Below are 72,089 nucleotides of genomic sequence, written 5' to 3'. Positions count from 1 at the left end.
CCGTTAGGGTGCGCCCAAAGAGCTGAAACGGTCACGTGAACTTGTACGTGAATCAAAAATTTTTCCGTGTTTCTACACAAGCTGCCACTGATAATTATACAAGGTCTTGTTGTGAAACTGCGGAAAACGAGATGGCATACCATTTGCGCATGTCCAAGTACTGTTTATATTTCAAAAAATGGGACACACTTACGAAAGAAATTTCCGTGATTTTACCCAGTATGCCATTTCGTTTCCATAAAGTTTGCGATAACTTATAATGAACATGACATGGGCATACCGTTTGAGAAGGTACAAAGTAGAGGCATACGCAACAAAAATTGCAAAAAAAAAAAAAAATGACGTGTTTTTACTCAGTATGCCCGTTTGTTTCTGATGCACCTAGGATGTATTGAAGTGGAATAACAAAAGGCATACCGATTGATAAGGTCCAAGGTTGATGAAAATGTAAAAAAAAACGATGCAAACATATAGACAATCGGTGTCAAATAAACGTAACATTTTCCGTGTTTCTACTCAGTATGCCCGTTCGTTTGTGATGTACCTAGGATGTATTGAAGTGGAATAACAAAATGCATACCGATTGATAAGGTCCAAGGTTGATGAACATAGAGAAATTAGTATTTTCGGGTATGTGAAATGACTAATGCAGTTAATAATATTATAGGTGTGATGAGTAATACACGTTATGCTGGTATAAAGTGGAAAACATGTTCTTACAAAACACTTTTCCTCATCCATCGTCGCAGGAATACTGGCCCCCTATCCTATACACAAGTTGCTTCTAACGTATTTTGAAGAGGGGAAAGAATCTCAACCAATAAGAGGGTCCTGCGGCCACTGTCTGCGAACCAATAGGGAATAGTGTCGTAAGACGCTTCAAATAGAAATTTAAAAGAAGGCAAATTTTCGTGCCGGAAAGTACTACTCTGCGCCGCAAACTAGGTGCAAACCTGAACTTCGCGCAACTTCTTAGGAAAAACAGTATGCGTAAAACGTGCGCAGAGGTGTATGCCGCACTCGTCTTATTTCCGTAGTAAAATAGACGAGTGCGACAAACACCACCTTTGCGCCCTTGTTGCGCAATGTACTATTCTTATTTTCGTACACATAGTTCGATTTAGTGAACGCATACATTCGCAGAGTGCCGCCTTCCCATAGCTAAGAAGAGCATGCGGAAATGGTGCTAAGCGTGCAGGAATGTATTACTCGATCTTATGCAGTCCCGCACGCTTAGCTGCATTGCCGTGCGCTCTTCCCAGCGTATAGGCAAGTAACACTTGGCGAACGCGAATGCATACGTAAAATCAAACTTTGGACACGATGATAGGAAAATACCATTGAATGTTCCAAATCATGAATGCAAAGAACTTTTGGAAACTATCAAGCACCATAGTTCTCAATACGAATTCGGGATATCCGATAGTATATTTCTGTTCAGGATCAGCCACCATAATATTAATTTTTACAGGCAGATGGAATCACGATTAACAATTCCGTATATGATGACATCAAAGCAAAAACACGACAAGTCACAAAATTAAAAATTTCGCAGTTGACTGCGAATCATGATAATGCAATCATGTATGTTAATCAATGCAAGTCATACACGGATGCATTTTTATTAATAAAGTCTATTTGAAATCTCAAATCAGTCATCTTCAACCACAGTACCATTTATATTATGACATATAACAGCACTGCTGGGTAAAATGCTTTCATAGAAACATTTAAAATGAAAAATGGAAAATACTTTTAATAATGTCATTTAAATGGATAAATGGAAAATACTTTTAATAATGTCATTTAAATGGATAAATGGAGATGGTTTTCGAGATTCCATTTAAAATTGAAAATGGAAAATAGGTATTTTAAATGGATCTCAAAATGCAAAATGGTCTTCACGGAATTAGTTGTATTTTTCACTGTTTTTATTTTTCAACTTTCTTTCATTTATTTTATATTATATTTACTTTATGAATGCAGTGTTGGCTTTAAGCAGTAACTGTTTTTCGAACGTGTCATCGTTCATGCTGCGTCTTCTGGGTCGCATGATCATCGAACCATAAGAAAATAATCGTTCGACTGATGCAGACGATGGTAGAGGCGTATTGTATTTTAAGAATAACTTTTTGATTACGGGAAACTAGTTCAATGATTCTAGCGTGTTATCGTTGGTCTGGAGGTATTGCAAACACTGCAATTGGACGCTGTTTTTGGTGGACACGTTATTGATGCTCTCATCTGAAGATGTTCCGTCTTCGAACGTAAAGAAACTTTCGTTGCTTTTGTTAGATTGGTTTGGTTCATTTTCCTTCTGCAAAGTATCACGTGAACACAACGATTCGGCCTCATTGAATAAAAGTTCCTTGACATGGTTTCTTCTTTCTTTAGCCACTCATCGTAACTTGAAGAATGGATGACTGATGGATGCTAAGATCGCATCATTAGTTTGAGGTGAGAAGGAATAATATTCACAAAACCTCTTTTCGAGGCCTCCCAAAAGTACCGTTACCAATTGCGGGCAGTATTTCAGATGGCGTAGGCTCAACTTCTGCAGTTTTTCTCATTTGCACCAAAATTGGGAGCAGCTCGCCATAATAGCAGTTTTTGTCACCTTGGAGTCTATCCAATGCTTCAGCAATTGGCCGAACACACTCAATATATTCCTCCAAAAATTCTAGGTCGGTTTCTTTGAATTTGGGGAGCTCCAATGCACAGCAAACGTCACCAAGAGCTTGTTTGACTTTTAGCAGGTCAAGTAGACAGTCATAGGTCGAATTCCAACGAGTTGGGCAAGGGAAACTCGACGCTTTTCCTGTGATACCCACGTATGTCTCTGCAGCTTTGGGAGACCATGATGTCAAATTCCATACGGCGGAACATTTACCAAATGCAGAATGATGCGATCGATTGTAACTGACTCCACTGTTGACAGGGGGCTCTTTTAATGCGGCTTTAATATCGACGGAAGCTACGAGATTAAGCGTATGACTCGCACAGCGTTGATGTTCTGGTAAGAGTGCATCAGAAGTAGATTCGTTATCCAAAATTCCTGTTACTGTGACCTCATCATCATCGTCGACGTAGTCGTTATCAAGATCAGTCGCGTCGATCGAGCCTTGGGGCTGACTAAATGTGGTAAAAACTTTTACCATATTTGAAGCATTGTCGGTCGTCGTTTTTAAAACTTTCGTCGAGCTAAGCTTAAATTCACTGTGGATTTCGTGAATAAGTTCAGCAATTTTTTCATACGTATGACTTCCCTTGAACCTTCTACAAGCCAAAGCCGCACTTTCTCTCTGTAGGTCCTTATTAATCTGTAGAGCATCATTATTTAATTATGTAGGTATAAAACCACTTTGATTTCAATGAACATTCAATCACTGCGTAACTGCAAATTGGCAGACGACAATAGTTTGTCATTGGTATATAACAAACACAAATATTATTTACCCAGTGCACCGTAACTCCTAGGAAACTTCTCTTCGATGATGACCATATGTCTGCTGTTGTGCAAACATGTTCAGTCAGTTGTAATTGATGTAGTAAATATGTTAGCATTTGCGAATACATGGCATCAATCTTTGTCCGTAGAGTTTTTCTCGTCAGTATACCGATTGGGCTTTGAAGATTATTAATTCCTAATAAACAAATTTGTTGTAAATTAATGAAAAATCAACTGAATATGTTTAAAGAAATATGGTAGCCAATAATTCTAGTATCCAATAAAAATGGATCGCTACAATAGTTGAAAAGAGCTCTTTACAAGTATTCAAAAAACATATGTTAGTGTATTACCATGAATCAATTTCTTGAATGCCGGGTGTTCGACAATACAAAGCGGTGACATTGTTTCGACAACGAATGATGTAATGAGTGCATCTGCCGATTGTTGGCCGCTACGAGAAAACGCATGTTTTAATGTAGACTACGCCTGCTTCTTTGATGTCGAAGCTTGCTGTTCGTTACTGTCAATCTCTAAACGTCTTTTACGCAAATTTGACTTGACTTGATTAGCCTTGTACTCGGCATACTGTTGAGCTTGATGGCCTTTAATCTGTCGCGGAAAGAATCTTTTTTTGAAACACATATTCTATTCTATACCATATAACATATTCTAATCTGCCAAATTTTATTTCCGTATTTTAACATAACTTACCTTCAGGTGATTTAAAAAGTTCGTAGTTGCATTCACTCGTCCTTTTATTTTGTGTTTACACTGAGTGCATTCCGCTTGTACGTTTTCTTTGTCATGTGCTACGATTTTGAAAAATTTTCCGTCTAATATTAACGGCATTATACGATTGTCATCCGTATCAGTTTCTTTATTCACGTCTTCACGACAATCACCTTCCATAATCAAGTACAATGAATTACGGAAGTCTGAATAATTTAAACGAATTATTTCTTACTCTGAAGGCAAAGGTTTGCAAGCTGCAACTAGGTTATGTTCCACGGTATGCCGAGTGGGAATTAGCGGGAATATAAGCAAACAACACGCATGTACTCATACACTGATACACGTGACGCCACTGGGGGCTTATTACGGTTTCTCAGCTTTTCACATTTCTCGTCATCCAAGCATTCTGATTGGTTAATTGAACTTTGCAAACCAATCAGAATGCTTTGATGGTTAGAAATGTGAAAAGTGAAAAACCGTAATATAAGTCCCCTGAAGGCGAATTATTCGATTTTCGAGAGTTCGATTGGTGCGCAGATTGAACATAGAATTCTGAGACGAATGAAAAAACCATTTAAACATTTAAAAATGGCTAAATGCTTACCTTTTCACATTTAAAATATAAAATATAAAAACTTCTGTGAGAGACATTTAAAATGTTAAATGTAAAATGCCATTTTACATTTTAAATGACTATTTTAAATGAATCTATTTTAAATATTACCCAGCAGTGTATAACAGGAACAAAATAATATTAATACAGTTGATCACATAAAATTACAATAAGGTACTATATAGCTTGTTTTCTCAACATCATAAACTAAAATATGAAAAAACATTGGTTAGTTAACTTTTTCTTGAAATATTTGTGTCAATTTATAATAATTTACCAATGGTTTCTGAAACAGTGCAGTTTGAACTTATCTAAAAATTACACACACACAGCTATCACATAATTAACGTTTTATCCGAATACGTAATTACATAACAAATGACTATATTGCTATGTAAGTATAGTACGATATATTATATTGGAAATGTTCAACATCTTGATCGATTCACCTCCGTATATACTACGTAAGAGATAATAGGAACAAAAAAATATGAATAAAGGTAATCACATAAAATTACAATGAGGTACTATATAGCTTATTTTATCAACATCATAGAGTAAAATATGAAAAACCAATGATTAGTTAGTTTTCATTTGTCTCAATTACGATTTTTTTTTAAGATTGTACATGAGCCATTCCACCAAAATCCTGTACGCGAATCCTCCAAATTTTTTATTTTTTTTTTTACATGTTCTTCATATTAATCAGGTGTCAACAAAGAGATTTTTCGAGAAGAAACGATCTCTGTCTTTAGTTAAGCGGGGTTTTCGTAATGATTAGATTTTTTTTCGAAAATTTCCAATCTAATTAAACGATTCAAATAATGCGTAAAAAAAAAAAATTAAGAAAACGGTTATTCATCGGAAATTTTCTGAATTTTGCGAAAATCTGATTTTTTTTCTCATTTTTCATTTTCACCGTGGAATTCAAAACACAAAACTTTTTGTGAATTTCACCATGTTCTCCATCAATTTTTGATAATTCGATTTTTTCTGAAAATTCAGAAAATTACTTTGTGCTCGTTTACTTGCAAGTCGCAATTACGGTTTAAATAAGATTTGAAGGCTTGTATTTTAACATTTTTCACTGCTATTATACACTGTATGCACTGTATGGACTTTATGCACTATATGCACTATGCATGTGTAATATCATGTGTAAACGATAAGCCCTCAAATTTTATTTAAACCATAATTGTGACTTGGAGGTAACAAGTTTTTAGACATGATTTTCATCGATTATTTTTCCAAATTTTCAGAAAAAAATCTGGTTTAAAAAAATCGATAAGGAACATGGTGGAATTGACGTTTTAAATTTTATTTTTCAAAAATGAAAAATGATCATCATTTTTTAAAGATTCATAAAATTTCCGATCGAAAACTGTTTTCCTTTTAAATTCTTTTTAAGGAATTTTGTAAACCGTTTGATTAGATTGGAAAATTTCGAAGCAAAATCTTGTAATCACGAAACCCCCTATTAAATGAGGTCAGAGATCGTTCGTACTCGACAAATCTCTTCGGTGACACCTGAATAAATGTGCAGAACTTGTAAAAAAAAATTCAAAAGTTGGAGGCTGGATTTGCGGACAGGATCTGGTGGAATGTCCGATATACGTGTTCCCTATAAAAAATTATTAACTCATTTTTATATTTTTTGATATTGCTGGAACATTAATATTGCATCGTAGTATCAACTAGAATTACGAATAATTATCTGACAAATATAGTTTTTGCTCATTAAATCTAATAAGAACTGAGAAATGTCAACTAGGACAATCGCATGGAACGATATCAGGTACGAGTTTAACAACGTTATAAATTAACATGCGAATATCCATTGGTGGCTCAAGGTTTTCTCTGAATAATGTATATTAAGGTGTTTAAGTAAAAATAAAAAAAAATCATTTTCTTGGGAAACAGGTTCAAAAGTTTAATTTAGATATAAAAAGATGCCTGTTAAAGTTTGAGCTTTTAATATTAACATTAATAGGTTGCGTATCAAACTTTTCCATTTTCCATAAGAATAACACGAAAAAAATAGTTTTTGCTCTTTCTGATTTTTATAACTAGCAAAGGATGCGTCGTACAGGAAATTGACAAATATATTTTTGGATGAAATTGAACGCTTTACAAGAAAGGTCTATTGTTATTTTATAATGAATCTACTCGTTCAAAAGTTATTTTGGGTCAAAAATCAACGAAGGGCCACAAATAACTTTTGAAAAAGTAGATTCATCGGAAAATGACAAGAGACGTTTTTTTGTAGATCTTTCAATTCCCTACAAAAATATGTTTGTGATTTTTCTGTACGATGCATCGTTAGCCAGTTATAAAAATCAGAACGGACAAGAACCATTTTTCTCGTGTTATTTTTATGGAAAATAAAAAAAGTGCGATGCTCAACCTCTTGATGTTAATATTAAGAGCACAAATTTTGACAGGCATCTTGTTGTATCGAAATGACACTTTTGAACCTGTTTCTACGAAATTGTTTTTTTTTTTTTAAACACCCTAATGTATATGTTACATATATAATGCTATTAATAATCATGACATTAGGAATAGAACGTATTATAATAATCAGCTAATCGTCAATGACCTCACATGAATTGATCATATCAAGTCCTGTATGTCGAGTTGAAGAATTTGGATATTCCACATTTTTTGGTTGAATACATTATCTTTTCTTTCTAATCTTAATTTTTATAATTGTCCAATTAACATCATTTTTGCCATATCAGTGTTGATGAATCTCATTTAAAGGAAATGTAATAATAGAGAACATATGTAATGATCTCCAAAGGGCAAACATACTGCTTTACAAGATATATCATCTATCGAGAAAGAAACACTCATAGTAGCGTTGATTTCGACCTTAACCAGTGAAAGAAATGAGCTGTCTTCAGGATATTTAAGAAATGGTTCTAAGATGTTGAGCTTGAAACCATGAATCACAGTTCTGCCAATATCCTCAATTACATTCCGTATAGCACAATGGTCCCCATTTTTAAGAAACACATAATTATTTCCTGTTTGGGAAGTCAATTCACAATGCCTTAAAGGTATTGAAAACTTGCCATTCGAAGTTTTGACTCGACGAAATTTACTAGGCTTGTCCATTTCTCTATTGCTTGATTTTTCAATTATTCGGTGCACAACTTGTTGTAAGGATTGATTTGATTTTCGGAGCATACGTTTCAGTGAACCTAAATAGTTTTCAAAGAGGAAACAGCTTATCGTTTCAAGACTTCCGAAAGCCCTTGCATCGCTAGCATAGTGAATTAATGAATGTACATTGTATACACAAAATTGTTCGCCATATATATGCACAGCATGTTTCACAAATAATCTTAATAATTCGTTGGCGTAAGAATTAGAGAGCTTGTTCAAATTTTGATTGAGTAAAATTTTCATTGCAAAAATGAGTAACAAGAAATTCCAATATACATCCTTAGGTAGCATGTCAAATAAAACAACAGGTCCTACATATAATATGAGCTGCGTATATTTCGTAGCTTTCCGATGTTCTAAGTCTCTCAGTGGCCTTGGTTTTCGATTGAATTCTCTTGGCCACCATTTTTTTAAAACTTCTATTCTTTCATCGATACATTTAATCTTCTCGGGACTCAAACGATATCGACGACCACCACGATCTCTTCACAAAAATTAGAGTTTTTTCATAACTCCAAAACAAGTACCATGTGCATAATCGGAAGGAAATACCGACACTAGACCTATATTCAATTTAAGCAATGGGCAATCACCTGCACATTGTGATGGATTTCATCAAGTTGTCTGGCAACGGAATCATCTGTTCTAACAGCAGCATCCAAGTCACAAAATGTCATTCTTTTATTTTTGTAATCTCCCTTGACATGGCATCTATCACATCCATAGTAGCCATTGTGACCTTTTATATTTTTGACGTAAGCTCTGGCAGGAGTGTCACAGCAAAACGACCTGCAGACCACTTCAATTTTTTGATCTTTGAATGAAATCTCACTTAGCAACATATCTGCTAGCTCAATAATAAATTTATCAAGATATTCTGTTAGCGGAGGTTTTGTTGAACCAGAATATATTGCCACTGGAAAAGGGGGATCCATAACATGATTGGTTGCTCTGCATAATATTGGCCAAAAAGATTCACGTGTTCTTTTATGAAGTGGTAAGCCATCGATATTGAAGTCAAGCTCGTATATCATATCAGTATCTCCATATTCACTAGCTATTTTTATCAAATTATTTTTGAGTCCAAAATAATAAAAAAAAACCGTCTCCCATTGGTTCTAGTTCAATATCTCTCGGAGTGCTTAGCAGTGTACGAGCATCTTTGGGTAAACCTGAGATCTCTGGACTAGTCTGCAGCCAGCTTAAAAATTCAGAAAGTGCTGAGTGCTGTTAGTTAAAAAATACTGAGGTTTGTCTTCTGACTTCTGACGTTTTTCCGCAACAACTGAGAATCATCATATCTATCACTATCGCTGCTTTTTGAATTATGATCTGTAATATCTTCTACGAAGTGTTCACTTTGGAATGAAGCAAACTCCACGGCTGCATTATCTATTTCTTCTGACACTGGAGCATACACTATTTCTAGAGATTCATCATTTTGCACTAGAATAGATGCTTCATTTTTTTGATCATCATTACAGGACTCAAGATTGAAAGGTATGAAATCGTTTTCTAAACCCATCGCTACATACTCTGTTCTTTCAAGACAAGTTGCTTGCTGCCCACGTGATTTACATAACATTAATTTTTCGTAATTTTTTAATCTAACATCAAGCGCTGTCAACTGAATAGTTTCCGGGACAATTTTTTTAATATCTCTGTATTCTTGCCGTCTTGCCTTTTTTTTAAAGGCATATTTATTATTGGAGGCCATCGCAGATAGCCACGAGGTAGCAGCAGGCAAAACAAGCCTTATAATACCCAGACAATAATTCACTTGAAAGACGAATTATAATCTCAAATTTCTCTGGTACTCTATCTCTACAGGATGCTTATTATTAAAGGTTAAATTTAGGGGAGAAGAGATTAATTAACTGAATACTCACAGTTCGGTTTTACGCGTGGATGGCATATTTGGCACCGTTGAAGCTTCTTTAATGCACTCAATGCGCTGCACTGGTGATAGTTCACGGTGGTAAGACGCGTGCGAACCACGTGCGAACTGCGAATCTGCGAATAGCTTGGACAGCGGGCTAACTGCTGTAGAATCCGCGGGAAAAAGATCAGCGCGGTAACCAATGACGAGCGGCTTACCGACACGCGCCAGAAGCTACGCTTATCAAAATAAAGAAAACGTGCTTGTATTGCTGTGCACATATACGGAATCAGTCGTGATTTCGATGTTCATGCCTGTTACAAATCTATTATAATACATACGTACAGTATCTCCGATTTGATTACTAATTTTTTTTAAGTAAAATTTCTTTACGCACGCTTAACGCACGCTTGACTTGGGGAGTAAACTGGTGGAAGCGTCACGAGAGCGTTAGAAAAACATGTAACGCGGGCGAGGTGCAACGGAAGTTGAGAGGGAGATATAAGTTAGTGAAGATAGAAAGAGAAATTCACATATATAAACATACATATACATTAGGGTGGCCCTTAAAAAGGTCATTTTTGAATTTCGACGGCGCCGCCCCTCAAATTGGCTCTAAATGATTCGAAAATAATTCCCTTATTTTTTCAAATTTTTATCGCAACTTTAACACGTGCCTGAAAGAGCGTGGATTTCTACATCAAATCTACTGAACGGATTCAGATAAATTTTAGCGTATGAGGGTTTTTTGGTTCGCTGATTACGAATCTGAGCTCAAAATTCAAAAATTTAAAGTGGCGGATCCAATATGGTAGATCAAAAACCCAAAATTCACTTGATATTGCTATGTTAAACCCCCTATTTAAAATTTTGTAATTTTGAGTTCAGATTCGTGATCAGCAGCCTTAAAAACCCTCGAGTACCAAGTTTTATTGAAATCAAATGACTTTTTGGATTTCGCTCGACTATATTGGATCCGCAATTTTGAAATTTGGAATTTTGAGTTTAGATTCGTAATCAGCCACCCGAGAAACCCCCCTACACCAAATTGCATCTGAATCCGTTCAGTAGATTTGATGAGCCTCTCAACGGATTGAATGGAATCCACCCTCTTACAGGCACGTGTTAGAGATAAAAATCTGAAAAAATTAGAGAATTATTTTTGAATTATTCAGAGCCAATTTAAGGGGCGGCACGATCAAAGTGTAAAAAATTACCTTCTTAACGGCCACCCTAATATACATACATATAGATGGAGCTAAAGAAGTTTTACTTCAGTCGTGTGGTCTAAAGCACACTCGTCTTTTTATTACATCTCGGGTTCTAAGATATACTCCTGATTTTTTGCAAAAATTTTTTACAACACTTTTCCAGTTATTATTCTTCACAATAAGTGTTGCAGAACAATTTTTGAACAAAATCGTGATTATATATCTTATAAGAACCAGAGAAGCAATAAAAAAAATCAGTAATGAAATCGGACATACGGATATGTATCGTAATGGATTTTTAGAATTGAGAAAACGGTTAAGAAATGATTAAAAAAATAATTAAAAATATGGAAGAAAATAAGGAACAACTATGAATCTTGCGTAAAAATGTTTCATTTGGAAATCAAATGTTTTTCTTGTTTCAAAAAGATCAATAGGGTTTTCTTGAGGTGGATTTAAAACACCATGGGGTAGAGCAGATCGAGTGATAAAATTTTTTTTTTAAATTCATTGAAGTTTTTCAACGGTCGCACTAACGTAGCGGTCAAGTGATAGCAACCTAGTTGTGACCAGATGCAAAATGATCTGTAGGAAATCGGTACTTGGTGATCGACATCGTTCCATCAATGGTGCGATGCCGGTAGAATGATGCTGGAGTTGCCAACGCCGAGCCATCAAAATACAGGTGCGACTGTGTTTGACAACGGTCAAGTGATGGTAACCCGGTTGTGGTAAGATGCAAAATGCCCTGCAGGAAATCAGTGCTTGGTATCCAAAAACGTTCCATCAATGGTTGGATGCCAGTAAAATTTCACCGAAATACCGACATCTTATATGTAACAGAGTAGCAAAGGCTTGCCTATACCATCCCATTGCCACCATTGCCAGTGCTGAGCCGTTATGATTTCGGCAGTTCTGTGTTTGCTGAGATTATTCATCAATGTTGCTATAAACAATTACACATGCGAGGCTCGTTTTTTTCTTTTCGGCCCAAAATTGGCCCTATTATACGTAGTAAGTGGTAATCAACTTACAAATAACACACACATTCATCCATACATTCATTCATTCAATTACAAAATTACGATACACTCTGATGAAATATCTCTTGCTGCTTGGGAAGTTGTACATTTCTTCAAATAAAATTTACCAGAAGAAAGATGCGGTTGAACGATGTATTGGAAAGAAAACTTATCTTTGGTTACATTTGCCTGAATCGAAGATATTTGAGACGATGAGATACCCAACCACGTTATTTTCATGAGTCCAATAGATGTCGACGATGGCGTGGTGATTTACGTTGTGGAAAACTCCGGTATTCGTTGATGTTTTCAAAAATCTCCTCGATAGCGGTTCCTCAGGTCAAGTTTGCATAGTGAAATTGAGATTGCAGTTGTTAATAACACATCCGGTCTTTGGATGGCCAAGATTACGATCGATTGTGATTCATATCTGCCATGTGCTGATTGTCTGTTAGATTTATGAAGTTTTCTCTCTAAATTTTATGACGATTTGGTGAATTTACTCTCGAAATTATAGACGATGTGATGAGTTTACTCTCGAAATTATAGACGGCTCCTCGAACTAAATAAAGAATTGATTGAAAGTCACACTAAGTTATACAAAAGTTTTATGGGATGCTAATTAATTGCGGAGCCGCCCAGCAACACAACCGTTTGATTCAACGTTCTTCCCAAGAAAGCTAGTTCCTCAGTCCCTTCCGGTCACGTTCACTGACCGTGCTAATCCTAATCCTTACTCTACTAGTCATATGCTATGGCGCGTCAATTTGAAGTCTCTATCTCGTCACAGTAATTACACGTCTCTGCTCTCTTATTCTCTACGCAGGGAATGAGCGGTCAAAAAAATAAGTAGTATCAACGGACAAAACTACTTTAAATTGATATCAAGCACTGTTGAGTGTGGAATTCTTATTCGTAGAAAGTGGATTTGGAAGATTGATAAATGTTGGAATCGATACTTTCAGAGTGATTAGAACTTAGAGAATGAAAGGGGTAAGACTTGATGTAGAAGGAGTTATAAATTGGCTTGTCAGAGTATGGAATACAACCATATTTTTGACAGGTGGAATAGATTGACATACTTGTAGAGAACGTTGACTATGATATGTATTTTCCGTCAGGGATTCATATCCTTTGCGTAAATGCATACATTGTATGTGACCATACCGTGGTGTCAGCTGATGCGCCCGCCGGCACGACTTTACTGGGTGCAGGGGCTAATCACATAGTTTCAATTTCATTGCAAATTTTGGGTTATGGTTTTTGTCTTGCTTCACCCGTTTTCAAAATCATGTATTTGCACATCTAAACTCCTGAAAGTTAAGTCTTTCGAGATTTATCAAAATTTTAAATTGCATTAGTTTGAGTCAAAGTTTAAGTAATACCTAGGGTGCAGGTTTCTGATGTTTCTCAGATTATTCGGATAGCTCTGCGAACGAAAACACGTCTCCGACAAATCGATGGTGATAGCCAGCGTTGATAATTTTTTTCAAAGATCAGCAAGGAATTATTGGACGCAGAAGACTCAAAGCTTTCGGAAAATTTTGCAACCAATCATCAACTTTTTTCGACACGTAAATCAAATTCCAAAGCCACGTGTGTGTACTTTTTGGGCTCACACGCTTTTCACTTAACAACAATAAAAACTTATCACGCGCACTTGTAACTCTTAATATTCCAGAAAAAATATTTTTATATGAGAAGGAAAATTATGGTCTGCGAAAAAGTGATCTTCATCTTTAATTATGAATACGTACAAACAAATTCTTGGGTTACCCTCTTGCTATACTATTTTCGATTACCGTTTTCGGTACTCTTTTTATTCTAGGCGCCTACAAACCTTGTATTTCCTTTTGAATAGTCTCTTCAACTTGTTCAACTCCACCTTTCGAACACGTAACGATTTAGTCAAATTTCACTTCTTGAAATTAAATAAATGTGCAACAGTGCAAGGTGTAAATATACTCAGTAGAGGAGCAAGGCGGATTCTGCGCCACTTCTTACTAACAGTACCCTACTTCACCGGCAAAGCGTAGCCTGGAAGTTGGCATACATTTCGTACAGCAGTGCGAAGCGATTATGACTCATGTCCATGGTACGTAGCAGCCAACGAAACAGCAGAACCGTAGTTTTATTTGTTGGAAATTCCTCTTCCAAAAGGTGTCACTTTTAGACCCAGAGCTATCAGGAATTACACTTTTCGACGTGTTAACGGTTTGGGGGAATCGATCGATGACTGAATTGATCAGGACATGCCATATACAATACCCATATTTCATTGCGATTTGATATGCAGTCTCACAGTTATAACTTTTCCGCGAAAATTACCAAGTCTCCGTCTTGATCCACTAACCGAAGCTGTATGTGATCTATGGTCTTTACGGTGATCGGAAGATAAATGACGTGCGACGGCACTTCCACGATCTTATATCCCGGTGGAACGATGGGGAAAATGAATAGTATGAACTGTGCGCTCATTGACGTAGGCACCCGTTGTAATGCTACATTCGACTCGCAACGCGTTTATCCGATTGATGAGTTTGGTTAGCCGCAAATACGCGCGGTGTAAATCCGAGAAGCTGGCCAATAGAATCATCAGGTTCAAAACTTATGCTGCAGTTACATTTGACTTCGCTGCATAACGTATTATTGTCAGGCTTGATGCTGATTTCAATGTCTGTATTCTTCACAGCGTCTTGAACATACTTTTCGATATCCTCAATTTCATAGCTGCCGGTAGATATGGTGACTACCTTATCACCTATGTACAATTCATTGTGTCCAGCGTCAACGTTGGGAATGGAATTGAAGGTTAACAATTCAACGGGACCGAGAGTGTAATTTTTGTCTGAAGCAAGTTCGATCGGGGGAAAATATTGCGCTTCGAGAATCGAAGACGTTCCCGATATCGTTAACGTAAACGAATCATCCATGGCTGCAAGTGTTAGACTGTCTTCACTAAATTATGTACGACGTTTATATAGCTCACCGCTTACAAATTTCAGACACAAGTGTCCGCAATCGAACGTACCGTAATCTTGATATCCTTCATCGTTATACTTAACGCTATTAATACCGAGATATTGCACGAGGTCCAACGGAGGTTGAAGATGATCGAAACTGTTGAAATAAACGACATCGTTGCCACGTTTTTTATACGCAACCCAGTGTGTCCCAGGACCATCTTTATCATCAATATTGACGACAGCTGTTTCGTTTTTACGCGGCTCGTTTTTGGGCATTTCGGTTCGCATGAAGACACCTCGGAAATACGGAATTTTCATAAGTTTTGCATATATCAACAAATCCCAATTGGTTAACGCTCAGCGTGGTAACGTCACATTTAGTTTTTTGAAAGATGAAGACCAAAACCTTTCTTGTACGGTTTAAAATGGAGACCTTTACCTAATACGATCGCTTCCATTGTTTTGTTGTGCCGTTTCCTTTCCTCTAATTCTCGTTTAGCCGCGCTCGCATCGTTAACAGCTTTTGCTATACCCGCAGCACCTCCCGCTAATGCACCCGTAGCGCTTAGACCAGCAAAAGTAGGTATGAGAAAAGGTAGAAATCCATCAACTTTTGAGGGAACCGGTAGAATGCGCGGTGATCGCACATTCTGTTTACTGGCTTCTTTTTTCACAGCTTCTCGAGCACCTTTTAGTGCAGATTTGATGCTTGTTTTCGCGTTGTGGCTCGGTATTGTTACGTCCCGACGTACCGCCTCGGCGAACCTTTTTCAAAATTAAAACATAATCACAGAATTGCTTCATCTTACTCAACAGCCACAGCGCTTGAGAGTTTCGTTTCGATGATTATAACGCAAAATATCATATTGCTTCAACCGACGAGTTCCACCCCTCCTAGAGAAAGTCACGTACAGGCCCGCGTATTAGGTTTAACTTGGTGCCATATTTAACATTACCAAGAACGCAAAGCGTGAAGTGGTGAGATAAACCCCAACGAGTCTCAACCCAAAAGTATCTCTTCTTTTTAAGTCAAAATCATCATCAACCATCAGGCTAAACCATACGTACAATATGTACCAAATTAAAATAGGTTGTTCATTAAGATGTATGGATGAATGTGTGAGAATTGCATCCCAATATCTTTTATTCGTAATTATAGTATGTAACCGACGAGATTGAGAATCGTCGGAACATCGTCGGAGCACTCGAGTCAGGCCCGGAGTGACGCTGACCATGCCGATTCTGGCACCGGGAGGTCGCCCTCGCATCTCATTGGCTAATTACCGCTGTAACTTTGTTGCACCGAGGGCTCTTGGACCGTCAGGCCCAAGACGCCATGTCTTTCGTCTGTCAAGTCGCGAGGTGCGTGGACGTCAACCCGTATTAGCCCTTCTGGTCGATAGTAGTGTTCGGAAAATCTTCATTGTGACCGGCCTAAAGTACCGTGCTAATTCGTTAAACTCAAGCCTGCAATTTATATTGTGAATTGCAAAGACTTACTATCACCTTATTTCAAATTCTTTCCTGTTCTGTACTGACTCTCTTATCTTCGCGAATAGACATTTTTATGACATTCATTTCCTTTAACAAAAATTAAATCAAGTTCTGCCCTGATTCTACCGAGTCAGGTAATTTTAAGTGATTAACGATAATAAGTCAATAACATTCAATTTCTCATTTAATTAGACTTCAACACTACATAACTAGTAAACGGTGCAAATCAGTAGATTCCTTCGCAACTTAATTCATCCAAATTTAACGTACTGCCCGAGTGACGGTAATCCGAATCTACGATCATCAACCCCCGAGTCTGCTTTGGTGGCTGATCTCGAGCTCCAACATCTATACGTAATCCATCCATTCGTACGACTCGAGGTGAGGCTCAGGTCCAGATTACTAAGACCCTGACCGACACGATCCGACGGAACTCAATCTCGACGCACCACTCTACAAAAGCTAAGTCAATTCGAATGTTTCACTCCAACATCAACCGAATCTAGATAATCACCAATTTGATAAATTTATATTCCTATTCAAAGATTGCCTATTGGTAATTAACATTCTGTTTATTGGCCAGCATCTCTAGCCAAATGAAAAATCGTCTTTTTCAATAACTCATGTCTTGGTGGCAAGCTTCACTAGCCACTCCTTTAAACCACCACTAATTGTTCACCAATACCTATATTATATAAATTCAATAATTAAATCAAACAATAGAATTGGTGCCTAGCTAGAAGTCAATATCGTTTAGGTATTTCGAGAGGTATTCTCTGGCTTTCAGCTTGGCTCCTATCACCTTGGTTAATTAATTAGGAACTATATATATATTGTCACCTGTGTTTTTCGATTAAATCAAAAGTATAAGAATAAGTATATACGTTCAATCCGATCGACGGAACCACACGCACAGGATCTGTCTAAACAAGGTTATCGTTCGTGGATCCTCCTGGACACACTGCAGAGTTACTCTCCTGACGATACCTTGATTATTAAATTTAGACATCGAAGATCCTAGATATCTTTGTCCTGTACGGTTATCGTTCGTGGATCCTCCTGGACACACTGCAGAGTTACTCTCCTGACGATACCATACACAATTAGGACTTTATTAATAGACAAACAAGTGTGTGTGTTTCCGAGATTGGGCGGAACGTAATATATATGTTGTAATTTAACTAGAGGATGCATAAATCTAAAAAGAGAGATACAAATTACTAAAACGACCAGTTATACTTAATGCGCACTCATTATAGATCTTGCGGCCTTAGTTTATCATTTTATGTTATAACAACAAATTATATGTAACCTTTTTGTAACTTCAATCCTTATCATTTTCTAAATCGTTTGAAGAATATAATCCATATTTTACCAGTTAAATCAATTAACCCGTTTATTTCGAACAACAACCTTTCTCAATTTCAGGATTAAGTTATTACTATTATAAATTAGCCTCAGCCTATTTAAATCAATCTCACAGACCTGTATAGGACTATAGCAACACGATCCTACATATACCGGCGTACCGAAAGGTAGGTCTTCCTTAGTTTTTAAGTTTTATTCAGCGCTGTTACGTGGGTGCATAATCGATTATTATCCTTAATAGTCGTAAACTCTTACCGCTCTCCTCACGTCCACCCTCCCACGTAACAGTATTATAGATTGCTTCGCCGCGCGTATGATATTGTTCAAGGGAACCCTTTTGGGTTCTCGACAACCCATGCCTAACTTTGTTTTTACCTTCATCGTGTTCGCTACAGCCCAAGCGGTTGCTTCTTCACCTAAATTTGCGTCTTTTGCTAAAACCCGTTTCCAGGCTTTCTCGGCTAATATTTTATCCGCGGCGTTTCTAGCCTCAAGATTTTCACGATTTTTCGGATATGCTATATCGTGTTCCTTACACGCTGCGTCGAGAGGATTGATACCAGGATCGCCTCTCGCGAGTCTTTTCACCAACTTTGTACCAGGACCGCAGTATTGGTAACCGGGAACATGCAACTCGATCGGGAGTTTATTGATCATGCTATTCACCAATTCTCTCACACGTGATCGTTTTTTCGAGGATCGCTTACGATTGTGTGTGTGCGCAATCATGTTCACTCTTCGACTGAGGGTAAGGCCTTATAAACGATGCATTTATAGAAAATCGAGCAGTCACGTTGGAGATGAAGTTCGAGAGACAATCGATCAAGCTACCTGGGGTGAACTTTGACAAATATACGCAGCAAAATGAAAAACCGAAAAAATACCACGGTGACCGAGCAGTATACGTGCCGTATTTTGTGGACCTTCTAACTGTAGCAAAACCAACGCAGTGTTCTCACTTATAACGCATCCGAACGGTTTGAGGTTTGAAAACTTGTACGTTCACTCAAAATCTCTCAATCAACCGAAATACAAGTTTCTCAGTCAAGTGCTTGGAAGTGTCGACGGTGTTGAATACTGCCCCTTTAACGAGCATGAGCACGTTATCGCACCGAACGAGACGCAACCTAACTCAATCATGATATTTAATGACGTAGCGTGCGAGAAGCAGGACAACATACGCGCATACTTTTGTATGGGTAAACATCATGACATAGACTGTTTCTATCTTTGTCAGACGTATGCTCGGATCCCCAAGCATCTCGTGCGCGATAACACTAACCTGCTGGTCTTATTGAAACAAGACGAAATGAACCTGAGACACGTATACAACGATCACGTAAACACCGATATGACGTACACAGAGTTTGAAGACTTGTGTGTGGCATGCTGGAACGGTGACAAATATGGGTTCGCCGTGATCGAAAAGATCGAGAGCTCGACAATGGTCGATATAGGAAGGGATTTGACAATTTTATAAACATGACAAAGGAATAAAGTACACGAACATCGAGGGAAACGAAACAGTAGCGTTGCTGAGCTAGTTGTGTCAACATGCAGGAATTTCTGAAGGAAAAAGAAGTCTTGCGTTCAAGCGAGTAATGCAATTCGACGGAAGCATAGAATCCTCAAGACGGGAAAAGAGTCGCTGCAGGAAACAATGAAGGATGTTTTCAAACCTGTGGTAACCCCGCTGCAGGAATTAGTCAACATCTCTCGAGACACGAAACCTGTAAAGCAAGAGCTGAAGGAATAAATCAAAACTGAAACGACGGATGAACCGAAGAACGAAATGGAATCTGAAGCTGAAGATTCTTTTGCAACTGCAGAGGAAGAGGATCAAACACTCACAGAGTCATCTGCAGGATTGGAAGATGAATATCTTAGAAAGCTCAAGGATAAAAACAGACAGAGCGAGCTGGATACTTTATACGGGGTACGGAACCTTTCTACCGCCGGGCTGATGGTTGGTGACTCACCGATAATCTTCGAGCGCAATTCCATTTGCATAGGGAGTACAGTCTACCCGCAAACTCAAGGTCTGCTGGAGTTGTTGTTCAAGAAGATGCCGAACAGCGTTCACATTACCCTCAACGACAAGAAGAATTACAAGAACATCCTTCTCGCAACAAATGGTCACAGAAAGTATTACAGCGCCACTGAGCCTATCCGAACCGCCCCCAGCGCCAAATTCAAGCACCTAATTGCAGAGCTGCTTAACATCAATACATCATCACAATCGTCATCGTCATCGAAGCGTACGGGCAAAGGTGTTTTGCTACCTCAGGCTTGGGTTACTCGACAGGGCGTTAAAACAGATTATATTTTCTGGGACGACGCGGACGAGTTGGTGGAACATCTTCGTTTGCTCACGGCATCTCAGGCGGCTGGAAATACAAGTCAAAACAAGAAAATTATGTCGATTCTCGAAGAATTGCGGGAAGCTGAAATCATTTATTAATCATCTGCCCTCATTTTCACACTCATTTAAAAGATGAGCGTCGACGTGTTCGGACGTCAGCTGAATAAAAACACAGCTGCGAGCACTCGAGGTCCTCCAGGTGTCGGATTTCACGTAACAGCGGACGGGTAGTACGATATACGGAACAAAAGACTATGCAATATAGCTGACCCGGTGGAGCCAAACAGTGCCGTAACTTTAAAAATCTCGCAACAAAAATTCACCTCGCTGCAGGAACAAATCAACAACCTCGATCAAACGATTGAAGCCCTAGAGAATACCACGAGGAAAGCCTTGGATACTTTCTACGTAGATTTCGAAACAGGCACAGACTTGTCGATTTGAAACGTTAAAACAATTTACAACTTAGACGCCGGACTGAGAATATTGGAAGCTGAACGGGGAAAGGCTAGCGCTGGTGACGGAACTGCATAAGCCTGCACGCCGGAATTACCTACGTCGCCGTGTAGATGTGCGCAGCATCGACGAGATCTGGCAGGCGAATCTTGTTGATATGACTTCGTACGCTGGACAAAACAAAGGTTATAAGTACATGCTCACAGTCATTGATATTTTTTCAAAGTATGCGTGGGCTGTACCGATAAAGAGCAAGTCCGGGGATGATGTTACAAAGGCGATGGAATCTGTGCTTGTTCAAGGACGTGTACCGAAAAAATTACACGTTGACAGAGGAACGGAATTTTACAACTCAAAATTCGGATCTCTTATGACACGCTATGGAGTGAAACTTTACTCCACGTACAGTCATTTGAAGGCTTCGATCTGTGAACGTTTCAATCGTACGCTGAAAAGCAAAATGTGGACACAGTTCAGCATGCAAGGAAGCTACAAGTGGCTTGACATCTTATCTGATTTCGTATTGGCTTACAACACCACCAAACACCGAACCATACGAATGAAACCATCGGACGTCACGGTTGCGAACGAGAGGCAATTATTACGTCAGGCGTATAGAGGGCTTCGAGCGATACCTACCAAACCGTCAAAGTTCAGAAGTGGCGACAAAGTCCGATTCAGCAAATTCAAAAACGTCTTCGAGAAAGGTTATACTTCCAATTGGACGACTGAAATATTCACAATAAGCCGAGTGGAAAATACTGATCCTGTGACGTTCAAGCTCAAAGACTATCGAAATCAACTCATCGCTGGTGGTTTCTACGAACAGGAGCTCCTCAAAGTTGAACATCCGGACACCTATCTGGTGGAGAAGGTTCTCAAGAAGCGTGGAAAAAAAATTATACGTTAAACGGTTAGGTTTTGACAGTACACACAACAGTTGGATAAATGAATCTGACATGCAATATTAGCATGAATAAACGAAATTTTTATTGAAGTAGGTATACGTCTTTATTTCACACCCTGTATGCATGTATCTTTATTTTTTTGACACTCGGTTGACATTATGGTTATATCCTACACATTAAGATGCGGTAATTATGTATACAGCTAAAACTGATACTAAGGTCTAGGCTTGCATCCCCATGGAAGCGTGTCGGTGGTGTTACGAAACACGATCCGCTTGTCGTCATTCCAGCTCAGTGCCACCTTCTGCTGTTCAATAGAGTATACCTGATGCTTTTGACTGACTATTAAATTCTGATTCTTAACTAAGTTTTGACGTTGTAAAACACATTTTAAATAATCGTCAAACGTTATGGTTTTCAACGTCGATCCTTTGACACCCTTGGCTCGTTTCTTATCTTTATCCTCCCCTAACACTCTGAATGAATACAATTTTGCCCTCAAACCAACAAATTCTGCCATAATTTTTCCATTACACCCGTCTTTCATCATACCGAGAACTTTTTTGTTGACGAACGGCATTCCGTAAACATTATCAGAGTGATAATCAGAAGTGTCAAATTTGTTCAAATCCTGTTTTATGCAGTTGTTTATATCGGGGACGGTGAAATGGTAGCTGAAACTATCGGTATCTGTGTACATTAATTTTGCTCGAGGTCCAAATTTTGTTTTTACATAATTGTAGTGAAAATCATAAATGAAGGTTTTTGAAAGGTCGAGAATGGAGAAGCCTGCGTACAACGGCTTGTTTAACTCATTTTTTGTATTGTTTATTTCAACAATGATCATATCATGATCAAAGATTGTATAGCTGTGAATATTAGGTTTAGCTATTGCAGCTCGAGCACCGTACCGCCTATCCCATTGGTAATCAGTCGAACATCTCTGTACTTCCTCCCATTCTCCATTGTTTTACCAAAAAACTGCGTTGTTCATTAGTTTAACGAAATTTTTTTCAAATTCATTGTTTGATTCTTTTCGCAAATCGGTATTCAAATCGATATAATTTTTTAACCACGGTGTCTGTCGGAATTTTAATGCTTTGTGAATTTTAACTAACTTCAAACCCAACCGCAAACACTGTTTCAAAACGTGATAGTGAACAACGTAGTTTTTTTTGGAAAGTAGCGTGGTCGTCAACTTTGGCTGTTTATTGTTCGAAATCGGAGGTACATAGTACTCCGGAATCAGTGACAAATCTTTATGCAATTCATGCAGTTCCTCAGGATATTCCAAATCTACTTCTAACACGTAACCGAACTCTGTTTCGTCCGGGATGGTTAGAACGTCACAGTCTCTGAAACCTGACACCCACTCGAAGAAACTGTATGGCAGAGCGAAGCTCATGGCTGCACCGTACAAGTTGTTTACGTCGAAGTACATAAGATAAGATTCTTCGACCTCCGGATCGAATGCCTCCCCCATATACCTGGCGTTGGCCTTCGCGTATCTGTTTGAGCACTGCGACACACCGCCGCGAATTCCGTTTTCAATAAACATAACCATGTCTATGTCGGTGAGAAGCTCGAGCTCGATGTTGGTACATTTTAGCATTGCATCAAATGACAGACCTGGCACTGTGTAATAATGTAACGGGTCCAGTTTGTACGTTGTCCAACAGTTTTGTCGAAAATTTTGAATGACGTCAGCTAGTAAAAATATGTCTGTTTGTAGATATAAATCTGAATACTCTCCCAAAGTTTGAACGTTAAAAGTTTGCCAAGCCTTACATGCATGTGCGTAATCGTCATCTGATATATTCTGGTTGTTACGAACGGCCCCTGTTTCCCAATATTTGCTAGTATTTCTCAGGCATGCAGTCATCGCATTCCTGCACACGGTTGCGTTTCCAAAAGTGGAACAAGAAAGTGGATACTAAAGGAACCGTGATACAACCAAGTCTGCTGATGTAGCACCTTGCCTCATCAGCCGACAATTTTGAAATCAGGGCAACCCGAGGTTTCTTTATCGAAACCGCGGAGATTGCCGTCAGTCCTTCTACCGCTTTTGGTGAGTGCCGTGGGCAAAGTGCCCCACTACCCGAGACCCTTCCGAGGCAGCACCTAATCGCTGGAACACCGGTGCCAACGTGACGCCAGAGTAAGACCAGGGACGTGGAAGACGTTGAAGGTCCTTAACCTTAACCAGAACAACTGATACAAGTAGCAATTATATGTTGGTTCTGGCTCATCGCGCGCGCGCGTGTGTGTGTGTGTGTGTGTGTGGGTTACCATCGCGCGCGTGTGTTATCATCAGTGGATGATTACCATCAGTGAGTGCAATGGTAAGTAGACCCCTGTTTCGCCGCCACTCTGGCCAGCTGCCCAAACTACGTGCGTACAATGTCGCCTGGCCAGCTGCCCAATTAAGGCGCGTACATTGTCGCTTGGCCAGCCGCCAAATTTCGATGCATACACTTCCGCCCACCAACAAAGTTGCATTTTTTTCTGACAATGTAACGTGCACCTCGCGAATCTGCTATTTCTGCATCAACCCTCCCCCTATTATCACATGGTCATCACAGATGCACCTCCCGCACCCCACCAATTTCATACTATAAAGCGGAGAGTCTTACGGTACATGCTCACAGTCTGATTATCAGTGCATCTCAGTTGTGAGCATGAAGTTCGTCACCGCCTTTTTTACCGTTTCACCAAGCCTTGCCGGTGCTGGACCGGTACTGGACCCAGCTAGCGGGAACACAAGTACTCTAAACTTTTTCTATCACTCTAAAGACGCGAGAGTATTTGGTGACGGAAAAGGTGCGCATATTGATATCCTGGAAGTCAACGATCCATACAAGATGAAAACGTCCTATAATCGAACTATTGCTGATGGTAGCTATTACAATATTACTCTGAATTTTTTGTTTCGACACCTCCAAACATTTTATTACCCTCCGCAGTCCGTTACGGTACGCAACACGAACTGCTACACCCGACCACAACGATCGTTGAGACCACTGCACGATTTGAGTATACTCAATCTTTTTGCCTACGCAACCTTAAGTCTTTCACCATGTTTTGTGTCATGTATGCTATCATGTTTTCAGCCACTTGGGTAACAATATCATCAACCACTGCTGCCACCGTCAGCACCGTGCCCAACGACACCACCCCTCTTATCACCACAACTGTTGAAACAGGTGGTGAGTCATAATTATCCATTACTCTGTGCACAACAGGTATATCAAAAGTTTTGACACCCTACCAATCTTATTTTCAGAGTCATTCCCAAAACCTCCCACCATCGATTCTTACATTCAAACTATCGCTTTGATCAAAATGGACATTAAACTCAAGCGCATTGGACTCATCTTACCAAAATTCACAAATCATTTTAATCTAGATTGTAACAATTCTGCAGAGGACTCGACATCCCCCCCTACGACGTTTGTTTCACATGCAACTCCGATCGGAACTACTGCTTCCGAACCGCAGCGTGAGGTGCCAAAACTTACAAGTGACGCTGAGCGGACGCTGAACAACTCATCGAACAGAATCGCCAGTTAATGGACTACATCGCCAGCATCCAGACAAATCAAACTTCTTCACCCAACAAAAATTAATATTTTTTCACTGACTTTTCTCCCTCTACTCTAGCAATATTCTAGCGGATTGTTTTTTACCGCTCAATAACTTGTAGCCCGTTTAAAAATTAATAAAAACTTTTTAGTGGTGCAATAATTGTTTTACCGTACTGTACAATATATGTATACATATACTGCTTGGTATAGTCAAATCCAAACTATCCTTACACAATCCGCAATTCTGCGATTGATTGGGCCAACTTGATGCATCTTCAGCGCTGCGATAAGTTGAATGACGTATAAATGCCAATCCATCCTCTACCGATATGCCATAAGCATCCGCACATCCTGGACACAACAGCTGTTCATCAGTCTCGTACCCGGCAGTTACCAGGCAAACTCTCTTCATTCGTTTCGTTAGCGCACCAATTTCTACCGATCTCACAAGCACATGCCTGCTGCACCGCTCCTCCTCGGACTCATAATCGCTTGTATCGCGTTCCAGCATGATTATGTCTCTAGCAGTATTGTCCTAAAGTATTTTTCGCAACGACATTCTTATACCATTCGCTATCGCATTACCATCAACTCTCACCATTCAAAAGGTCACCCGTGTCAATACATTGTCTTGCCGTCAGCAAATATACAACGCTTCTGCTACCTCAAAAAACGGTATCCCCCCCACTCCTCATAACAATATCAAAATGCCACACTGCTATCTCGCATCCTCAGAATGTATTACTACAAGTTCGTCGCCTATCAGTTCTACGCTTGCGATATATATCAAGGTGATAATCGATTCTTTCATCCACCAATTTTTCTGAACGTATGCCATCAGTGCTATAAGCAAGTCAAACGTGATCAATCAATTAGACCGCGATCCCTAGGAACTGCATATTTCAAATCAATGTGCAACAGCTTGATTGATTTTCCTCAATATTGCCACAAGTGGCACATTTCCCTGCTCACGCAATCTGACAAGCCGGTACGTTGCGAACCACACATCCCATTACAATCATCAGTGATATTCAGATTCGAAGACATCTAGTGGTAACCAATATACTTTCTTCACCAGGATCTCTCTGTATTTGATAAATATATCTACGTCAGAGCTGCTAATGAAAACTATAGCATAATTGCTGATACTTTGCGCGAAGAGTAGCTGCGAGTTCAATCTTACATTGTATCACGAGTGCTGTTTATATAATTTTCGCAACAGTTTTTGGAAGCACAATGGCAAACCGGTTTGACGAGTTTCATGCTACAATCGATAAATCAAATATCGCATACCAGCGGTTGACCACAGACTTCAACGAAGATCTCGCTTCGCAGTGGAACACTAATAGTTTGAAATTCCTAAAAACTCTAAATGACTTGTATAGAGATCGAAACACCAGTTTTGCCGATAAACGAAAGATTCAAACTCTCATTGGTAAATTGATCTTAATAATGTTAATTCGCGTTTTGTTTCTACTTCGACTGTACGTCGATACTTTCTCGCATGACTGTACGAAAATCTTGTACGAAGCTCCTTCGGGTATCTTCGGATCGTGTCGTTGTAAAAAAAACGAAGACTCGAGTCTCGAGTCAGTTGCTCTCGCCACGCCAAGCGTTACGTTGTGTGTATTATTAAAATAAAGAATCGATCTCGCGACAAAAGTCGCCTTTTCATTGTACGAGTATACAAGTATTTTTTTTTATTTGAACCTGTCTCTCCCGTTCTCTTTTCACACAACTGCTATGCTTTAACAATTGATATCTCAACGTGTTGTGTTAATCCCTGCAATTCGAGGTGGATCACACGAAACTCCAGCCGTTCAATCGGATGATTTGGAATCTGCTTTCGAGAACCGTTCGATCACTGGAGTAATCACCAACTTTCGAATCAGCGATTTAAAACTATTCCTCACAGCTGCATACAACGTGATTTCCGACAAACTCAGCACATTGCTTCGCCAGCATCACCATCTGACAGTCAACACCACGCTATCTGCAACTTTTGTTCTGGATGTGAAATCTGAAATAAAATTCTTCCATACGAAGAACGCAACTCTTCAAACAACCTCGAATCTTGCGGACTGGTATGATGAGTATGTAGCATCGTCTCTACTGGCCCAAGTCGAGGAATTTCAGGAGCGCGACAGTGGTTGGGCCTTGATCAGTATCAATAATTTATTAGTTCACATTAACAAGTATGAGCCGTTGGTAGGTTCAGCATGGATAGACTTGCCGAGCGATATAAAGAATAAAAAGGCTGTGGTTAACGTTCAGAATGCCGATAACGCTTGTTTTGCTTGGGCTTGCGTATCCGATCGACATCCCGCCGCAAAAAACGTCAGTCGAGTAACTTCCTACCCCCATTACAATCAAGTATTCAATTTCACTGGCATCAAATTCCCCACAGAATTAAACAATATTCCTGAATTTGAAGAACCGAATAATATTTCCGTGAATGTATATATTTTGGAGAAACGGGGCAAGCGGCATTAAGTCTTGCCACTACTCATCAGTCGACATGAAAATCCATGAACCGAACACATCAACTTGCATATGCTACACGATGAAAACCTTCGTGACGAATTCTCCAACGAAAGAACACACCTCTGTTGGATCAAAAATTTATCGCGACTAGTCAATTATCAATTGAATGCACGTACAAATGCAATCCACGTTTGTAATCGATGTTTACATTTTTTATACACTGAGACCAAATTGCTCCCGCATAGGCTAGACTGCAGTCCAGATAAACCTTGTAAACTCACGCTTCCTGATCAGTCCAACAAGTGGCTGAAATTTGAGAATTACACGAACAAAATGCAAGTACCGTACGTAGTTTACGGAGATTTTGAGTGTTTGCTGGAGAATTCGTCACAATCTTCCACATCATCGCATACAAAGATTTATCAGAAACATGTACCTTACAGCATAGGTTATTATTTTAAATGTAGCCACGATGAGTCGCTATCATATTACACTTCATATCGCGGTGCCGATTGCCAGAAATGGTTAGCTCATCAATTGCATGGAATTGCAGTTAGGGTAGCCGAATACTTCAATAAAAAGAAACTGATGTATCAATTGACATATCAATAACAGATTGAATTCGAGAACGCGGAAGTATGTCACATTTGCAAGCAAAAATCTCTGCATCCAAATGATCGCATCGAGGATCATTGTCATGTCACAGGACTATATCGCGGACCTGCACATTCAAATTGTAATTTAAATTACAAACTCAATCGCGTCGTACCCGTCGTATTTCACAACTTGAGTGGTTACGATGCGCACTTCATAATCGGTGAATTGGCGAATATTAAATCATCTTCGCTCAGTGTTCTACCAATTACCAAAGAAAAGTACATAGCATTCACTCAGACGTTTTACAACCTCGCCGTTAGACTTAATTTCATCGATTCTTATCGACATATGAGTTCGAGTTTAGCCGCACTAAGTTCTTACCTGCAGCACAACGATTTAACGAATTTAAAATGTCAATTCCCTAACGTCACAGATTTTCAATTCGATCTTCTAACCCGGCAAAGGGGTATTTCCCTATGACTATGTTACCGAAGACAGACTCAATGAACGCTCATTACACTCGAAGGAATTATTTTATAACTTATTGAATGCCCAGCATATTAAAGATGAAGACTACACTCATGCATAGAACGTTTGGGACAGTTTTAATATCACAACATTGGGCGAGTATAGTGATTTGTATCTGAAAGTTGACGTAATACTCCTCGCAGACGTTTTTCAAAATTTCCGCGATAATTGTCTGCGGATATACAAGCTCGATCCGGCACACTACTGTACCTTACCCGGTCTTACGTGGGATTGCATGCTTTTTCACACAAAAATTCAGTTGGAATTGCTCACGGACGTTGATATGCTACTGTTTATCGAAGCAGGCTTGCGTGGAGGATTGAGTCAATGCTCGAATCCATACAGCAGAGCGAATAATAAATATATGTCAGATTACAATCCGCAGTCGAAAACCAAATCATTGCTCTACTTAGACGTAAATAATTTGTATGGTTGGGCTATGTCTCAGTACCTACCTTGCCGAAATTTTGAATGGGTGCATCGAGTACATGATTTTGATTTCATGCGAGTTGGTGAAGAATCTGATGATGGATACATATTGGAGGTAGATTTAGAATACCCCACCAATCTACACATATTACATCAAGATTTACCCTTTTGTCCAAATCATCAAAAACCCCCCGATGGAAAAACTCCCAAGCTTTTAGCTACGTTGCAGAACAAGACACGCTATGTTATACATTATCGCAATTTGCAGCAGTATGTGAAAAACTGTTTGACATTGTGTAAAATTCATAGAATATTGAAATTCAAACAATCTGCATGGTTGAAGAGTTATATTGATTTGAACACGGCGGTAAGAGCCAAAAGTGCAAACAAATTCCAGCAGAATCTATACAAACTGATAAACAACGCGCTATTCGGTAAAACGATGGAAAATGTTCGCAAATATTTCGATGTCAAGTTCACACAAAAATGGCATGGACGTGGTGGCGCCAAAGCACTGATATCGCGATCGAATTTCCACAGTCGAAGTATATTCAGCAAAAATTTCGTCGCGATACAGTTGAATAGGCTTGAAGTGATATTTAACAAACCAATTTACGCCGAAATGGCTATTCTAGATTCATCAAAAATTTGCTTCTACGACTTTCACTATTCACTATTCACTATTCTTTTATGCTACCAAAGTTGAAATCAAATTGTAAGTTAATGTATACCAATACTGATAGTCTTATTTTGTCAAGAGAGCAAAAGGTGTGAAAAATAATGTATTGAACAATCAAATAACTTTCGAAAATTATCTCGACTGCCTTAACCAGCACGAGAGTATTTCAAAAACGCAGCGGACCATTCGTTCGAATCTGCATAAAGTGTATTCAATTCGACAATTGAAACTTGCTTTAAGCCATCACGATGATAAGCGATATTTACTACCTGGTAGTACAGACACGTTACCTTGGGGGCAAGTAAAAATTCCGTCATCTGTATAGAAATAATATTTATTTAACAAAAAAATATAAAACGATGGGAATAAAACGATTACAATGCATTGTCTTTATTTATCCAAGAATTATGTGATTTATCCAGACCCAACCACTTCACGAACACCTTATCGCCTTTCCTCTTCAAAACTCTCTCCACTAAATATATGTCGGGATATTTCACTGAATGCAGTTCTTGTTCATAGAATCCCCCCTTGATTGGGTTTGACTGTTGATCTATCAGAAGATAAGTTCACGGATTTGTGTTTTGTACTTTTTGAATCCTGAAAATTTCCATCGACCAATTTGGTGTGTAACCTTTCGCGAATATCGTCTTGTACTTGCTCACTCTTACAAAATCTCCGACTTGATATTTTGCCGGCTTAACTTGTTTGACATTACTGTAGACTGTAGCGAGTAGCTGTTTAGCATTTTTGTGGTTCACTTTAATCGGTGCCATACCCGTGGTACGATGTTTGCTCGTATTGTATTGTGTCACCCACTGCTGTATATTATCAATCCATTTGTATGATCCGTTCAGACTGAATGATCGCCACATTTTATCCTTGAGTGTGCGGTTCCAACGTTCTATAACCGATACCTTCATAGCGCTGTAGGTCGAGTAATGATTGATGTTGTGCTTCTTCATTACCTTTTTAAATTCGGCATTGAAAAATTCTTTACCGTCGCCCGATTGAAGATTCTTATGCGATCGACCGCTTTGTAGCACTTGTTTAAATCCATCTACAACTGATTAAGCACTCTTATTGTTCAGTGCCACAGCTCACGCAAATTTGGATAACACGTCAATGACCGTCAGAATGTAACTGAAATTTTCATTTATTTTGGCATACTGCCGCATTTCAACCAAATCCGCTTGCCACAAGTCGTCAAAACCTTTCACGATCACTATTCAACGCTTAGAGTTACGACGAGCCGGTGCATGTAGCTCTCTAACCAGCTGTATTTTCTCCCCGCTCATTCTTCAAACAATAATATTAGCTTCTCGTAGTTCCTTCACTATTGAGATAATCTCATCCGTGTGAGCCGTGTTACCGGCAGCCTCAGAACGATTCAATAACCACAACCTGTCCACCAACCAGGGTCGCCAGATTAGTCGCTGAGCTCGTCGCGCACAGACGGCGCTCAAATCGCCCAAAATCGCAATCACGAGATGGCGCTCGAAGTCGCCCAAAATCGCAAAAACCGACGCGCCAATGATACGAAAAAATAAGAGAAACTCATAACAAAGAACAACTAAGAACTAGGGCGCACACAAAAATGATAAATAAAAATCAAATACGCCTGGACGATATCAAACGATGATAACCTACCTCTAATGAAGTAAAAAATACGTCCGTGTCCATAGCAGGTTAAGTCTGCACCAAACTCTTGTGTTGTTAAGATGGATCCCTTCGTCTTTTTTTCTTAATCATAGGGGATACGATTGAATGTTATTTATCATGTGTTTGTTGAGTGTTAAATGCGCGAATAATTTTTTTTTTTTTTCAAATAATTAAATTGTATCAACTCGCATATCTAACTATATGAAAAAAAATATCATAAAATCATTAATAATAATAATCAGTTAATATTAATCAAATGCTTTAATAATTTAGAAAATAGACATTCTCATATTATTATGAACACATATTTGTTACAGTGAAGAAATAATAATTAAAAAGAAAAGCACACGAAGGAGAGATCGAACCCTCAACCATTGGGTTCTCTGACGACGGTATCATTGTCACGAGCTAGCGACAGCCAATTGCAAAGAAGATCCAAGGGAAAAGTGCTACCCTCATTCGTTGTCGTTCACTAACGACAACGATAATCGTCGTTAGAGCGTTACGGAATCCCACGAATAACCTCAAATTCTGTTCACGAGGTAGCGCTCCGGGTCGCCCAAATATCGCTTAAAAAATATCTAAATCGCCCAAATTGCGACAATCGCAATACCTCCAAATTTGATCGCAAAGTGGCGCTCCAAGTCGCCCAAATCGCGATATATCGCCCAATCTGGCAACCCTGCCACCAACTCGTTTGGATCATCCCAATATGTATAGTCTACTCGAGAATTCTTTCGTACGATATGTTTACTGGTGTTGAGACCCTCACCGAATGCCGAGCGACTCGGAAATAGATTGCGTATAATGTTTCGATATTTGTAGTATTTATTCCCGCATACTTGTCCCGTTTTTTGATAGCCTCTTTTGTGGGCATTTGTCGAATCTATGATGTGCGATATTAGCGAAGATCATCATCGGTGTAAATATCTTCATCGGGAATTTTCTTAAACATGAGTTCCAATATACCCGGAGTTGTTTTGAATCGCATGTTTTTAACGTAGAAATGATCTAGCTCAAATTCAATCGGCGAGTCGCCAATCATGAAACCAGCGATCCCATCATTGTTCACGAATCTAATTCCGTAAACTGAATCCATTGTATTGGCAGTATCACGAATTGAATTCATTGAATAATTCTTGGTCAAAGTGTTAAAGTTTTCTTCGAACGCTTGTTCCATGTGCATCGAAGTATCAGGGTCAGCCATCTGCTCCATCAACGCCGACCGCGGCGATTCCATATGAGATTCGGTGATCGGTGTCGTGTAAACAGTTTCCCGCAAGACGAGAATAGTTCGCTCAATCGTGGCGTTCGCGTCATCCTCAATATCACTGCTTTCGCGTATATTCGGCGTAGATTTCTCCAACCCCCCTCTGCATTGAAACACTTTCCTAACGAGTGATTGACTCGGTTTTCGTATGCGATATTCGGAGTTCGGAGTCTGTTTGTAATAATTGCGATATTCGGAGTTCGGAGTCTGTTTGTAATAATCCCAAGCCATACTATCATACTATTCGGAGGACCGCAAATTATACTTCTTACAGATGTCGGTAATGGTTTACCGTGGCGATTAATTTTTTGCTCCTGTTGCACGTCGTTATCCAAATTTTTGATTGGTAAAGTGACCGACTGTTTTATAAATTTCATTTTGTTGCATGAGTCTCAGTGGGCGAATACATACTGATCAGTTGTTTGTCGGGTGCTTGATAGCACGCATGCCTAAAGCACGAGGAATGTTAAATACCGCAATCAATAATTTGCCATTTGAGCTACATCTACCGGGTTATCAGTTCTGTGGTCCTGAAACACGTTTGCAACAGCGTCTTGCCGGTGGCCAAACTAGGGTGAATTTGTTGGACGAAACCTGTCGAGAACATGATATTGCCTATGCGAAGAGTAAAGATCTAAAATTGAGACACGAGGCTGATAAAAGGTTGGCTCAGACAGCGTTGCAACGCAGTCGTGACAAGGACGCAAAAAAAAAACGTGCAGCAGGCTGGGCAGTTAACAAAACAATGCGTGCTAAAGTCAAACTTGATATTAGAAAACCCTCGATACGTCCTGCTATAACATCCGCACGTCAGGCTGTGAAAAAGTTTAAACCGACGGACAAAGGGAACGCGATACGCACAGCGCTTAAAGCAGCCAAACAGGCAATTGGAGGGGATAAGAATAATGTTAAATTGCCCGGAGTGTTGAAGGTTGCAAAGCACGGCGGTTTTCTACCGCTATTATTACCTATATTCGCGGGGCTATCGGCCGCGGGATCGTTGGCAGGCGGGGCTGCAGGCATTGCTAAAGCGGTGAACGACGCATCGAGCGCGGCAAAAAAATTGGATGAAAACGAACGTCACAATAAGACAATGGAGGCTATCGCATTTGGTGGACGTGGTAGGGGGCTTCATTTAGCGCCGTACAAGTAAGGATGGGGTCTATTCTTGAAATCACCTAGCAAGTTAAAAAAAAACTCCAAAACGTGAAACTTCCGCGGGGGGTTACTACAGACCGTGAACTGCGGAAATTTGCGAAAATGCTGAAAATATCAGATTTCAGGGGTATTTTCATGAGTAACAATTTATCGAAATGAATTCGAGTTCGCGAGAGTGGCATTATAAATTTAGACAGTGATGCGGCAGTGGGGACACATTGGGTGGCCTATAAAAAAAAATGGACACAATGTGTATTATTACGACAGTTTTGGCAATTTACCGCCACCGAATGAAGTTGTGCGATACTTCGGCGGAAGGAATGTTATCTGGTACAATCATGATAGGCATCAGTCTGACAACGCATGCAATTGCGGAGAGTTGTGCTTGAAATTTCTCGCCGCGAATGAATAATGTCTATAACCTTCTCGTTAAAGGGTAATACATCCACCCAGAGTGCAAATTACCTTCCACCCCTAATTCTAAATCACGGAAAATCATATTCGCTGGGTCTAGTAACGTTTCAATCATACAATTCAATACCCAACATTGATGAATCATGCAACAGCTTGGGTTATCATTACGATCATCGAATTACTATACCAACGCGCTCGTATACCATTGAGAACGTAAACAAAAATCTGCAAAAACACATGGAATACGTGGTTGACGTTTCAGAAAATGGTAGCGCTGGTAAAAAGGTGGTTGAAGGACCCCACATAATAATTCAAGCGAACAATAATACACTTAAATCGGAAATTTGGTGTAGATGGGACTTTGATTTCTTGGATGATAACTCAATAGCGCCATTGTTAGGGTTTGACAATGGCGAGGTACGTAAAGGAGAGAAATGGCCGGAGTCGACAAACCCGATAAAAATATCGAAAGTCAATTCCATTGAAGTGGAGTGTAGCGTAACATATGGCGCATTCAGCAATAGTTCGCAGGCTCATACGATACACGAGTTTTCACCCGACGTTCCACCGGGTTATAAAATTTCAGAATCACTGCGGAGCATCATCTACATGCCTGTGAGTATTCGCGTCATCGACAACATAACGTTGAGTATAGTTGACCAGAGTGGAGCATCAGTCAATTTCTGAGGGGAAGAAATCACCATAAGGCTTTACTTAAAAGAAGATTGAAAATGTTAACATCCAACTACGCATGTAATCAAGTATCCAGCGCGGTTTCGGTCAGTAGTGAATCGCCGAGGGATACAAAAGGGTCAATAAATTCTGAACGTTTATTACTTCGAGAAGCAAGAAGATTTTAATTTCACTGGGTTTTAAACTTCGAAAATGATGTCCAACATCTTGAGAATCGATGCATCGCCGGTCTACGACAACAGCATCAGCCAGGCGATCGTGCATGCACATAATCCGTATGCAAATTCCTCATACAACAATAACGACGAGATACGAATTTTGATACAACAGCAGGATTTGTGTGTGCTATCGTGCGAGAGCTTCATCTACATTCAGGGGAAAGCTTCCAAAATTGTTGCGGGTGCTAGAAATTATCAAATTGATTCAGAGCTGAAAAAAAACTTTCCGTATTTTTTCTTCGATGAAATACGCTACGAATCGAATCGAGTGGAAATTGATCGTTGCGAGAACGTTGGAAAAATTATATTTCGCTGGATCCCAGTAAGTAAAATGCAATGGAAATATCTGGATGGAAGGATGGCGGATATAAAAGCAACCACCTTACGGGTGATTTCAGCTTGTGTGTTCCGTTGAATACCGTGCTAGGATTCGCGGAAGATTATAAGAAAATTGTTGCCAACGCTCGACATGAGCTCATTCTCATACGAAGCAGAACTGACAAGAATTGCTACAAATATGGCGCAGCGGCGGAAGAAATGCGTTTGGAAATAACAAAATTACAATGGAGAATACCGCATGTGATGCCGTCGGATGTCGAAAAGCTGTCGCTATTAAGAATATTGGAGAAAAATCAACCTATACAGATGTGCTTCAGATCTTGGTCGTTGCACGAATATCCCAATTTACCGAAATCTAAAATGCAAGTTTGGCCCATCAAAATAGCAACACAACTGGAAAAACCAAGATATGTGATATTTGCATTGCAAAGAAAAAGGAAGGAAAACGTAAATAATCATGCGAGTTATTTCGACCATTGCAATTTACGCAACCTTAAGCTGTTTCTGAACAGCAATTCATATCCATATGAGAATCTAAACGTTAGCTGCAAAAATGAACAATTTGCTCTACTGTACGATATGTTTGCAAAGTTTCAGAATACGTATTATGGAACTGAGAATAGACCGATTCTAGACATGCAAACATACATCAAGGATGCACCAATAATAGTGATAGATTGTTCGCGACAGAATGAATCTATAAAAAGTGCTACGGTTGAAATACGAATAGAATTTGAGAGCGAAACAGATATAGAGGATGACACGGCTGCATATTGTCTCATACTGCACGATCGAATCGTTGAGTACACACCTCTAACCAACGTCGTTCGCAAATTGTTGTAATGGATTGTATGTTCGTAGAAGTGCAGGGATTTATCGGAGTTGGGAATAAATTCGTGGTTAAAGAAGTTGTATTTTATGAGAACTTATCAAAGACTATGAGCCATTACATATTTCGAGATCCGTACGCCTGGAACCTGTTGTCGGATGAACTGCGACATCAAGTGAAGTATCTTACACATAATCGTCATGGATTTCGATGGACTGATGGTTTTACAACTTATGGCAACTTGAAGAGGATTATGCGCGATCACCTGGGCAGAACGCCACTGGTGCTTGTCAAGGGATTGTAAAAAATTCGTTGGTTGGAGGAATATGTGAATAATTTGGATGCAGTGTACATGATGGAACTGGGCTGCCCGGCGATTGGAATGTTGAGGAAATCTTACGATACGAAGATTGTTGATTGCAGCTTTCATGCAAGAATTTGCGCGTTTGAAAACGTGCAACTCATGAAATTGTGGTACAATGAAAATCAGGATAAGAGTAATTGCGATGAATGAAAAAACATGTATACTGATTGTTAAAAATCAAAAAAGATCACGTTTTAATAACGTTTTTCATTCAATTAATACATTATTATCAATAAGGTTTAAATTAGTTTTTTTGAGTGGTTCGGCGTTTGCGTTCAGGTTTGCTGCCAGGGAGTTTGCGGATTCGGGAGATGACTTTCGCAGTCAGGTCACCCAAAAGCTGATATTCAGGGGAGCTTCGGTTGGTTGTGAACTGCATGATGGACAGAGCGGCTCGCCACCAGTCAGTCTTATCAGTTCGTAGAATATCCTTGGTATTGTAGATTTTAATTTGTACGGTTACCTCGTCGTCGCCTGCGTCGTTGTTGAGAGAACGGGAGAATGTGTATCGGTCAGTAGTTTGATTGATTCGGGAATACCAGTCTTCTGCTCGTTCTCAGGTAATCCATCCCATTCGGGGAGCAGCTGGCTCAAACCAAAGTCCCCGAAAAATGAGTTGTTCGATGCAGTGGGTGGCTCATCGAGTAAGTTTGTCTGTAAAAAGAAATGCATTGGTGGGGATGCAATCAACCGCGACGGCACTGTATATATTTACCAAATCTTGAAGTTCAGCCATTGCGTGTGGATCGTTCAGCTTGCGGAGTGATTGTGATTTTAGGTGGTGTGTGACGAAGTTTTTATATACCAGGGAAAATGGTGGTGGGAGTATGAAACAATGATGGCTGTGGGCAATAACTCACGTGAGGACGTTCTGCATACAATGAAATTATTTTGCATATGAATGACTGATTATAAACCTGTATTTTTGCTGGAAATTAATGTCGGTGTAATCGACTATTAGGAGGCGGAAGTTGATGGCCTTTGAGCTTGAGGCCGGAAAATGATACTGCTAACATTGTATTTTCAGGGGAATGTGTGAGTGTGGTGTCGGAGGCGTGTTCCGACGTTAGATTAAAAGTGAAAGTTGATACTTTCAACAATATGCTTGAGCTTCACCATCACTTTATCGCACTTCGTACAACCCTCTGTTGGCAGGGTTGTTTCAAATAGACTATCACCACATACTCGAGACGTGAACGAGTCCTGTTTCACGTACGAGATGTGGAATAGTACGTTGTTATGGAAGTGGGAGATGTTGGAGCTGGAAAAAGTAATATTTGTTAGCAATTTTGATGGCAGATGATATTAAGGGACAACACCACTGTGACGGCTTCAAAAAATCGATTTTTTGAAAACCATCTAGAAAAATCTAAAATACATTTAAGAATAGAATGCCGTTGGTCCCAGGTCGAAAAAATTATTATTTTCGGAGATATCAAATATTTTGTGGAGCGGTGCAGCGCTCCGTGACGCTCGGGGTCCCGCGCCGCCTCAGCCAGGTGCGCATCCCAACCGGTCGGCGGTATACCCTATAGTCCTGTGAGTCATTCCCAGGTATTCTTTTGCCTCCCTTCACAAAATCCGACTATTGTTATAAATATAGTTTCGAAAAAAGATGTAGGCGGCGATAGTTGAAAAATTTTCAAGGCCAGTATAGGGATAGCGTCATAGCGTCAGTTTACGAATAGAAACCACGCTATTCGCATCTAAACGCTCCGAATCGTTTCGTTTATAAATTTCGATCGCTCAGAATTATCCTTTGCACATCGAAATGAACAAGGAGAAAGTGTACGCGGGGAAAAAGGGTACGAAACGGAGCTATCCGACGAAGAGTCGATCGAAAATTTCGAATCGAAAACCTCCGAACCGTTATAGCTCTGAAAATAGTTCTGCAGGGAATGTGAGCACGTCGGCGAAAAAGTTAAAACCGTCGGACGATTTAGAGGTCGGCGTTACTAACGATTTTGGTTATCGTATAGTACACCTCTTTAATGCATTGAACATTATATCGACGTTAGTGAAGTGCAAAGTGTGTGATCGCGATATAAAGTTTACTGAAAAAAGTTTGCGCGAACTCGGATTCAAAATCGAGGTCGATTGCGGCCATTGTAAAAAAGTGCAAATCAATTCGTGTCCTATGATTGACAATGCATACGAAATAAATCGTCGGATCGTATTCAGCATGCGTCTTCTTAGCGTCGGTTTGAATGGCCTGATGAAGTTTTGTGCATTTATGGACCTACCGCGCCCCATATTTCAATCTTTCTACGATCGAATCGTAAATTCGATTTCGATTGCCACTCAAGCTGTGAGCGCAGTGAGCAAACAAAAGGCTGCACTTGAAGAGAAGAGAATTTCGTTGGAAAATGGGATGGAGGACGGAATTATCGTTTCAGGCGACGGATCGTGGCGAAAGCGCGGTTTCAGTTCGCTATTCGGCATAACATCGCTTATCGGCTGCTACACTAAAAAAGTGATCGACGTTATGGTGAAATCGAAATATTGCAAAGCTTGCCAGCATTGGGAAGCAAAAGAAAGCACCGCGGAGTACTGGGAATGGAAAAGTACCCACGACGATGAGTGCCAGGCGAACCATAGCGGCTTCTCCGGAAAAATGGAAGTCGACTCAGCTCAACGTTCTGAAGAGCTCTATGGCATGAAATATAAATATTATATTGGTGACGGCGATTCTAAAACGTTTCTGGGCATATCGAATAGCGATCCATACGACGGTTTCGAGATAAAAAAAAAGAGTGCATCGATCATGTCCAAAAACGTATGGGGACGCGCCTCCGCGAAATCGTGAAAAAACAAAAAGGATTGTCTGGCAGAGGAAAGCTCACTGGAAAATTGATCGACGAGTTGAGCACATATTACGGCTTGGCTATTCGGAGGAACAGCGATGATGTTAAAAAAATGAGGAAGGAAATTTGGGCAACTATCAAGCATAAAATATCCACAGATAGTGAGCCACAACATGACGATTGCCCAAAGGGAGCCGAGTCGTGGTGTTTGTGGCAGCGAGCGGTCGCAAGCGGTAATATTTCTGAATATCGCCATAAGCCGCCTCTTCCTAAGGTAGTATTGGAGGCAATTACGCCAGTGTATGAAAATTTGAGTAGAGACGATTTGCTGCAGCGTTGTTTGGGCGGCTTTACGCAAAACAATAACGAAAGCTACAACAAATCAGTTTGGGCAATAGCCCCCAAGTGTCAGTCCGGGGGCAAAAAAATCATCGATATTGCCGCTGATATCGCGGTATTATTATTCAACGATGGCCTGAGAAGCCTCATGAAAGTTATGGAGACGTAAGGGGTAACCATCGGCCCAAATTGTTACAATTTTTGCGTTGAAACCGACGCAGCGCGGATCGAGCAGGCGGAGCGCTCGCTCACGGATGCTGCAAAAGAGGCAAGAAAAGCCTCTACAAGTTCGAGAAAAGATGATGGGGACCTTGATTTGCTTCTTGAAGGCCAGCTATATGGTGCCGGAATCGCTGATTAGGTAAAAAAATTTTTTTCCAATTTATCACATAAATTAACAAACTTCAAACTTTGAACGCGTTTTTCTCAAAACCACTTTTTTGAGTGCGGCACGCAGCAGAACTCGAGCAATTTTTATCCGATCGACTTCAAATTAGGACTGAATCAATAAAACTAGTTTATCTAAAGAAGTACATAGGATTTTTTCGATATCTCAATAAATAAAAAAATTATAGCCTTTTTTCGACGAGAAACTTTGCTCGAAAATCGACCTTAAATTTCGAAAGCGTGCCTATTTTTCAAAAATCAATATTTTTTCAAATCCCTATGTACTTCTCTTCAAAATATCATATTATTAACGAAAACACTCGATATTTTTTTTTCAGATCGACTTTGAAGACAGTTCTGCTGCGTGCCGCGGATCACTGCAAAGGCAACAGCACCTGACGCGGGAGCTTCCCCAGCGCCACCATGAGGCGTGAAAAATTTGAAATTTTTTTTTATGTATCTTTAATAAACAACGAACAAAACAAAAAAAAATTTTTGGAATATCTCTTTTTTTCCCACAAAAAAAAATTCTTGAAAAACGGCAAAAAAACAGGGGGTCACAGTGGTGTTGTCCCAAGGCGTTGTTTATACTCACTGGACGACGAAACATCGCAGGCAAATGTAGCCTGGTAAATTTTTTTCACTGACGGCACTAACTCTGCCGCAACGAACTCGAGCTCACTGTTGGGTAAAGTGTTGTCGCAGGGGCTCGCGGGTTAGCCGCCTAACATCGGTCTAATCGAGTTGGGCCGCAACAACCCCGGCGTTGGTGGTGAGATGGAAGTCTGCCATGATAAAAGAGATTTGTAACTACGGATTTTTGTTCGCGAACTGCTTTTATACGGTGGCGCGGTGACAATGGCAGAGTGGGGTGCAAATATGTGGGGATCGTATTATTTTTAGATGCGCTAAATCGCGCAGTATATGCGAAAACAATGTAATTTTAGACGACAGGTTTATGTGAGGGGTAAATCGACGGTCGCTTAATTGGGCGGCTGGCCAGGTGACATTGTACGCACGTAGTTTGGGCAGCTGGCCAGGGTGGCTGCGAAACAGCGGTCTACTTACCATTGCACTCACTGATGGTAATCACCCACTGATGGTTACACTCACGGGGTTAAGAACCACGGGTTGAGAACCACACACACACATACACGTACGCGCGTGGTGTTCCAGAACCGACATATCCACGGTAAGTCAGCTTAGGCCGGTCACATGTACGCACGCACACCTCACACGGACACACGCACACGCGGTGAGCCAGAACCAACATATAATTGCTACTGATACATCTTACCCGGTCCCCTAGCAACGCACCGACCGTCGGACCCGGACAGCCAGCGGTAGGTCAAACCGAAGCTGACCCGGAACGGTTAGGAGAAACACTCGGGCTCACCCCCTTTGCCTCATTAATTTTCTTGTTCTAACAGTACACCCCTTACCCACTAATTTACCTGTCCATAAATAGACAGGACTATTTGAATAAAATGTTACAACAACTCTCAGATACCAATACTTACAAAGTTGTAAAATACGATCTCACTTATACTTTACAACAACGTGTGAACAATCTCGTTAATTCCTGGTTCCAGAATAATTTCATTTCTCCTCAATTTAAACGTAGTATTTTCACCAATAATAGTGTACCGGCCAGAGCGTATGGTTTACCTAAAATCCACAAGCCTGAGGTTCCCGTCAGAATTATTGTTTCGTTTGTCAATAGTCCTACCTACAAATTAGCCAAAGTTATCAATTCCTGGTTAAAAGGAGGGTTAAAGAGACCTGCTTCATACGTCAAAGATAGCTTTGAATTAGTAAGAAATATCAGAAACATTAAATTACCACCTGATTATCTATTAGTATCTCTCGATGTCATATCGTTATTCACCAACGTCCCGTTAAATTTGACTATCGATGCGATTCGATCACAATGGAATGAACTTAAATTAAACTTCCCGATACCTCTACATCAATTACTAGCAGCATTAAACATCTGTTTCGATTCCTCGTTTTTCAAATTTAACGACACGACATACTCTCAGACTTTCGGCTTACCGATGAGTTCGCCTTTATCGCTTATTTTGTCTGATATAGTGATGGATGATCTTGAAGTTAATTGTATTAAAAAATTACCTTTTACCATGCCTTTTTATTATAGATACGTTGACGACGTATTAACAGCTGCTCCAAAACAATTCATTTCAAAATTATTAAACACCTTTAATAGCTTCCACCCGAGACTCCGATTTACCGTTGAAATAGAGAATAACAATACAATTAACTTCTTAGACGTCACTATTATCAATAATGCTTCCTTCATCACAACCAACTGGTACCAAAAACCGACATGGTCTCAACGCTACCTCAATTTTTTCTCACATCATCCTCGATCTTATAAAGTTGGTACGATCATTAATTTGGTTGATAGAGGCATAAAATTGGCTGGTGAACGCTTTCACAAAGACAACTTAAATTTAATCAGAGAAGTCCTAACTAAGAATGAATATCCTCTTGCCTCAACTCATAAAACCATTAACCGTAGATATAATCAAATTTTGCAATCCAACAACAATTCACAGCCGCCAATAGTCAATATCAATCCTAAAGTTTTCATCTCGATTCCTTATGTGGCCGGCCTATTTGAATCTCTTAATAGAATTTAAAAAAAATATAATGTACAATTCGTTGGCAGAAATGTAAGGGGATCTTCATTCTTTGTTTGACTCTGGTGTTGTATCTCTACTTAGTTGTAGGGATAGGAGAGTGCGGGTTGTTCCCAGAGGGGAGAAAGATGAATTTCTCTTACTTAGCCACGAATTGGTGAAACAAAGTATATAAAAGGTGTTTATTCGATCAGTTACAACGTTCCTGGCAGTTGCTGTAGTTCAGGGCTCGGCCCCGTTCTGAACTGTCAACAACGTTCCTGGCACTTGCCGTAGTTCAGCGCTCGGCCCCGGTCTGAACGGTCCTTGATCTTCGTTATTCAGTTAATTTATTAATTCTATAATGCTGAGTCAGGCGCCTGGGCGATGCATTTGTTCAGAGGTTCGACACATTCCAGGTCATGCATCGCCCAGCCGTCTTGACTGCAACAATCTAACCTACTTACGCAATTTGACGAGTCGTACTACTTTTGGGTTACAACACCGGTAAGGACAATCTGCCCTTGACCAAACAGTCTAACGTTGTCTATAAGATCTGCTGTAAAAACTGTAAGAAACCCTACATTAGGCAGACGAGTCGTTGTTTGAATATCAGGATTAACAAGCATAAGAACAATATCAAAGACGCTGTTGATCATCATACTGCTTTAACTGAACATGCCGTAGATTTTGGTCACCGTTTTGATTACGACAATGTCGTCATCCTTCACAAAGAACCGAAGTATTATAACAGACTTATTTTAGAAATGTGCAACATCGTTAGTCACTTTAATTCAGTCAATCTACGGCAAGATATCGAGAGCTTAAGTGATATTTATATTAAGTTAATCAGAGATTCTAATATGTAGATATGTTATCGACGAATTTCATGGTTACCGACTCACTAAGGTCTATCATTGTCTCCTCTAGCGTTATCCTCGTTCCTTCTCTAGTCTATGTAGATATTGAATAGTTCATGCTCACTTTGCGCTTCCTCCTACACACTTCCATCTTGTTCCTGCTCGTGTCAAAACGTGCGTAACGACGTAATTTGTTGTTTCCTACAATCTACTTGAATCTCATGGAGAAGTGGGCTTGTAGAAGAAAGAAGGTTGGCGCTAGAATTGCCAATGCATCCCTCTTTATAATTATACGCTTCTAATTCTGTCTCGATGTTACAATAAGGTTAGTTAGTTTGGTTTCCTTCTTAGCACACTTTCCACTCTCATGCCATACAAGTTGGATATTAATGTTCTCTGTACAGTTATATATTTTTTAGATTAAGGATGGACATGTCCATCTCCAACAATTTTTCTGTGATTGTCTATGTTATGCCGTCCCCAAATACGGATAACGCCTATTGTAAATGTGTAAAGGTTAGTCCATGCGCTTGTCGTTTTTGCACAACGTACTATTATTTATAATTTATTGTTATGCATCCAACAAATTATGTGTTTGTAACACAATATATTTATTTGCGTAGATGAATTAATTAATATAAACTCCTGAGGATGACTCACACACGAGAGTCGAAACGTCGCCAATGAATGCTGCGTTTGTTAATGTCCTACATATCCAAGATTTCATTTGCGTATCAAACCACGAGGACCAGACTAGTTCTACCACTAATTTACCATAGGAGCTTAATTGTCAATATCTAGAATAGCATACTAATAAGTGTAGTTTATGAATAATATTAGAGTTAGACTTAACTTATTGCTCTGTTCGTAATAAAACCGTTCGTCGTTCTCACCCAAGTTACCTCACTGGTCAAACTCAACCATTCACTGAATCACAGGTGTCCTCAGGACTTTATTCGAGCTAAGCCCACGAGGATAGTCTCTAACCGCTCGGTGACTATCCTCATTTTTCAATAAATTAACAACAACCGAAGCCTTCAGCCTCGGTTGCACGTAACATGGTCATTTAATTTTGAATAAAATTGGCGTTTGGTATATTGTTTCTTTTCCCCCGATACTTTTGAGAGTTGGTTGTAGTAAGCATTCCAAATCCGCGTAAATACAGAATGGGACGGTTTCTTTATGTTTGAAATTTTTTAATTCAAGAATTCTGTCGGTAAAATAACTTTGGTTTTGTTTAAGTTCAGGCAATCTACATTGTGCTTTAACAAACATATTTCAGATTGAAAGTGTGACAGACACCTATCGCATAACCAAGTACGAGCACGGTGACCAGAAATTTGAGATTTTGTTAATCATGATAAATTTCGAATACATGCAAAATGGTGTATTCTTCTGTTCTTTGTGTAATTTTCCATACGATCATCATCGTCATTATCATCATCATCATCATTGTCAATTCTAGTCTCTAACATTAAAAGATGAATTACAGGTTTATCAGACTTGCTTCGACTCAAATAAACGGGTACAATTTCACTGTTCTTTCGTTTTTTGTTAGTACAATCGATACTGTAGACGTTAATCGAAAGCGCGTTCAGTTTGTCAAATTCTGGAATTTGATCCAAGGACATTGGAAAATTCAAACCATCATACCGTAGCACTGAGCTGAAATGTGGGGAAGAGCTGACTCTGTTGGAATAGCTATTGTTGGCTGGAAAGAGGGCTGCAGTGACCGACTATAGAAAGCAGTACTAATCGTTGTTATGAATGTAGAACGAGAGCCCTCTTGTTCTGAATATCTTTGCGTAGTGGTGTATATGTGAACACACCTCCTCGTAGTGGCACGTACTTGTTGATATTCACAGTCAAATTGATGATTTCAATCAAAGACCAACCAGAGTCTTGTTCTTGGAAGTCTTCCAACTTGGCCATCACTTTTTGCTTGACATTCTCTTCGAACCAGCCCTGTATGTCCGTTGGTTGCAGGATAACTTGATTTTTGGTATTAAAAAATTTAATGTCTTCCACAATTTCAGCGTTCTTTGTAGTACTAAATTTACACGATAAAACACAGTTGGCTTTCAAACTTCCTGTCTAACGTAGCATGTTCTTGAGTCTTGCAACGACCAGGTGTTTGGCATCTTTCAAAAACACGCCCAAATCCTTGTGTTGCAGATTTATTACAGCACCCGTTCTAATTCGACTCTCGAACGTCGTCTCCAAATCTTCCCATTATACTCGATCGCTCCGCTGTTGGCTTTGTAATCCGTCGCCTACTTTTCGAAATTGTTGGAATTTTGCAGTCAACGATTTCAATATTCCGATCGTTGTCAAAATCCGTGTCTTCTCCCCGTGTCTTCCTCCGTAAAATTTTCTTCTCGTGTTTTGGGTTCCAAATCGGATCCATTTCTGAACCTCGACCGGTGAAGATTTCTCGCTCAAAATCTTGAACGCCGTCTCCATGATTTTCGTCAATTTCAAACACTTTTTGGAATCCATGTTCGTTTCTTTTCCTTCCTCAATCGCACACTTGACAAGAGTTACTGTTGCAAAGCTTGCTATAGAATGATTGCTCTGCGTCGACGTGGTCCCTTTTATGGTACATCGTGACTCACACATACCATCGAACCTTAGCAAACAATATTCTTTAACGAAAACTTTGAGATCTTTTTCGAGCGAATCTGCTGCTCTTGTAAGATGGTAAGACAGTTCTTGGAACTCGACGGTGAAGTTTGACGCGCTTCATGTACGAGACAGAGCTGTGGTAGTGCAATAGTATTAGTAGATATCGTTCGCTAAGCGCGCAATGGGGATGTTTTTACTTTGCCAGCGGTGTCAGGTTTACGATTTTGAGACCTCTGCACTTGTTCAGTAGAGCGGAGTGAGACAGCGGTAATTTACAAAACGCAACCGACAAGTGTCGACCACTTCGAGATTTCATATAGGTTTAAGTGTGAATCTAAACACTTGAAGAAGCTGTACGAAGACTGGGGTGCCCCATAAGCCTGATGAAATCACTTGCAGTCGAACTGTCCAAGTGTCAAGGTGGGATTTTACTTGAACGAAGAGGAATAATTTAACGTGTGTGCGTTTTTTTCCAGATTTTTGTCCCCGGAAATTCGTTCTGAAAACGAACATCGGTGAGTTTTATCAGAATGTCACAATTTTTTCAACGGTCTGTGACAAACATTCAAGACTTCAGACGTGTATGCTAATTTTTTTTTTTTCAGATATAGAGTATGTGAGAATTACCCAAAACATTCACGTGCCGCGAGAATGGGTACATACCCTCCCGGTCAGCATCTTGATGGAGGGGATTGAGTTGGCAATTGCCGCATATAACGACAAGAACGACGTCTACCTCCACCAAGCGGGGGTACTAACACTGCTTGGTCGAGAAGACGACGGAACCTGGTGGTTTCGTAAAGTGTAAGACGAAGTTGTATACATATATTAATCAAAAAAATGACTGTAATTTTTTTTTTTCACCTTCATCTTTATCTTCATTAAGATTTTCTTATAGTAAAAAAATTTTTTACATGCTTTAGGAACGAATATTCATTCTTTGGTTAATAGAAATTTTTCCTAAATCAATTATTCTTATGAAGTATTAGGTAATACAACAGTTTCGCGACACTGATAAAAATTATTTTCTCTCTTTATTTTCCACAATAACAATTATAAAAAAATTCTAGCACACATTAGATTTCTAAAATTATATCATTTTTTTTTTTTATGTTTCAGAGACGTCTAAAACATGTGTGGAGTAGTACAGTCGTAGTACAGTAGTAGTAGTAGTAATAGTATTTTGTGATTTTGTGAAAAAATATATTCTTTAAAAAAATTAATGCTCATAATTTTTCTTAAATGTCTAAAACTTAAATCAAGTGCAAACTTATTCGAGAGTCAACGCATCAGTGAATTCCACCTGGTTATATTGGCCGCCCAGATACTTCAGCAGCAAGCGATCCAGCTCTACAGCTTGCACCATGTTCTTTTTTTCAACATTTCAAAATTTTCCATCTGAGGAAAAGATTTTTTTGCGTTTTTTAGGTACTTTATGAATTAATAATAATCAATATTTAGCATCTCAACAATTGAGAAGAAAAAGATGGTTTGATAAGTACTTCAATACTATGCAGAAGGTAAAATTAATTTTTTTAGCTATTTTTCGTCTCATTTCAAAAAAGTTGTATTATTGAAAGACAGTGTTAACATCTTATAAAAATTTTCAATGAGTACACAAGACTTTTGTTCTAGATTTCAGTTCATTTGCAATGAACCTCATGGTAGATCCATTTTCATTATTCATTTTCATATTTGTTGAAGAACTTAAGTAATTTTTCTCAATTGAAACCTAATGAGCGCTTCTCAATTTTGGAAAAAAACTCATAAAACAGGTTCAGCCTTCGAGATATCTTCATAAAGGTTCTGGCAAAGAGAGAGAGAGAGTCTTTCAGAATTTTTTGGATGTTTTCAAAACTTGAAACATTGAATTAGTTCAATTTATAATTTTAGAAGTGCACAACAAAGCCAAAAAATTCTTCGTAGTCTAAGCGACGACTTCTCTCGGCGCTCATGTTCACGTGGTGACTTGGCGCCGGCAACCCGAGCTGTTTATGCGAGGGGAGTGCCTAGGACAAAGGGGCTGTGTGGGCCCCACGGTTTTCCAAGGGATCGACGTTTCGGCCAGCGAGGCGACGATCACTTCTCGATAGAGTTCCGAGCGAGCAGATAATGCGCGACGCTATACGTTTTGTACCAATTATATAAATATAGAGTCAATTCGTCCTTCGGCCTTTCTTACAGTAGGGACATTCTTGAAACGATTGGAATTAAAAATGAAGTAGTGTCAAATTTTTCTTAAATGTTTGTATCTTAAAGTTGACTTCCTGAAAAAACTTTGAAAAAGTAAATTGAACATCTTGGAGATGTCACTGTCTATAAAATATTTGATATATTCAGGTACATGTAAACGATACTTTTTCATGCAAAATTGACTTTTATTTCTCCGCTGTATAATACCAGCGTAGATATTTCTCGTAACAGGACTTTCTTAACTTATCAATTTCACGATGACGATGGTATGTTTCCAACGTTTTGCACGTGATAGTTGTTGATTATGAAGAACTTCTTTTACCGGCCTGGTCAGTTACTTGGTCCATAATACGTGAAGCTGCCTATACCCCCGGTCCCACCCAGGCCCCCGAACTGTTACGAAGAATAACCCAGGGTTGTAAGTCTTTACATATCCTCAGTCATCGATCACGGTTAAGGTACTGTTTCAGTCTGCGAGGCACTTCGTTTTTTCCTTTTGGGCAATAAATATATCTGTAACCTGAGAAGTCATCCGTTATTAATAAGAAATATATAGAACCTCCCAACGACTCAACCTCCATTGGTCCATATACTGCGTGAGCCAGCTCGCATGTCCGTGTGGTTTTTGTTTCGCTTCATTTGAATGGGATTCTGTGCATCTTACCCTGAGTACATCCATTGCAGTTGTTGGTATCTACCTCATATGGAATGACGTTTCTGTCCAGTATTTGCTGTACATACTTCGTATTTTGGTGGACCATGCGCTTATGCCAAACTGACAAATTGTCCCTCGTTTAGCTCACCGCCTTGTTCAGCGTTTCTGAACTGCATCGTATAAAGTTTGTCACTCCGGTAACCAATTCCTGTCACCTTACCGTCTTTTGTTATATTGCACTTTTTGCTATCGAATGACACTGCGTAACCTTTGTCTGTCACACTTCTTAGCGAAAAGAGATGTAACCGTCATTTCAGGCACATCTGAGATATTATTTAATATAGTTTTAGTCCACTCAACACCGTCATGTGCTTGCACTATTATCGTTCCGCAGCCAACTGCATTTAGTTCAGTCCCGTCTCCGATTATCACTTTATTATAGTTTGTAAATTTCGTGTATGTGTCGATCATTTCTTCATCGTGACACGTGTGTTCACTCGTGCCTGTATCCACCAGCCACTTTAGGTTAGGTTTCCCCTCAGCTACGTATGCGTTTTGTTTTTCATTTTTTCCTTGACCAGATGAACTTTTACCTTGAATCTTTTTCTGTTTATACAACTTAATCCGACATTTGCTTATGTGATGACCCGTTCTTTTACAATATTTACTTTGCATCTTTAAGTCCTTACAGTCTCGCTGAAAGTGTCCTTCTTTACCGCAAGCATAACACTTGATCGGGCCCCTAGAGCTGCTGCTCGCGTAGGCCACAGAAGTTTCGGTGAGAGATGCGCCATCTCTATTAGCAATTCGTTCTTCCTCGACTAGCAGCCTTGCCGTTAACTCGGCTAAACTCTGATTCTTTTCTGGTACGGATCCCCACGCTGCAAATAAGTGGTGAAATTTCTCAGGAAGTGACGTTAGCACGTTGGTCGAGATCATCTTTTCTGAGATTGTGTCTCCCAGCTTGGCTGATCTATCTCTTACTTCCTTAGGCCAAGCTACAGAGATTTAGAGTAAAACCAGCTGCGCCGCTGTTTGTAAAATAGTTCCATATGATATAGTGAGATGTTTTTCACTCGACTTTATTATTTATAACTTTTTTATTAACAATTTTATGAAAAAAATCACGTTTTTTTTAGTGTTTTTGCTTATAAAATTGAAACTATCAGAGTAATCGTGATAGTGTCAATAGTAAAACTGTAGAAAATGAAAAGACGTAGAGAATGAGAGGTCGGTCGACTCGATCGGACTCTTAGTTTAAGAGAAAATCGGAAAAAACCGGACAAAATGGAGTTTTTTCAAAAATTCATAACTCGGTTATTGTTTGAGTTGTAGCGTAGATCCTCCGGTCAGTATCGGTTATTAATGTAAACTTTATATGTGCGAAGAGCAGAAACTGTCCGATGCATAGTTTTTGATCTGTGGTCATTTGAATATTTTACTATGCAATTTTCCAGCAGACCTGAATGCGACAGGTATGGTCCGATTTCAATTTCCAAAAAAGATTTTGAAAGTAGAATTTTCATACTACAAAACGTTCATCTTGGTTTTTCATATGGATGGGATGTATAAAATATTGATATTTATTAAATTATCAACGAAATCCGTAGAGCGTTCTCGAAGGAAAATGAAAAATATTGGCCGTGAAATCGCATTTGCAGAAAATACAATTGTTGTCAATCAAAAAGAATTTCTCAGTAACGAGAGAAACAAGTCAAAAATAATTAATCTGATAAGTAGGTCATTAAAAATAGCTGGATTTAGAACAAAAATCGCTCCTGAAGATGCGGATAGATTGATTATAGTTACGGCTATTGAAAATTCTCGTATTGATACTGAAACAACTGTGATTATCGTAGGTGAGGATATCGATTTGCTTGTTATTTTCTCTCAACTGGCGACAAATATGAAGAATATTTACTTCCGCAAGGAAGGTAAACACGAAAAACACCAATTTTATGATTGTAATTGTTTTAAATACGAGCGTTTACAGAATATTGTGGTGTTTATTCATGCTTTTTGTGGATGTGGCACGACTTCGTGCTTTTATAAACTCGGGAAGAGTAAATTGATAGAAGCGTTTTCATCTGAACTCGAATCGAAACACTTCTTCAATTGGCTTCGGTTTTCTATGACGAAAATGCGAGTCATGATAGAATAACTGAAAGTGCATTCGATTTGATTCGAGGAATGTATAGCACCACAACAGAAAGGAAATTAATGGAAAAATCGAAGTCCTCCTCGTTACATGACTTACGATATCTACATTTTAGCAAAGCTAAAGTTAAAAAAAAATTCTCTCTGGAGACTTTACCGCCGACAGAAGGCGCAGCTAAGCAGCTCGCTTTTCGAGTTTTCTACCAATTACAGCTTTGGTTAGGTAAAACGCATCTGAAAGCAACTGATTGGGGATGGCAAGTAAGATCCAAGTGCTTGATACCTGTAAAAACTACCGATCCACCAAACCCCAAAAAGTTGCTTCAACAGATATCATGTTCCTGCAGTAAGAAAGGATGCGTGAATACTTCGTGCAGTTGCAAGAAACATGGTTTGCGATGCACAAATCTATGTGTACACTGCAAAGAAGATACGTGTTACAATTTAGAAATAAGTAAAGTCTCTACGATATCAGACGATGAATGTGAGGAAGATGCTCACAATGATGATACCGACATTGTAATGGGATTCGAAAACTTTTGTGAAAGCGACAATTCTATAGAAACAGCCCATGTTGCCGAAAATGTTGATGTAACGAACTCAATTTCAATCCCATCGAAAAAGAGAAAATTATTGTAAAATTTTGTACTGTTTTATACATAATAATTTGTGAAATAAATATTAATTTTTTATACATCCCATCCATATCTAGATTCGCGGCAGCGAATCGCCGCCAAGTTATGCGAAAGCTAGCCGAGAATTATTTACCCGGCCTAACTACTTCCCTATCTTCCTGTGTGAAAGCATATCGTAATATCTCAGGAACGCGTGAATATTTTTAAATGAGACTTACACGGCTGGTACTCCAGGCCGATATAACCTCAGTGTAAAAGTCCGATCGAAATCTGTCAAATGGTTTCCACAATATTAGCCGTCAAAGATGATGAAAATGAGAATTATTTTTCTTCTTCTTCTTCTTCTCCACGCCAGAGCGCCTTGTAGACACGATTCCGCCCGAACGCGTGTATGAATCGAATCTAAGTTTTAAACACAGAATTTTGGCATCGAAATCTCGCCCCCTATTGATTTTGGTATAGATCTGAATCCGTATTCGGCCGGTATAATATTATAAAGTTGCGAAGTGGGTCGATAAAAGATAAATAAAACATAATGGCCGCTGGGTAAAGCAGTTATTAATTAATAATGCAACAGCCAGATGGCGCTGCCCGCGCTTAAGGGGGGAGCCTGCTTTAGAGGCTTCAAAAAATCGATATTTTTTTTTTTGCATAAATGTCTTCCTAAACTATCCAAGAATGTGCCGATAAAATTTCAAAAGCAAATTCAAATTATTTTCGGAGTTACAGAAGAAATAGTGAGCAAGCGTCAAACAGGTATACGAGCGGCCGGATCGCTCGAAGTGCTGAAGCGACAAACACCCTGGCTGCTTTTAAACATCCACCACGTGTAATTGACGAACATGTCGAGAAGCACATTCGTCCTGTGTACGAGGATTTATCTAAGGACGATCTGCTAACGAGGTGTTTAGGTGGAAACACACAAAATGCGAACGAATCGTTCAATTCCACTGTGTGGCGCATCGTACCTAAACACCTTAACTCAGGCATTAAAATCGTCGAGATTGCTGCTTACATCGCTGGAGGAATGTTCAATGAAGGCTACAGTGCAGTATTGAAAACCATGCAGTTACTAGATTTAAAAATTGGACAGCAATGCAACAATTTCGCCAAGGGAGCTGACAAGGAGCGTATCAACCGACAAAACAGGCGCGATTCATTGGAAAGTAAAGAGGCCAGAACGGCCCGCAGACTCGAACATCTGGGCGAAAACCAGTTTTTTGAAGAGTCTCAAGGGCCATTCTATGGACCAGGAATCGCTGATTAGCATATTATTGCGGTAAGTTCAAAAAAATTAAGATTTTTTATATACGAAAACTTTGACGGGCGATTTCTCGGTTTTTCATTTTTACGATTTTCCCGAGTTGGCGGGAAAGATAGAAAAAAAACTAAACGTCCTATCGAAACGAGACAAAATTGGTTGTGTTCGGGATGAAATTCTCTTCTAGTTGAACCTAAAAAAACTTAAAAAAGTAATGATTAACCATTTTTTTTAACCATCTAAAGTGAATTTTTTTTTTCCAAGAAAATGAATTTTTTTTTTAATTTGCGAAAAATAATTGAATTTTTCACTTTTTTTTTAATTTTCTTGGTTTAAATAGAAGCTATACTATTGAAAATTAAAAATTTTTTTGGTTTTTTAGTTTCAGATGAAAATTGCGACCTGCATCTTTCCCGCCGCACGACACCTGCATACTCGAGGCGCCTCGGCGAAATGCTTGTACCACGCATAATATGACATATATTTTGATGAAAAAATTAGAGAAGACTCTTGAAATATATAACAATAAAACCTGAAAGTTTCGTTTTAATCAAATATTTCTTTCCTTGCCAAAAAAATCCTCGAAAAAATCGATTTTTTGAAGCTTCTAAAGCAGGCTCCCCCCTTAACCAAAATGGCCGCCTCATGCCGCTGTCACGCTGTAGCGTGAAATGTTTATGATAACTTGTTACTTGTTTATTTATGTTATCGAATCTTAGAATCAATTTGCAAAGTTCATGAAAATCGGTTATGCTTATGGTGTCATGAAATAAGTGAGTGAGTGAATCGGTAATCGCGTGTCGTAAGAGGGAAACCAAAGAGAATTCTCTTTGAGGGAAACAGAATGACGAACTGTGGTTTCAAGCAGATTGTTATCATTAACTTTCAGAGGGCTGACATTTTTCCCTTGAAATTCGATATTTTTTAGAGGTATGATTTGTGTATATATAAATAGTTGACACATCTCGTGGAGTTTCCGAGTTATCTACTGACTTCTGAAAGAGCCAGTCCAGCCTTCTAAAGGTCAATTATTAGGGGCACTACAGGCTCTTTTGATTTTACGAAACGGATCGTCCGAGGTAGGTGCAAATTCAGAATCGAACCAAAGAAAAGATGAGATATTCTGCAATCGGATACAAATTCAACAAACAGCCTGAATAACAAACAGAATATGATCAGCCACATTTGTGACGTGCATACATGGCTATTAAGCAAATGCCAAGAAGAAGGTTATTGTCTCGTCATTATTCAGATAGCACAATGCTAACCAAAGCTATTGGAAAAATGCTCACGATGCTTCATTCATATCGGACGGTATGTTACTTTGTTAATTCTCATTGGATTATATTTATACACAGAAAATTTAATATATGAACAGCTTAGCCTCAACCTCTGCATCTCTACCAAATGTACAACCTGTTCGTTTATTAATTTTTATGTTTTCTATGTATTTGTTGAATACTTTTCTTTAATTCATTGTCGCACGGTGTAGTACGTATCAGTGATAAAATGGAACCTTTTCTTTGCTTGATTGTTCTTTTGTTTATTCACAGTCATTTGGACCATTCCTATCCTGTTACACATCCATTGGAACCTTTAAATGTTACACTTCGGCAAGCCGACATTCCAAACAGAGGGTAACCCACAGCTGTGCAAAACTGAATACTCTACATATCTTATCGGAACTATCCGATTGTCATCAGACTACTAAGCGTATACTTCACTTGTCTGTTGTTCAGCATCACTAACTACTCATCAAGAAGACTAATAGACATCTGTCAATACTTAGATCAACGGTATCCTATACATTTTCATATTAACCAAATCACCTAATCTCATATGATATCGCCAAACACAATAATAAGATGAGGATGAAGTTATTAACGTTGCTGTAACGATGCATGCTTGAGAAAAATCTTGACTTTGCACCTCCGATAGTGTACGATATTCAATAAACCATGATAACCAAAACGTACTCCCACTTTGAAAAGCCAACTCTTAGAAAAGTCATTCTAAAACTGGGCAATAATAATTTTTTCCCGGATGTTTGGTTACAACAACATTACTAACTTCAGCCGCATATACTAAGCTAAAATCAATTCCTTTGTTAAATAAAATCCTGATTGTTTATCGATTTATGTTTCACAGTCACCTGGCCCATTCTTATCCGACCGTTGATCTGTTAAACTCACTAACATTGTGCTGCGGCATAACTACGTCTCAACACAAAAGGGCGGCGACTTAGAATTTGGCACTCTATGTGTCACTCATTGTCTTGAACCATCTTTCATTGACTTACCTATCACTTACTTCATCTACCTATCCATCAGCACCATTGACTTTCCAGCAACAAGCGGTATGCACTAACCACAATACTATAACTAATAAACCACCTGTTGCCATATGAAACGAACTACAGACTTTATGAACAATAGTAGTACAAATGCTTGACGAATTGAATGTTTTTCGATTAGTATGTGATTGTTGTTGTTTTTGTTTTTGTTTTTTACAGATACTTCCATTATTCTTATTAACACGTTTGTGACAGAAATTGTGCTCCGTGAAAATTAGGATGTGAACTAACTGGATGCTTTCAATAAAAGAGTTGAACACCCATGAAATATGGTGAATGCCCCACTAAGAACTTCTGAATTTCTGTGCGGATAGGAACTCTTGTCTAATCATATCTTTCAAGTGTGTGTATCTACTTCGACTGTCGAAGTACACGCCGCTGCAGCTAGCAGCCAAAATTAGCAGCGAAACGTTTTGAGGTTTATTCCAATAAGGTAGTGAAGTCCTAAAATCAAAATTTTGTGATATAACTTGAATCCTCAACACTATTTTAGAATTATGAGGATAAAACTGAACTGCATCATTCTTTTTTCAGAGAGTTGAACACGTTTGACTGCTAACTTCAGCTGCTACCCTCAGCTTCATTTGTATTAGAAAGTACTACACACAATTTGATAATCAGGCTGAAGATAGTAAAGTTATAGTGTAGCAAAATCTCAGAGTAAAAAATCATTAGTATTAGACAATTTAAAAACTACTTTTGTGGAGTTAGCTTGTCAAAATTAAAGTTTATTTTGTTAACAATGGTTCCCTAAGTCTCAGACATTTCTGTGATGCAAACTGGCAAGTTTTCTGAAACATTCATTGTTACAGTAACGTCCACTAACTTCATCGTCATAGTTGATACACTGGCAAATCAAAGGCACAAGTAGTAGGATTTATCTCGTAGCTGAACGAATTTAAAATAAGCTGTTGAGAGATTTAGATCATAAGGATTCTCACAGAATTGTTCGAATTGTTTTAAATATATAAAACCTTGTCATATTTAGAATCTACCGGTGGTTTTTGTATTTGACATAAAATTGTTCTAAATGTTCTACATCGCCGACAAACTTGAAAAATCGTTCCAAAATCATTTGAAACATATGAAATCTTGATAGTTGTTCAGCTACCTATGTAATCATTTTACATCAAATCGCAGGAAGTTGTTAAAAGCATTTGAAATAGCTGATATTTGTAAACCCGTGAAACTATTTAAAATAAGTATAATCAAAGCTAGAATCAATTTGAAAATGCTGAAATCACTGAGAGTCGTATGAAATCTTCTAAACTCTATGAGACTTCTCCAATCGGTTGAATTAGGTCCTGCAATACTTGCGAAGTAACACACCCAATAGATTATACGCATAATACGGACAGTACTCATTGTTATAGTACTTTACACATACATTAAATTCTCGGTTCACCGTAGTATCTGGTTAAATATGTATTAGGGACTGTGTTACTTGTAAAGTTATTTTAACACTTGTGGTGTTGTACTTTAGACACACACTATCATGACGATTCACCGTAGTGTTCTAACAGAAAGATGACAACCTTTACTACGATTTGTTGTTGTTTTATCAGAGCATAAATTAATTTCTAATTGTACATCTATAAAAAAAAAATCTATGCTGCAGCGACATGTATTGTTAATTGGTAAATTAGTGTTAAGAATTTAAAACTGTATAAAATAGAATCATGTACTGAGACTGACAAATTTTAGCTATACTTGTTGTGTTGGGCGATTGAAAACATGAAATTACAAAAAAAAATTGTCATCTATCGTTTTCACTTCGCAGTGTATTCACTACTTATTAGAAAATCGAGGTATACGTATATTGTCTCAGATTACGTCGTTCGGGTGCTGAGTCGGCGAGTTGAGGTTGAGGACTCGGTCTGTCAACAGCTAGGCAAGGATTCCTGTAATTTCCGTTGTTCCTAGTGCGAATACGGGTGTTTTTATTAAACATCTTCGAACGGACTGCAAACGCATAATGGTGGTCATTGAACAATTCGCTCTCTTGCCTCGTACAAGGCTCCGGAAGACTTTTTGGGGACATATCTTACCGGGTATTGGTGGTGGTTATTATTACTAGGCAAAAACATTTGAAATGTAAAAAAATCCGCCAAGTTACCCAAACCAAATCACAATAAAAATTCAAGCACAACTTAGATATGGCCAGTCTCTGTCGTGAGATCAGGAAAGAACCGCAAGCCCTATGATCTCTCAGCAAGTATAGGTATACTTCGTCAAGTCGGACCTCGCTGTTTCGTGTGATGATATCGAAACATCATTCCAAGCGCTACGTACTTGGCGGGCACATTTTTGTTGAAAATCAATTATGAATGATATAGCTACAGAGTAATCATGGAATTTAATCCATCGCATTGATTCGCGGAATAATTACGTGAGAATATAAATTGTACATGATAAAAACTCGATGCGTCTCAATGCTGTATGGAAACAGTTTGCTTGAATACATTACGTGGCACAAGCGACCAAAGCTTCGATATGTACAATTTACCTGCCAATATCTTATTCTTGCTTGCTAGCTAGAAAAAAATGTCATTTTCACTAGTCATGTTCGAAGATGCTTATAATAACACGATAAAAAGCAATCTAAGAACTGCGTCGAAAGGAATTAATGGGTTTTCTGTGCGTAATGAGTACACATCGAGTCGAAGAAATCTCACAGCAAAGAATATGTGTAAAAGAAGCGGATCTATTTGGAATCGAAGAGCTTCTGTTAGAGTCCAGAGATTGACTATTATTATAATTATATTCGCTGACGCCATGACGCGGCGACCTTATTTATTTGTAGACAAATGATTAAACATTTGATGATTGTACGTCATATCGACATCAGCCGTGCGAAGATGTATAAGGAGTGAGAATATAACTTCGTTACAATAACTATGCACTTTTCTAAAATAGTTGCGTGCGAGTGTACGGGAGTGCTGGGGTGCAGGCGCCTACGCCAGCGCGTACGTACACTCGCACGCAACGATTTTCGGACTGCAATCAACAACAAATGCTTTTAAATAAATGAATGAAACGCACATGTGCAGTCAAAATTGAAAATGTACGATAATGATACTGTTTAAAGCTAACTGATCAATACACCCAATCGCATGAAGTCCTCAATTTTATAAAATATGCAATTAAACTGGAAGTGGTAAAAAAAAATTAACAAATCCGATACGTTAGTAATATCAAACAATCTGTTATCAACCAGTTATTCCGATGCACAATTGGAAAAAAAAAAAAAAAAAAAAATCAGTCTATTTGTTGATGGTAATAGATAGTCTTGGAGACGGAATTATTGGACGGGATCACACACTTCACGAACAAGTAGGACCGTTTCGATACAAAAAATATCAAGTAAATGTGCCCGCCAAGTACGTAGCGCTTGGAATGATGTTTCGATATCATCACACGAAACAGCGAGGTCCGACTTGACGAAGTATACCTATACTTGCTGAGAGATCATAGGGCTTGCGGTTCTTTCCTGATCTCACGACAGAGACTGGCCATATCTAAGTTGTGCTTGAATTTTTATTGTGATTTGGTTTGGGTAACTTGGCGGATTTTTTTACATTTCAAATGTTTTTGCCTAGTAATAATAACCACCACCAATACCCGGTAAGATATGTCCCCAAAAAGTCTTCCGGAGCCTTGTACGAGGCAAGAGAGCGAATTGTTCAATGACCACCATTATGCGTTTGCAGTCCGTTCGAAGATGTTTAATAAAAACACCCGTATTCGCACTAGGAACAACGGAAATTACAGGAATCCTTGCCTAGCTGTTGACAGACCGAGTCCTCAACCTCAACTCGCCGACTCAGCACCCGAACGACGTAATCTGAGACAATATACGTATACCTCGATTTTCTAATAAGTAGTGAATACACTGCGAAGTGAAAACGATAGATGACAATTTTTTTTTGTAATTTCATGTTTTCAATCGCCCAACACAACAAGTATAGCTAAAATTTGTCAGTCTCAGTACATGATTCTATTTTATACAGTTTTAAATTCTTAACACTAATTTACCAATTAACAATACATGTCGCTGCAGCATAGATTTTTTTTTTATAGATGTACAATTAGAAATTAATTTATGCTCTGATAAAACAACAACAAATCGTAGTAAAGGTTGTCATCTTTCTGTTAGAACACTACGGTGAATCGTCATGATAGTGTGTGTCTAAAGTACAACACCACAAGTGTTAAAATAACTTTACAAGTAACACAGTCCCTAATACATATTTAACCAGATACTACGGTGAACCGAGAATTTAATGTATGTGTAAAGTACTATAACAATGAGTACTGTCCGTATTATGCGTATAATCTATTGGGTGTGTTACTTCGCAAGTATTGCAGGACCTAATTCAACCGATTGGAGAAGTCTCATAGAGTTTAGAAGATTTCATACGACTCTCAGTGATTTCAGCATTTTCAAATTGATTCTAGCTTTGATTATACTTATTTTAAATAGTTTCACGGGTTTACAAATATCAGCTATTTCAAATGCTTTTAACAACTTCCTGCGATTTGATGTAAAATGATTACATAGGTAGCTGAACAACTATCAAGATTTCATATGTTTCAAATGATTTTGGAACGATTTTTCAAGTTTGTCGGCGATGTAGAACATTTAGAACAATTTTATGTCAAATACAAAAACCACCGGTAGATTCTAAATATGACAAGGTTTTATATATTTAAAACAATTCGAACAATTCTGTGAGAATCCTTATGATCTAAATCTCTCAACAGCTTATTTTAAATTCGTTCAGCTACGAGATAAATCCTACTACTTGTGCCTTTGATTTGCCAGTGTATCAACTATGACGATGAAGTTAGTGGACGTTACTGTAACAATGAATGTTTCAGAAAACTTGCCAGTTTGCATCACAGAAATGTCTGAGACTTAGGGAACCATTGTTAACAAAATAAACTTTAATTTTGACAAGCTAACTCCACAAAAGTAGTTTTTAAATTGTCTAATACTAATGATTTTTTACTCTGAGATTTTGCTACACTATAACTTTACTATCTTCAGCCTGATTATCAAATTGTGTGTAGTACTTTCTAATACAAATGAAGCTGAGGGTAGCAGCTGAAGTTAGCAGTCAAACGTGTTCAACTCTCTGAAAAAAGAATGATGCAGTTCAGTTTTATCCTCATAATTCTAAAATAGTGTTGAGGATTCAAGTTATATCACAAAATTTTGATTTTAGGACTTCACTACCTTATTGGAATAAACCTCAAAACGTTTCGCTGCTAATTTTGGCTGCTAGCTGCAGCGGCGTGTACTTCGACAGTCGAAGTAGATACACACACTTGAAAGATATGATTAGACAAGAGTTCCTATCCGCACAGAAATTCAGAAGTTCTTAGTGGGGCATTCACCATATTTCATGGGTGTTCAACTCTTTTATTGAAAGCATCCAGTTAGTTCACATCCTAATTTTCACGGAGCACAATTTCTGTCACAAACGTGTTAATAAGAATAATGGAAGTATCTGTAAAAAACAAAAACAAAAACAACAACAATCACATACTAATCGAAAAACATTCAATTCGTCAAGCATTTGTACTACTATTGTTCATAAAGTCTGTAGTTCGTTTCATATGGCAACAGGTGGTTTATTAGTTATAGTATTGTGGTTAGTGCATACCGCTTGTTGCTGGAAAGTCAATGGTGCTGATGGATAGGTAGATGAAGTAAGTGATAGGTAAGTCAATGAAAGATGGTTCAAGACAATGAGTGACACATAGAGTGCCAAATTCTAAGTCGCCGCCCTTTTGTGTTGAGACGTAGTTATGCCGCAGCACAATGTTAGTGAGTTTAACAGATCAACGGTCGGATAAGAATGGGCCAGGTGACTGTGAAACATAAATCGATAAACAATCAGGATTTTATTTAACAAAGGAATTGATTTTAGCTTAGTATATGCGGCTGAAGTTAGTAATGTTGTTGTAACCAAACATCCGGGAAAAAATTATTATTGCCCAGTTTTAGAATGACTTTTCTAAGAGTTGGCTTTTCAAAGTGGGAGTACGTTTTGGTTATCATGGTTTATTGAATATCGTACACTATCGGAGGTGCAAAGTCAAGATTTTTCTCAAGCATGCATCGTTACAGCAACGTTAATAACTTCATCCTCATCTTATTATTGTGTTTGGCGATATCATATGAGATTAGGTGATTTGGTTAATATGAAAATGTATAGGATACCGTTGATCTAAGTATTGACAGATGTCTATTAGTCTTCTTGATGAGTAGTTAGTGATGCTGAACAACAGACAAGTGAAGTATACGCTTAGTAGTCTGATGACAATCGGATAGTTCCGATAAGATATGTAGAGTATTCAGTTTTGCACAGCTGTGGGTTACCCTCTGTTTGGAATGTCGGCTTGCCGAAGTGTAACATTTAAAGGTTCCAATGGATGTGTAACAGGATAGGAATGGTCCAAATGACTGTGAATAAACAAAAGAACAATCAAGCAAAGAAAAGGTTCCATTTTATCACTGATACGTACTACACCGTGCGACAATGAATTAAAGAAAAGTATTCAACAAATACATAGAAAACATAAAAATTAATAAACGAACAGGTTGTACATTTGGTAGAGATGCAGAGGTTGAGGCTAAGCTGTTCATATATTAAATTTTCTGTGTATAAATATAATCCAATGAGAATTAACAAAGTAACATACCGTCCGATATGAATGAAGCATCGTGAGCATTTTTCCAATAGCTTTGGTTAGCAGTGTGCTATCTGAATAATGACGAGACAATAACCTTCTTCTTGGCATTTGCTTAATAGCCATGTATGCACGTCACAAATGTGGCTGATCATATTCTGTTTGTTATTCAGGCTGTTTGTTGAATTTGTATCCGATTGCAGAATATCTCATCTTTTCTTTGGTTCGATTCTGAATTTGCACCTACCTCGGACGATCCGTTTCGTAAAATCAAAAGAGCCTGTAGTGCCCCTAATAATTGACCTTTAGAAGGCTGGACTGGCTCTTTCAGAAGTCAGTAGATAACTCGGAAACTCCACGAGATGTGTCAACTATTTATATATACACAAATCATACCTCTAAAAAATATCGAATTTCAAGGGAAAAATGTCAGCCCTCTGAAAGTTAATGATAACAATCTGCTTGAAACCACAGTTCGTCATTCTGTTTCCCTCAAAGAGAATTCTCTTTGGTTTCCCTCTTACGACACGCGATTACCGATTCACTCACTCACTTATTTCATGACACCATAAGCATAACCGATTTTCATGAACTTTGCAAATTGATTCTAAGATTCGATAACATAAATAAACAAGTAACAAGTTATCATAAACATTTCACGCTACAGCGTGACAGCGGCATGAGGCGGCCATTTTGGTTAAGGGGGGAGCCTGCTTTAGAAGCTTCAAAAAATCGATTTTTTCGAGGATTTTTTCGGCAAGGAAAGAAATATTTGATTAAAACGAAACTTTCAGGTTTTATTGTTATATATTTCAAGAGTCTTCTCTAATTTTTTCATCAAAATATATGTCATATTATGCGTGGTACAAGCATTTCGCCGAGGCGCCTCGAGTATGCAGGTGTCGTGCGGCGGGAAAGATGCAGGTCGCAATTTTCATCTGAAACTAAAAAACCAAAAAAATTTTTAATTTTCAATAGTATAGCTTCTATTTAAACCAAGAAAATTAAAAAAAAAGTGAAAAATTCAATTATTTTTCGCAAATTAAAAAAAAAATTCATTTTCTTGGAAAAAAAAAATTCACTTTAGATGGTTAAAAAAAATGGTTAATCATTACTTTTTCAAGTTTTTTTAGGTTCAACTAGAAGAGAATTTCATCCCGAACACAACCAATTTTGTCTCGTTTCGATAGGACGTTTAGTTTTTTTTCTATCTTTCCCGCCAACTCGGGAAAATCGTAAAAATGAAAAACCGAGAAATCGCCCGTCAAAGTTTTCGTATATAAAAAATCTTAATTTTTTTGAACTTACCGCAATAATATGCTAATCAGCGATTCCTGGTCCATAGAATGGCCCTTGAGACTCTTCAAAAAACTGGTTTTCGCCCAGATGTTCGAGTCTGCGGGCCGTTCTGGCCTCTTTACTTTCCAATGAATCGCGCCTGTTTTGTCGGTTGATACGCTCCTTGTCAGCTCCCTTGGCGAAATTGTTGCATTGCTGTCCAATTTTTAAATCTAGTAACTGCATGGTTTTCAATACTGCACTGTAGCCTTCATTGAACATTCCTCCAGCGATGTAAGCAGCAATCTCGACGATTTTAATGCCTGAGTTAAGGTGTTTAGGTACGATGCGCCACACAGTGGAATTGAACGATTCGTTCGCATTTTGTGTGTTTCCACCTAAACACCTCGTTAGCAGATCGTCCTTAGATAAATCCTCGTACACAGGACGAATGTGCTTCTCGACATGTTCGTCAATTACACGTGGTGGATGTTTAAAAGCAGCCAGGGTGTTTGTCGCTTCAGCACTTCGAGCGATCCGGCCGCTCGTATACCTGTTTGACGCTTGCTCACTATTTCTTCTGTAACTCCGAAAATAATTTGAATTTGCTTTTGAAATTTTATGGGCACATTCTTGGATAGTTTAGGAAGACATTTATGCAAAAAAAAAAATATCGATTTTTTGAAGCCTCTAAAGCAGGCTCCCCCCTTAAGCGCGGGCAGCGCCATCTGGCTGTTGCATTATTAATTAATAACTGCTTTACCCAGCGGCCATTATGTTTTATTTATCTTTTATCGACCCACTTCGCAACTTTATAATATTATATCGGCCGAATACGGATTCAGATCTATACCAAAATCAATAGGGGGCGAGATTTCGATGCCAAAATTCTGTGTTTAAAACTTAGATTCGATTCATACACGCGTTCGGGCGGAATCGTGTCTACAAGGCGCTCTGGCGTGGAGAAGAAGAAGAAGAAGAAAAATAATTCTCATTTTCATCATCTTTGACGGCTAATATTGTGGAAACCATTTGACAGATTTCGATCGGACTTTTACACTGAGGTTATATCGGCCTGGAGTACCAGCCGTGTAAGTCTCATTTAAAAATATTCACGCGTTCCTGAGATATTACGATATGCTTTCACACAGGAAGATAGGGAAGTAGTTAGGCCGGGTAAATAATTCTCGGCTAGCTTTCGCATAACTTGGCGGCGATTCGCTGCCGCGAATCTAGATATGGATGGGATGTATAAAAAATTAATATTTATTTCACAAATTATTATGTATAAAACAGTACAAAATTTTACAATAATTTTCTCTTTTTCGATGGGATTGAAATTGAGTTCGTTACATCAACATTTTCGGCAACATGGGCTGTTTCTATAGAATTGTCGCTTTCACAAAAGTTTTCGAATCCCATTACAATGTCGGTATCATCATTGTGAGCATCTTCCTCACATTCATCGTCTGATATCGTAGAGACTTTACTTATTTCTAAATTGTAACACGTATCTTCTTTGCAGTGTACACATAGATTTGTGCATCGCAAACCATGTTTCTTGCAACTGCACGAAGTATTCACGCATCCTTTCTTACTGCAGGAACATGATATCTGTTGAAGCAACTTTTTGGGGTTTGGTGGATCGGTAGTTTTTACAGGTATCAAGCACTTGGATCTTACTTGCCATCCCCAATCAGTTGCTTTCAGATGCGTTTTACCTAACCAAAGCTGTAATTGGTAGAAAACTCGAAAAGCGAGCTGCTTAGCTGCGCCTTCTGTCGGCGGTAAAGTCTCCAGAGAGAATTTTTTTTTAACTTTAGCTTTGCTAAAATGTAGATATCGTAAGTCATGTAACGAGGAGGACTTCGATTTTTCCATTAATTTCCTTTCTGTTGTGGTGCTATACATTCCTCGAATCAAATCGAATGCACTTTCAGTTATTCTATCATGACTCGCATTTTCGTCATAGAAAACCGAAGCCAATTGAAGAAGTGTTTCGATTCGAGTTCAGATGAAAACGCTTCTATCAATTTACTCTTCCCGAGTTTATAAAAGCACGAAGTCGTGCCACATCCACAAAAAGCATGAATAAACACCACAATATTCTGTAAACGCTCGTATTTAAAACAATTACAATCATAAAATTGGTGTTTTTCGTCTTTACCTTCCTTGCGGAAGTAAATATTCTTCATATTTGTCGCCAGTTGAGAGAAAATAACAAGCAAATCGATATCCTCACCTACGATAATCACAGTTGTTTCAGTATCAATACGAGAATTTTCAATAGCCGTAACTATAATCAATCTATCCGCATCTTCAGGAGCGATTTTTGTTCTAAATCCAGCTATATTTAATGACCTACTTATCAGATTAATTATTTTTGACTTGTTTCTCTCGTTACTGAGAAATTCTTTTTGATTGACAACAATTGTATTTTCTGCAAATGCGATTTCACGGCCAATATTTTTCATTTTCCTTCGAGAACGCTCTACGGATTTCGTTGATAATGTAATAAATATCAATATTTTATACATCCCATCCATATGAAAAACCAAGATGAACGTTTTGTAGTATGAAAATTCTACTTTCAAAATCTTTTTTGGAAATTGAAATCGGACCATACCTGTCGCATTCAGGTCTGCTGGAAAATTGCATAGTAAAATATTCAAATGACCACAGATCAAAAACTATGCATCGGACAGTTTCTGCTCTTCGCACATATAAAGTTTACATTAATAACCGATACTGACCGGAGGATCTACGCTACAACTCAAACAATAACCGAGTTATGAATTTTTGAAAAAACTCCATTTTGTCCGGTTTTTTCCGATTTTCTCTTAAACTAAGAGTCCGATCGAGTCGACCGACCTCTCATTTTCTTCGTCTTTTCATTTTCTACAGTTTTACTATTGAAACTATCACGATTACTCTGAGAGTTTCAATTTTATAAGCAAAAACACTAAAAAAAACGTGATTTTTTTCATAAAATTGTTAATAAAAAAGTTATAAATAATAAAGTCGAGTGAAAAACATCTCACTATATCATATGGAACTATTTTACAAACAGCGGCGCAGCTGGTTTTTTTCTAACACTTTTTACACAAAATGCCTACTCTAAATCTCTGTAGCTTGGCCTACCTCTAGTTTTGCGAGAAATAGCGATAAATCGTCTCCCTCACATTTAAGTGAGAAGAATTTTTGTTGTTCTAGATGTAGACTCGTAGATCATTTTCTTTCGTAGACTGACTCCAATTTTTTCCACATTTCAGAAGCTGATTTTGCCGTTCAAATGTGTATTATGATTTTTTTCTGTAGGTGTGTGACTATAATACCCTGGGCTTGGCTATTCTTTTTCACCCAGTCTACATGACCATTGGTGTTTACTTCCGGCATTGGTTCGCTACCCTCGAGCAAACCATAGGCTCCCATAGCTTGTAATATAACTTTGACTTGAAATTTCAGCATACTCCAATCGTTCACTCCCTCGAGCTTCACACCCGTGGTAACGTATATTTTGTCCATTTTCTTCGAGGAATATTTACTCAACACTTTAACTGATTCTAACTACCGACTGTTGCTAACCGGCATGAGCCATGCCGTATAACATGCTTTTTCGTATCCGTAATAATTTCTTTGATCTTACGTTTCTGGGCCCATAACCTGTTGTGGTTGAGCTAAAAAGCATGTGTTTTGTTTGATTCGAATAATATTTCATTTGATAAGATTTGATTTTGTAACACTATATCACACTTGACCAGTCGTAGCTTGAATTTTAACGATCCACACGCTAGGATGGACGGGGAGACTGGGGGAGAAACTGGGGTGGGAGAGTTCAAGATGGCACTGCTTATAGGAAATAATATACTAGTGACTATAAGAACTTTTAGACAGCGAGAAAAAGTCCCCAGTCATTTTACTTTATTGTTAATTACTTTCATACTTTCAATCCAGCGCTCGAAGAGTCTTATCTCATGTATTTCGACGTTAACAACTAGGACGGTGCGGCTATGAGCTTTGCTCTGCCATGCAGTTTTTTCGAATGGATAATAGATTTCAGATAATTCGATGTTTTTTCCATCTCAGACGAAGCAGAGTTTGGCTACATTTTAGATGTAGATTTGGATTATGCTGAGGAATTGCATGAAATGCATAAAAATTTACCACTGTGTCCGAAACACTACATACCTCCCTTCTCAGAAAGTAAGCAACCGAAAGTGACGACCACTCTACTTTCCAAGCAAAACTATGTTCTTCATTACCCCGTTCTGAGACAATGCTTAGAATTAGTTTTGAAACTAGCTGAAATTCATAGAGTTCTTGAGTTCAGATAAACACCGTGACTCAAAAATTGGAGTTGAATACGGGCTTACGCAAAGAATCAAACAATGAATTCGAAAAAAAACTTCTATAAACTGGTGAACAACGTAGTTTTCGGTAAGACAATGGAAAATGTTGGGAAGTGTAGACATGTCAGGCTGATCACGCAATGGGATGGAAGATACGGTACTAGAGCTACTATAACCAAACCAAATTTCCACAAAAGTACAATCTTTGATAAAGATATGATAATAGTTGAACTGCATAGACGACAGTCAAACTCAACAAACCATTGTATGCAGGTTTCTCCATTTTAGATCTTGCGAAGACCTTTATCTACGATTTTCACTGCAAGTATATTAAAAAGAAATTTGGACATCAGGCAAAATTATTGTACACTGACACGGATAGTTTGATATACCTCTTCACCGTCCCCAACATTTACGAATGCATCAAACAGGACTTGGATAAATTTGATACCTCCGATTATCCACCTGATAATGTCTATGGAATGCCGTTGGTTAACAAAAAAAGTCCTGGGTTTGATGAAAGATGAGTGTAACGGAAAAATAATGGCGGAATTTATTGGCCTGAGAGCGAAGTTGTACTCACTCAGAGTGATGGGGGAGGATAAAGATGAAACACGAGCCAAGGGTGTCAAAGGATCCTTGTTAAAAACTATAACTTTCGATGATTACTTAAAGTGTGCTTTAGAACACGAAAATTTAGTCGAACGTCAGAGTCTGATACAGAGTCAGAAGCATCAGGTCTATACCATTGAACCGAAAAAAGTAGCACTGAGCTGGAACAACGATAAGCGTATCGGGGTTCGAAACACAACCGATACGCTGCCATGGGGCTACAAGACCTGCAGTTAAACTGAGCATCGGTATGAATTGTATCTCTAAGATGTAAAAATAAAGACAAATACTTGGTAAATAATTTCGTTTATTCAATATTACATATCAGATTCATTTATCCAACTATTGTGTGTATTGTCAAAACCTAGCCACTTGACGTATAATTTTTTCCCCGCTTCTGGAGCACCTTCTCCACGAGATAGATGTCTGGATGTTCAACCTTGAGGAGCTCTTGTCCGTAGAAACCACCAGCGATGGGTTGACCTCGGTAGTCTTTGAGCTTGTACGTCAAAGGATTGGTATTTTCTACTTGGCTTATCGTAAATATTTCAGTCGCCCAATTGGGAGCGTAACCTTTCTCAAAGACGTTTTCGAATTTGCTAATTCGAACTTTGAACCTTCCCTTGAGTTAGCACATATTCCATAGCCTTTGTAACATCATTTTCAGACTTGCTCTTTATCGGTACAGCCCAGGCATACTTTGAAAAGATATCAATGACTGTGAGCATATACTTATAGCCTTTGTTTTGTCCTGCGTATGACATCATATCAACAAGATCCGTCTGCCAGGTCTCGTCGATGCCGTGCACATCTACACGTCGACGCGGGTAATTCCGGCGTGTAGGTTTATGAAGTTCCGTCATCAGAGTTAGCTTTTTCTCGTTCATATTCTATTGCTCTTAGTCTGGTGTCCAATTTGGTAATGATTTCAGCGTTTCGAATCGACCTGTTTTAAAACCTGCGTAGGAGGTATCCAAAGCTTTCCCCATGGTGATCTCCAAAGCTTTGATCATTTGATCGAGGTTGTCGATTTGTTTTTGCAGCAAGTCGACTTTTCGTCGTCAGATTGTCAAAGTTACAGCATTGTTTTGCCCAACAGGTTTTGCAACATTGCACAGTCTTTTATTCTGTAGATCGTAATGTCCGCAGTGATTTGAAATCCGACACCGGGAGGGCCGCGATTACCTGCAGCTGTGTTTTTATCCAGGTGCCGTCCGAACACGATAACGCTTATCTCGGAAGTGAATGCAAAAGCGATAGGAGCTGCTCAATAAGTGATTTCTGCTTCGCGCAGTTCTTCGATAATGGACATTATTTCGTTGTTGTGACTCGGATTTCCCGCCACTTGGGAAGCTAGGAGTAGACGAAGATGCTCCACTAGCTCGTTTGGATCATCCCAAAAAACGTATTCCGTTTGAACACCTTGTTTTGTAATCATAGCTTCCGCAAGTACATCTTTACCCTTTCGTTGAGGCGATGGTGAATAATCCAGCAATTCGGCAATGACATTTCTCAATTTGTAACTGTTATCGCTTCGAACAGCTCTATGAGATAAGTAATCTTTTCATGTGCGTTCGTTTTGAGGATTATGATTCTATAATTTTCCCGATCTCCGTTGCTCATGTTACGTGGGGGTGAGACGTGTGCTGAGCGGTGGTGTGATGTTTGGGATGTGTGAGGTTTGTTTTATTTAGGTTCAGATGAAGGTTTGCATTTTACTCCTTTTGGTTTTATTTCACTATCTTCGCAAACACCCGTTTTAGTTTTACATACGTCCATGCTCGGCTAACGGTCCCGGAAGAAGGAGGAGAGAGAGCGACGGAGAGGAGAAAAAGATTAAGCATGGAGTCTCTAGTTACGTAGAGTGTAGAGCTTATAAAGCGGGAAAGTCCCTAGATTCAAAACGTAAAGAGTGCTTTATTGCCATATATATTAACAGGTGGTAGTTTCTGATTAAGAATAATCAAAATTGCTCCCACGTAACGACAATGAATAAAAATTAGAAACTAAGAAAAGACCTACCTTTCGATTAGCCGGTAATTGTAGGATCGTGTTGCTAGAGTCCTAACAGGTCTGTGAGAGTTGTTTAAATGATCGAGGCTAATTATAACTGAATGAAAATTGGAAAGGTCGTTGTTCAAAATAAGTGAGTATTTGAATTGTTTAGCTGGTAAAAGATAACGTTTATTCTTCAAGCGATTGGTTAAAGAAATGGACAATAACAAATGAATAATATATAAAGAGACCAAAAGTGAACAGTGAAATTTATAATACGCTTGAACTGATATAAGAGGTTCACGTCGACGAACGAATTTATATTCAAATGCAGTGAAGCTGCAGAACTAACTAAATACGAACGTTTACGTGGCCTATGAAAACGTTAAATTTGAAGGTTAATAAATGTTGATATTAAATCATATAATTAGTTAGTACCAAGAACATTTATTCTGAACGATGATTATATCTAGGTAGTCGTTATAGTTTTATATCTGTATCTTTCTTTTTAGATTTATAAAGTTTTATATGAACATGCCAATCATTACTATTGGTTGGCCCGCGGAAGCACCCGGTATTGGGAATATTACTATTAATTGGGAAATAACTGTTGAGGTTGAGTCGGGAGAATCACTCTCAGGATGTGCAGGAGCACACAGACGACAACCTTACGTATTCCCAATTCATCCAACAAGGTCGAGTCAGAAGAATCGCTCTCGGGGTAGTCCAGTCATTATATACGAAAAAACGGCCGAGAAATGCAAATGAACCGAGAAAGCTGAATTTCGGATATGTTGTGGGGAGTGCTTAAAAAAGCTTAACTTCAAGTTGTCGACCTCGATTTCCTATGTGCATTTTCCGCCATCTTGAAAAAAGGGTTTAATTTCATTTTTTTCGATAACTCGGCTGTGCGTCGTCATACGTGAATTGTTCTGCAATACTTTTTTGTTGCTTTTTCCACGTTCTACAATTTAGGTCTCATGCATTTTTAACCTATCGTTGATGGTTGTTAAGATATCGAGCGCGAAAGCTAAAAATAAAGTCTTCGCAACCGATTTTTCGCTATTTTCTCCTTTTTCATGATATATATCAAAAAATTGTCCATTACAAAACTTGTAGAACATGCTAATACCTACAAAATTGTTCCGAGGATTTTTTTTGTTTGACAAAAATTACGACTGTTAGAGCGCCGTAAAGTTGCTAAGTCCGTGAAAAGTTTTGATTTCACAGCCCGCGCAGATGTATATATATGTTGGAATGGATTTGCGGTTCTAGAAGAAATAATTCAAGTACAATAGAGATGAATAAAACAGCAAAATTATGAATGATACGTTAAAAATTTATTATGTAATTCCATGTTTTTA

At 38.7% G+C, this 72,089-nt stretch overlaps 1 protein-coding gene and 4 long non-coding RNA genes across 5 annotated transcripts; 3 read left to right on the top strand and 2 right to left on the bottom strand.

The window, feature by feature from the left end:
- Window positions 1-35,326: 35,326 nt before the first annotated feature.
- Window positions 35,327-36,531, top strand: LOC124407963. The gene is made up of 2 exons (XM_046884575.1): window positions 35,327-35,481; window positions 35,748-36,531. Exons 1-2 carry the CDS (start codon window positions 35,327-35,329, stop codon window positions 36,529-36,531), a joined length of 939 nt encoding a protein of 312 aa, XP_046740531.1.
- Window positions 36,532-40,745: 4,214 nt separating this feature from the next.
- LOC124408009 lies at window positions 40,746-68,266 on the bottom strand. The gene is made up of 4 exons (XR_006929383.1): window positions 68,256-68,266; window positions 59,296-59,300; window positions 55,707-55,713; window positions 40,746-41,005 (listed from the first exon to the last, which is right to left on the bottom strand). It is a non-coding gene; the product is annotated as an uncharacterized LOC124408009 (long non-coding RNA).
- On the top strand, window positions 44,067-44,657 carry LOC124408008. Its single transcript, XR_006929382.1, has 3 exons — window positions 44,067-44,238; window positions 44,333-44,429; window positions 44,537-44,657. It is a non-coding gene; the product is annotated as an uncharacterized LOC124408008 (long non-coding RNA).
- On the top strand, window positions 53,386-53,977 carry LOC124408007. The gene is made up of 2 exons (XR_006929381.1): window positions 53,386-53,457; window positions 53,828-53,977. It is a non-coding gene; the product is annotated as an uncharacterized LOC124408007 (long non-coding RNA).
- On the bottom strand, window positions 63,280-63,871 carry LOC124408005. Its single transcript, XR_006929380.1, has 2 exons — window positions 63,800-63,871; window positions 63,280-63,429 (listed from the first exon to the last, which is right to left on the bottom strand). It is a non-coding gene; the product is annotated as an uncharacterized LOC124408005 (long non-coding RNA).
- Window positions 68,267-72,089: the final 3,823 nt, after the last annotated feature.

Source organism: Diprion similis, chromosome 7, assembly GCF_021155765.1.
Source record: "Diprion similis isolate iyDipSimi1 chromosome 7, iyDipSimi1.1, whole genome shotgun sequence".
Lineage (NCBI taxonomy): Eukaryota > Metazoa > Arthropoda > Insecta > Hymenoptera > Diprionidae > Diprion > Diprion similis.
This window is presented reverse-complemented; position numbering and strand designations above follow the sequence as displayed.

Coding starts and splice junctions, on each gene's coding strand:
- LOC124407963 (XM_046884575.1), top strand. CDS start 35,327: ATGTCCAACATCTTGAGAATCGATGCATCGCCGGTCTACGACAACAGC. Junction 35,482..35,747: donor CAGGATTTGTGTGTGCTATC/GTGCGAGAGCTT, acceptor GGGTGATTTCAG/CTTGTGTGTTCCGTTGAATA.